Below are 72,089 nucleotides of genomic sequence, written 5' to 3'. Positions count from 1 at the left end.
ATCTTTGCGGAAACGTATGAGTACCCCCAAGAGTTTGTTGTTGAGGTCTGGACCTGTTAAAAGTACATCATTTAGGGAAACACCGTCATATTTGGAACTGGAATCAAACACAACTCTGATCTGACCTGGCTTCTTTGGGTGGTATACTCCAAAGATTGGCAAGTACCAGCATTCTTCTTTCCTTGTAATACTAGGAGCAGTTTCTGCATGACCATTCTCAAATATTTTTCCCATGAATGTAAAGAAATGTTCTCTCATCTCTGGTTTCCTTTGGAATGTGCGAGTGAGGGAAGTGAAACGTTTGAATGCCTCTTCTCTGTTATTAGGAAGGGAATGTCTATGTGGTTTGAAAGGAAGTGGGGCTACCCAGCTGTTAGCATTGTCTTTACACATACCTTGATCCATGATCTCCAGGAAGATTTTGTCCTCTATGGAAAGGGAAAGCTGATTGTCATTTTTGGATCTCTGGAACACGTTGCAACCCAAATGATCATCATCCTTAGCGCAGGGATAGCTCTCTCCTAAGAGGTTGGTTAGATAAGTGTTATTCTGAATCTCTTTAATCAGAAAGCGATTTGGACATGGTTGAAAAAGAGAAGGGCGGCCATTCTCTAATGTGTTAGTATACAGAGTGTTGATGTTGGTTGGCCTGTGTACATCTCCCAGGCATACATCACCTATGATGACCCATCCAAGGTCTAGCTTCTGAGCATAAGGTGCATTGTGAGGACCATTTATCTGGTCCCTTGCTTTGTGGACCCGTAGGATATCTCTTCCAAGAAGAAGCATTATCTGGGCCTTAGGGTCAAGTTCAGGGATTAAGTGCGTTATACATTTCAAGTGTGCATGGTGCAGTGCTGCATCTGGTGTAGGGATCTCAGTCCTATTATCTGGTATCCGACTGCACTCAGTTATAGGTGGCAAAGGCAAGCATATTTGTCCATCTATGGACTCTACTTGGTAGCCAGATGCCTTCCTCCCTGCTGTCTCAATGACTCCTGCACAAGTCTTTAAGGAGTAAGGAATGCTTGGGCCTTTGATATTGAATAAATCAAAGAAGGCTGGACAGGCTAGAGATCCATTACTCTGATCGTCCATGATTGCATAAAGTCTAATAGCTTTATCCCTTTGGCCTTTCGGGTATACTTTGACTAAGCAGATTTTGGAGCAGGATCTGCCACCTATGGCTCCTTTGCAGACTTCTGTACATTGTGAAGTGACCTGTGGTGTAGTTGTAGCAGTGTCACCTTCCTCCCCGCCATGCTCGCTAGTACCCTTGTTGTGAGGTGATGTCCATGGGGCTGGCCCAGGGTGTAAAGCTGTATTGTGGTGTGTGCTGTCACATTCTGTGCATTTTACACTGACCTTACAGTCCTTGGCAAGGTGAGATGTTGATGAGCAGCACTTGTAGCAGATGTGGTTTTCCTTTAGGAAGGCTTTGCGGTCATCTATGGACTTTCCTCTGAAGGCTCTGCATTTCAGAAGAGGGTGAGGCCTTTGGTGTAGGGGACACTGCTTACCAGGGTCTTTGTTGTTTGTCTCCTCCTGAGAGCTGTCAGCAGACCTGTGGAAAGAACCTGAAGAGGAAACATTAGTTTTGTGAACTGTTACTGCTTTGCGAGTATTAGGTACTGAAGGGGTGGCATGTGGCAGAGTGAGATCAAAACTGGGGTCATTCCTCATCTTGGCTTGCTGGTATACAAAGTTCACAATCACAGTGAAGGGGGGAAATGTGACATTGTATGTTTGTTTGAATTTAGACCCATGTGCCATCCACCGTTCTTGCAAGTTGTAGGGTAGCTTTTGCACTATGGGGTTAACACCTCTGGCTGTGTCCAGGAATGCAAGTCCTGGTAAGTCTCCTTCGGCTTTAGCAACCTGAAGTTCCATTAACAGGTCACTTAGTTCCCTAAGTTTTTGGTAACCTTTATTGGATATTTTAGGGAAATCATCAATTCTTTTGAAGAGTGCATTCTCTACTACCTCTGCTGAGCCATAACACTCATTAAGTCTGTGCCAGATCATTTTGAGACCAGTCTCTGGGTGGTTTATGTTGATCACCCTGATCCTTTTGGCATGCTCTGCAGACTCAGTGCCTAAGTATTTGATGAGGAGGTCTATCTCCTCACTGTATGATAGGTCTAAGTCTCTGATAGTGTTTTGGAAAGAGGATCGCCAGGCTCTGAAGCCTTCTGGGCGGTCATTAAACTTTACAAGTCCTTTGGTGATTAACTCACGTCGGGCAAAGAACTTGGCAAAGTCCATTGTGGCCTGGTTGGCACCATGGTAGGTAGGTGGATGAGTGTTATAGTGAGAAGGTGTTGTGTAATCATACCTGTCTGGAGGTTCTTCTTTAGGCTGACTTGTGACATACCGCCTTAACATATCAGAGGAAGTAGTTGTAGGGTTACCCGTAGGCTTGGGTACCCAGCTGATGTGGGTGCCATAAGCAGGATCATTTTGCTCTGCGTTACCTCTCTGGTGCACTTGTGACTTGCTGCTGACTTCTTGAGTCATATAGCGTTGTTGGTCTGGCTCTCGGGTAGCGTGTTGACCTGGTTCTTGTGCTGAAAGAGAATCTGTGTTTTGTTTGGAGTGCTGCTGGACATACTCAGAGGTGCGCTGCAGTGGGTCTTGACCTTCAATCTCTAGATCTGGTGCCCTGCTGTGTCTTTCGCTGTCAGGGTATACGATTGCCTCTAGAGCTTCTGCTTCAGCTATGGCTGCTGCAGCTTCCCTCTCTATGGCCAGCTTTCCTAAAGATGCTTCTAAGCGTGCATTCTCTGCTTCTAGGCGTGCTTTTTCTGCATCTAAGCGTGATTTCTCTATTTTTGCCTCCATCTCCCTTTCTGCAAAGGAGACTCGGGCCTTGGCTGCTTCTGCCTTTGCGCGGGCAATTGCGGCCGCATTGATGACAGATGAGCGCTGGGAGGAACCCGAGACTTGGGACCTTGTTGTTAGTGAAGGTGCCCGTTTCTGTGACATTATACAATAATGGAGAAGTCTTCAGCCTGCTGTAGCTGTTGTGGCTTCTCTGGACTACCGTGACTTAGTAGCAGTAGCTGAATTTAAATGTTGCCTGCACTTGCAGTGTAGCTCCTAACTTGTCCTGCCTGCTGTGCAGCCGTTGTTTCACTGTTCTGTCCTCCCTACGTATTACCCTGGGGCAGTGTGTAGTTCGACATACAGATAAACTCCTCCCTTCATCAACTCACTGAGACAGGTTGGTAGGCTTCAGTTTATTAATAAGGGGAAGGTGTGAAACTGGGGAAAGAGAAATATGCAGCATTTACTATACAGTAGACAAATACAGTAAACAAAACATTATGGTTTATATATGTACAAACACATAAAAGATGAGAGGCATCTGAGTGGGGGGTAAGGCCTAGATGCCTGGGCAAGAACAGATGTGCCATGATATAACTGCACATAAACAATTATGAACCCACATTAAGGTATAAACATGGAAGATATATGTTTGTATTATTAACCTAGGGGTTGGGGATGGATGATACCTACCAACGATGCTTCCACGGGGCTGGATTGGGTAGGATTATGCAGGATTGCTATTACACTGTTAATGCTGCTAAGATGGCAGCTATACTAAACCTTTTCCTGTATTACCCATGGTCACATGGTCAGGGCCGGATTTCTGTTTTGGGCGCCCCGAGGCCGCCCCTGTCGGTCGCCCCCTCCCCACCCGTGCGCATGCGCGAAAGCGGCCCCACCAGTGCGCATGCGCTCTTTTAAACTGCCATACGGAGCAGTGGGGAGAGGTCCCGACTGCTCCGTATGGGAGCCAAATTTAATTTTTTTTTTGCGGCGGGGCGGCAAAGGTGGTGCAATAAAACAATAAAACAATGCTGGAGGCATAACAAGCATCCTAAATGATAAGCAAACACAATTTCAAAAAATCTGGGAACCATGGTTATATTACATTGCACCAACCAGAGAGAACCATGCCCTCCTCTCCAACTGCATTATATAAATGAAGACAAGGTAAAAACAAACGGGAAGACTTATTTCTTGCTACCCTGGAATAAACTGCATTAACTTTGCTATCTGTCAACCTACGGCCAGCCCTCACATCTATGACTATGTGGGAATATAAATCATCCTGACAGGAACTACTTATATTACCAGGAAATTAGGGAGGAGAGTGAAAAGGAGGCACCACTTGTTAATCTTGTTAATCTGGTTAATGTTGTTGAATTGGTTAAGGCTATAGTTACATAGTTACATAGGGTTGAAAAAAGACCAGAGTCCATCAAGTTCAACCCATCCAAGTAAACCCAGCACACACAACCCACACCTACCAATCTATACACTCACATACATAAACTATACATACAACCACTAATACTAACTGTAGATATTAGTATCACAATAGCCTTGGATATTCTGATTGTTCAAGAACTCATCCAGGCCCCTCTTAAAGGCATTAACAGAATCTGCCATTACCACATCTCTAGGAAGGGCATTCCACAACCTCACTAGCCTCACCATGAAAAACCACCTACGCTGCTTCAAATGGAAGCTCCGTTCCTCTAATCTAAAGCATTGACCCAGAGGTTGATTGTTTTTATGGGAAAAAAGAACATCCCCCATCTGCCTATAATCCCCTCTAATGTACTTGTACAGAGTAATCATGTCCCCTCGCAAGCGCCTCTTTTCCAGAGAAAACAACCCCAACCTCGACAGTCTAACCTCATAATTTAAATCTTCCATCCCCTTAACCAGTTTAGTTGCACGTCTCTGCACTCTCTCCAGCTCATTAATATCCTTCTTAAGGACTGGAGCCCAAAACTGCACTGCATACTCAAGGTGAGGCCTTACCAGGGACCTATAAAGGGGCAAAATTATGTTCTCATCCCTTGAGTCAATGCCCTTTTTTATACAAGACAGCACTTTATTTGCTTTAGTAGCCACAGAATGACACTGCCTGGAATTAGACAACTTGTTATCTACAAAAACCCCTAGATCCTTCTCCATTAAGGAAATCCCCAACACACTACCATTCAGTAGATAGTTCGCGTTTATATTATTTCTACCAAAATGCATAACTTTGCACTTATCAACATTGAACCTCATTTTCCAGTTTGCTGCCCAGTTTCCCAATTTTGTCAAATCGCTCTGCAAAGTGACAGCATCATGCATGGAACTTATAGTTTTGCACAATTTTGTGTCATCAGCAAAAATAGAAACAGTACTGTCTATGCCCACCTCCAGGTCATTAATAAACAAGTTAAAAAGCAAAGGACCAAGGACTGACCCCTGCGGTACTCCACTAACCACACTGGTCCAATTAGAAAATGTTCCATTTACCACCACTCTTTGTAATCTATCCTTCAGCCAGTTCTCTATCCAATTACAAATATTATGTTCTAGGCCAATATTCCTTAATTTGATTATTAACCTTCTGTGAGGTACTGTATCAAACGCTTTAGCAAAGTCCAAGTAGATGACATCAACTGCCATTCCAGCATTGAGGTTCCTACTAACCTCCTCATAAAAGGCGACTAAATTAGTCTGTTACGCATAAAACCATGCTCGCACAAACTAATAGTATTGTGAACTGCAATGTATTCAAGTACCCTATCCCTTATTACCCCTTCCAAAAATTTTCCTACTACTGATGTTAGACTAACAGGCCTATAGTTTTCAGGCTGAGAACGGGAATAAATAACGGCACCACATTAGCAATCCGCCAGTCTCTTGGCACCATGCCAGACCTCAACGAGTCCTGAAAAATTAAGTGAAGAGGTTTGGCAATCACAGCGCTCAGCTCATTTAATACTCTGGGATGAATCCCATCCGGTCCTGGACCTTTGTTTACCTTTACATGTTCAAGTCTCTTTTGAATTACCTCCTGAGTGACCCATATGTCAGTAGCTAAATTACTAGAACTGGGCATATTAAAAGGGAAGCCTTCATTAGCTGGCTCCTCAGATGTATAGACAGATGAAAAATAAGAGTTCAAAATTTCTGCTTTTTCCCCATTCTTATCAACCAACTTACTCCCCCCGTGATAATAAGGTTCCCACCCCTTCTTTCTTCATTTTTTTACTATTCACATAATTAAAAAATAATTTTGGATTATTTTTACTCCTAGCTGCAATACCCCTTTCCATTTCTATTTTAGCTTGCCTGATAGCTTTTTTGCATGCTTTATTTGCTTCCTTGTACCTGATGAAAGTTTCTGCTGTCCCAGCTAACCTGAATGCTTTAAAAGCACGTTTTTTCTTACCAACCTCGACACTAACACTTTTATTCAGCCATAAAGGTTTTGCTTTGCGATGCCTCTCCTTGCTTACATGGGGAATATACTGTTGTGTATACCTGCAAAGCAATGTTTTAAAGATGTTCCATTTTCCTTCTGTGTCTAACCCTATGAAAAGCCTTTCCCAGTTGACACATTGCAGAGATGCCCTTATACTGGCAAAGTCTGCACGTCTAAAATTGAGCGTTTTAGTTACTCCCTTATAGAGCTGTCTCTGCAGCATTATCTCAAAGGAGACCATGTTGTAGTCACTGTTCCCCAAATGCTCACCCACACAAATGTTAGAGATGAGTTCATTATTATTAGATATCACCAGGTCCAAAATAGAGTCATTCCTAGTAGGTTCTTGAACCGCCTGAAATAAAAAGTTGTCATTTAGCATATTTACAAACCTACTAGCTTTTTCTGACTTAGCCACCCCATTACTCCAGTCAATGTCCGGATAATTAAAGTCCCCCATAATAACAACTTGACCCAGTTTTGAAGCCTCCTCCATTTGCAACAATAGCTGGGTCTCATCCCCCTCATCTATACAGGGTGGTTTATAGCATACACCAATGATCATTTTCTTTGTGACCTTCAGCCCTACTGAAATTTCTACCCAAAGAGATTCAACGTTTTCATTGGTAATGTCTTTATTACATGGCTTTAAATCTGACTTTACATAAAGACAAACCCTTCCACCCTTTTAATCTCTCTGTCCCTCCTAAAAAGTGTATAACCATTTAAGTTCACAGCCCAGTCGCATTTCTCATCCCACCAGGTCTCAGTGATACCAATTAAATCATAATTTTTGATACATGCAATAGCTTGCAGCTCCCCTAATTTACCCGACAAGCTTTGCGCATTAGCCAGCATGCAGTGGAGATTACTACTTCTCCCTCTGATGTTTACATTAGCTAACGGAGAGTTAGAGCTAAGGCAAATATTAGACTGTTTTCCTTGTAACGGAAGCTCCTTATCTGATATCTGAACTTATCTGAACTATATGCCCCCCTCACTCCTCCCCCACAACCCTTTGCTAGTCCCCCTGCCCCGTCTACACTAACTTTCCTATAGAACTCTAGGTCACCCACCCCCCCTTGTCTAGTTTAAACACTCCTCCAACCTCTTAACCATTCTCTCCCCTAGCACAGCAGACCCCCTTCCATTGAGGTGCAATCCGTCACGGCTGTATAGATTATACCCCAAGGAAAAGTCAGCCCAGTGCTCTAGGAACCCAAACCCTTCCTTCCTACACCAAGACTTTAGCCACGCATTTAGCTCCCTAAGCTCCCGCTGTCTCCCTAAACTTGCACGTGGCACCGGCAAAATTTCCGAAAAAATGACATTGGAGGAACTTTGCTTAATCTTAGAGCCTGGATCCCTGAACTCACTCCTTAAGGTCCCCCACCTACCGTTCATTTTGTCGTTAGTGCCGATATGTACCAAGACAGCCGGGTCATGCCCAGCCCCTCCCAATAATGTGTCAACCCGATCAACCACATGCCGAACCCTGGCACCAGGAAGACAGCAAACTGTTCGGGTGAAGCGGTCCGCTCGACAGATTACCCTGTCCACTTTCCTAATGATTGAATCCCCTATATAACCACCATCTGTTTAGGACTAGCTCTGCTCTCCTCCCCACCACTACTAGAGAAACTGGTCAGATCAGCCTCATCTAGAACCGCCAGTCCAGAGTTCACACTTCCATCTTCTTCACACAATCTGGCAAATCTGTTGGGATGCACAAACCCTGGAGCAGCCTCCCTTTTCCTTTTCCCCACACTAGATTTTCTAACTGTCACCCAGCTTACTTGCCCTATCATCCTTTCGCTGCTCCCCTCCCCCCATACTATCTGACCCCGCTAGCTCTTGTTCAGTAAGCAAGAGACTTCTCTCAAGATTGTCGATTGAACGCAGTGTTGCAACTTGTTCCTCTAGTGCTCTAACGCGAGCCTCTAAAGTGGCAATTCGCTCACATCCACAACAGAGGTATGCACTTAGGAACTGTTGTTCCACAACTGCATACATGTGGCAGGCTGTGCACTGTGTCAGACCTTCAATGTTGCTGCCACTCATTCTCCCAGTTACAGGAACAGTTAAACAAAAAAAGGTGAAAGGACTTGAAGTAAATACAAACTTAGAACCTTGTTTTTAACTCCCTTAGTGTTTAACTCCTGAGTTTATAACTCCTCTTACAGAGCACCCACTTAAAGAGCAAACACTTACAGAGCACCTACCACCAGAGCAAGCTCCACTGGAGTGCCAGTGGTTCTATTTATACAGTCTGTAAAGGTCAACTAATCAAACCCCACCCACCTCAAACTGAGGGTAATTACAAAGGAATGTAACTTCTGGCAAACCTGGTGTAAGCCTTATAAATACGATTCCAAGAACCCGGAGAGTACACTTATTTGTAGTGAAGCAGTGTAAATTTTATTGAGACATCTTTGAGCACTACATGTTTCGGCTAAACAGCCTTCCTCAGGTGCATACAGAAGTGGAAATAGCAAAAGGAATAAATACCCTACACCCACCAACAAGTTTCACCAGCTCCACAGTGTGGCCAGGTGTATAGGTTTTTAGGGAAAGAAATTGTACTGCCATCTAGTGGCCTACTGACAATGTAACACCTTAGAAGTAGTATACAATTCTTGAATCAATTTATGGTACAGCAACAATGTATTCAATATTTAGTAACAGTGTCTGCAAACGGCAATGTATTCTGTGTTTGCAACAATTATATAAGGAAAGAAAAGCTTCTCCTACCAGACACCAATTAGGTAGAGAAATGGTTCTTTTCTGAAAGGAGTCCCTCATGCAAAAGTTCATTGCTGTAAGGATAAAAGGCATATTATTATAGGAAACATTTAAAGCTTAAAGCCTCATTCATGCCCAGTGGCTCCAATGTATCCAATGTATGTATCCATTTTGCCTCATGTTGTAAAAGCAGGCGTGTTCTATCTCCTCCCCTCCTTGGGACAATTACATCCTCTAGGACCAGCCAGCGTAATGATGCTGATGTATGTTTATGTAAATAGAAATGCTTGCCCACGGGTGTTTGTGTTTTCTTTTTTTCGGGGTCATAAGTGGTTATAGAATATTTGTGTTCACGTATCCGTGTTTTAACAGGTCTAGCAGTCTGACCTATGTACATCTTTCCACATGGGCATTTTAGGGCGTATACCACCGATTCAGAGTTACAGGTATGATATCCTTTAATGGGGATCTTATGTCCCTTGTATGGATGTGTTACAGAGTCCCCTTTAATGATTGAGTTACAGTTACCACACCCCAGGCAGGGAAAGGTACCATGTTTTGGGGGGCCAAAGAAGCGAGTTCGTGTCTCTATGCCCTGAAGGTCTGATTTTACCAGTTTGTCCGCTAAATTACTCCCTCTTTTGTAGGAGAATAGGGGTGGTGTCCTACAGAGCCTGCCCAATGTTGTGTCTTTTTGTACAATAGACCAATGGTGTAGGACCAGCTTCTCCAGCTGTTTACTTAAAGGGCCATATTGACTAACGAATGGTATTTGTAATTGTGATGGGGTATTGTCTATTTTCTTTTTAAGTAGACTACTTCTGTCAATTTTTTGTACCCCTATTCTCCTACAAAAGAGGGAGTAATTTAGCGGACAAACTGGTAAAATCAGACCTTCAGGGCATAGAGACACGAACTTGCTTCTTTGGCCCCCCAAAACATGGTACCTTTCCCTGCCTGGGGTGTGGTAACTGCAACTCAATCATTAAAGGGGACTCTGTAACACATCCATACAAGGGACATAAGATCCCCATTAAAGGATATCATACCTGTAACTCTGAATCGGTGGTATACACCCTAAAATGCCCATGTGGAAAGATATATAGTTACATAGTTACATAGTTACATAGGGTTGAAAAAAGACCATTGTCCATCAAGTTCAACCCATCCGAGTAAACCCAGCACACAACCTATACTAACCAATCTATACACTCACATACATAAACTATATATATATACAACCAGTAATACTAACTGTAGATATTAGTATCACAATAGCCTTGGATATTCTGCTTGTTCAAAAACTCATCCAGGCCCCTCTTAAAGGCATTAACAGAGTCTGCCATTACCACATCACTAGGAAGGGCATTCCACAGCCTCACTGCCCTCACCGTGAAAAACCACCTACGCTGCTTCAAATGGAAGCTCCGTTCCTCTAATCTATAGGGGTGACCTCTGGTGCGCTGATTGTTTTTATGGGAAAAGAGAACATCCCCCAACTGCCTATAATCCCCTCTAATGTACTTGTACAGAGTAATCATGTCCCCTCGCAAGCGCTAATTTTCCAGAGAAAACAACCCCAACCTCGACAGTCTAACCTCATAGCTTAAATCTTCCATCCCCTTTACCAGTTTAGTTGCACGTCTCTGCACTCTCTCCAGCTCATTAATATCCTTCTTAAGGACTGGAGCCCAAAACTGCACCGCATACTCAAGGTGAGGCCTTACCAGGGACCTATAAAGCGGCAAAAATATGTCCTCATCCCTTGAGTCAATGCCCTTTTTTTATACAAGACAACACTTTATTTGCTGTAGTAGCCACAGAATGAGACTGCCTGGAATTAGACAACTTGTGATCTACAAAAACCCCTAGATCCTTCTCCATTAAGGATGCCCCCAACACACTACCATTCAGTAGATAGTTCGCGTTTATATTATTCCTACCAAAGTGCATAACTTTGCACTTGTCAACATTGAACCTCATTTTCCAGTTTGCTGCCCAGTTTTCCAATTTTGTCAAATCGCTCTGCAAAGCGGCAGCATCCTGCATGGAACTTATAGTTTTGCACAATTTTGTGTCATCAGCAAAAATAGAAACAGTACTCTCTATGCCCACCTCTAGGTCATTAATAAACAAAAAGCAAAGGACCAAGGACTGACCCCTGCGGTACTCCACTAACCACACTGGCCCAATTAGAAAATGTTCCATTTACCACCACTCTTTGTACTCTATCCTTCAGCCAGTTTTCTATCCAATTACAAATATTATGTTCTAGGCCAATATTCCTCAATTTGATCATTAACCTTCTGTGAGGTACTGTATCAAACGCTTTAGCAAAATCTAAGTAGATGACATCAACTGCCATTCCAGCATCAAGGTTCCTGCTCACCTCCTCATAAAAGGCAACTAAATTAGTCTGGCAAGATCTGTTACGCATAAAACCATGCTGGCACAAACTAATAGTATTGTGAACTGCAATGTATTCAACTATCCTATCCCTTATTACCCCTTCCAGAAGCTTTCCTACTATTGATGTCAGACTAACAGGCCTATAGTTTTCAGGCTGAGAATGAGATCCCTTTTTAAATAACGGCACCACATTAGCAATCCGCCAGTCTCTCGGCACCATGCCAAACCTCAACGAATCCTGAAAAATTATGTGAAGAGGCTTGGCAATCACAGCGCTCAGCTCATTTAATACCCTGGGATGAATCCCATCTGGTCCTGGACCTTTGTTTACCTTTACATGTTCAAGTCTCTTTTGAATTTCCTCCTGAGTGACCCACGCGTCAGTAGCTAAATTACTAGCACTGGGTATATTAAAAGGGAAGCCTTCATTATCTGGCTCCTCAGATGTACATAGGTCAGACTGCTAGACCTGTTAAAACACGGATACGTGAACACAAATATTCTATAACCACTTATGACCCCGAAAAAAAGAAAACACAAACACCCGTGGGCAAGCATTTCTATTTACATAAACATACACCAGCATGATTACGCTGGCTGGTCCTAGAGGATGTAATTGTCCCAAGGAGGGGAGGAGATAGAACACGCCTGCTTTTACAACATGAGGCAAAATAGATACATACATTGGATACATTGGAGCCACTGGGCATGAATGAGGCTTTAAGCTTTAAATGTTTCCTATAATAATATGCCTTTTATCCTTACAGCAATGAACTTTTGCATGAGGGACTCCTTTCAGAAAAGAACCATTTCTCTACCTAATTGGTGTCTGGTAGGAGAAGCTTTTTATTCCTTATATAATTGTTGCAAACACAGAATACATTGCCGTTTGCAGACACTGTTACTAAATATTGAATACATTGTTGCTGTACCATAAATTGATTCAAGAATTGTATACTACTTCTAAGGTGTTCATTGTCAGTAGGCCACTAGATGGCAGTACAATTTCTTTCCCTAAAAACCTATACACCTGGCCACACTGTGGAGCTGGTGAAACTTGTTGGTGGGTGTAGGGTATTTATTCCTTTTGCTATTTCCACTTCTGTATGCACCTGAGGAAGGCTGTTTAGCCGAAACATGTAGTGCTCAAAGATGTCTCAATAAAATTTACACTGCTTCACTACAAATAAGTGTACTCTCCGGGTTCTTGGAATCGTATTTGTAAGATATACAGCCAGCACGGGGACTGCTACCTGTTGATGAGTACTTACTGAATACACTGGAAGCTACGGCAGGACGCCTACCTATATGTGTAAGCCTTATAGTTCAACCAAACTTTGTGAATTAGCCCCAAAAACAACAGTTACTTTTGAAAAAAAATTAAACCCAACAGTTAAAAAACACAATGATTTTGATAAAAGTTAATAAAGAATACTTATCCCTTTTTTGTTGATATAAATTTGTTATGTGCTATAAGATATGACTTCTTTCAGAGCAATTTCACCCCCAGAAGAATTGTACATCAACGTCTGGGAGGATCTTTATTATGGCAAGCTACACAACGGAACAACCAAAGGTTACGAACGTTATCGAACTCAATATCATCTGCTATCCATAATAAAAAGTAATAGGTGTGGAATTCAAAAAGGAAAAAATCCAGCCTACCCACAAGTACTTTATTAATAAAGAGACTCAGGATACAAAATGGGTTATCAATCACCGGTTTATTTTACAAAACTTTGCTGTAAAACAATCTTCTTAACAAACTTACTTCTCTGTATAACTGTGAAGTTGTCAATAAAAGATTTAAAAAAGGAAAAGGAAAAAAAAAAAAAACTTGTCCTGGATCCCGATTAATATTGGGTCATAATTATTTCTGGTTTAATAATGAATTTTACCTACAGATGTGTGGCACCGCCATGGGGACATGAGTCACCCCCAGCTATGCGAACTTATTCATGGGGATGTGGGAAGAGAACTCCCTGAAAGGCTGGGAGGCGAACCTCTCCCTGTGGCGGCGCTACATAGATGATATTATTATAATTTGGAAGGGAACAGAAGATGAGCTCAAAAAGTTTGTCTCCCACCTTAATGATAATGATATGAACCTAATATTTGATTTAACTTATAGTTCAGAAAGAGTTAGCTATTTAGACTTTTATAAAAGAATCGAAAATTTGCTCCAAAACTTTTTTCACACCAGTTGATGTTAACAACTATGTGATGGCCTCTAGCAATCATGATCCCTTATGGCTGAAAAATATACCTTATGGCCAGTTTCGTAGAATTAAGAAAAATTGCAGCGAAGAATCTGATTTTAAAGATCAAACAAAGATATTAAGTGATAGATTCAAACAAAGAGGATACAAACATAAAGATATTGTGAGAGCAAGGGGGGAAGTGACAAAGATTGATAGAGGAGATCTATTAGAGTATAGGAACAAAGGAAAGGAGAATATAACAACAGATAGGATAGGTTTTATTAAACAATATAATCCCCCAATCAAAGGAAATAAAGAAAATAATAAAGAAACATTGGGGAGTTTTACAGCTAGATAAACAAATAAATTTTACAGCTAGATAAGGAATTTTTTTCCAATTACTAAAAGAACCAGGAGTGATATTTAAAAGGGAAAAAAATGTAAAACAAAGAATTACACATACAGTAGCTGTATACCCCCCCCCCCCAAAAAAAAGAATAAACTTTGTGGGGATCTAGTGGGATACTATCCGTGCTCCTTGTGCAAATCCTGCAAATATGGAGTTGAAATAGAAACATTAATAAAATGCACAACAAATAATGTGATCTATATACTGGAATGCCCATGTGGCTTATAGTAATAAGGGAAAGATTGGGAGAACATGTGAACAACATTAAAAAAGGCTTGGAGTCACATAGTGTCTCCAAGCATTTCAAGTCAGTTCACAATAGCAACCCTAGTGGATTAAAATGTTTTGGCATAGAAAAGGTTAACTTGGACTGGAGAGGAGGAGATATAGTAAGAACCATGGGCGTCCACAGAAGGGGGCAAGAGGGGGCACTTGCCCCCCCCTGGAAAAGTAGCAAAAAAACAAAAACCTTACTCCGTTTCTGCACTTTCCCCTCAAGCCCGTTTTTGCTGTGCTCCGATTGGATCTTTCTTCTTGTGGATTCTCCAATCAGAGCACAGCTTCCTTGACAAATTGACCAATCAGAGCACAGATGCACACAGGGATCGGGAGATTTTGCAAACTGGAAACAGAAATGAAGACTGAAAAGAACAATCTGCAGCTGTAACTTTACCTAAGAACCAACTCTCAACTTTTGCTGCAGTTTTCATCCCACAGGTACTATACACAGGTACTATACACAGGCACTATACACAGGTACAATACCCAGGCACTATACACAGGTACTATATACACAGGCACTATACACAGGTACTATACCCACTAACATAAACACATCTAAAGGGGTGGTTCACTTTTAAGTTAACCTTTAGTATGTTATAAAATGGCCTATTCCTAGCAACTTTGCAATTGGTCTTTCTAATTAATTGTTTTGAATAATTTGCCTTTCTCTTCTGCCTCTATACAGATTTCAAATGGGGGCCAAAAAATATTGCTCTGTGAGGCTACAATTTTATTATTATTATAATTTTGTATTACTTATTTTTCTAAGTAGGCCCCTTAACTATTCATATTCCCATCTCTTGTTTAAACCACTACCTGGTTGCTAGGGTAAATAAGACCCTAGCAACCAGATAGCTGCTGAAATACCAAATGGAGAGCTGCTGAACAAAAAGCTAAATAACTGAAAAACCATTAAAAATAAAAGTGAATTCGAATGCGAACTAGCCCTTTAAGCTAACTGATCACAAACACAAATGTTTGCAGATCCCCTAACAGAAGTGCGCGTATGAATACTTTTACATCCTAAACATTTTAGGGTAAAAAAAAAAAAGCACCCCCACCCGCACTTTTGTACAGTATCCCTGGGAGTCAGTGGGAACGGCAAGAGGTAGTTGGGAGGTTAACTTTTTACGCCAGCAGCGAATCCACTAAGTGTCACATTAGCTGTAGGTCAGTCTGTGTATGGGCCATCTTTAGCCTCCCCTAGTATCATCCTACAAAAAAAAATATATATTTATATATATATATATATATATATATATATATATATATATATATATATATATATATATATATTTGTCTGTTGCAGGATGATGCTAGCTTACTTGCCCCCCCTTGGAAAATTTTCTGCGGACGCCCATGGTAAGAACCACGTTACGCAGAGAGAGCTGGTGGATTTATAAATTGAAAACCCTAACCCCTTTTGGTCTTAATATAGATTACAATCTTAGAGCTTTTTTATAATGTTTTTACAATTTATTTATTTATGTTAGTTTCCTCTCTTATATTACATATGTTATTCAATCATGGTTTGTAGCATTACTATCTGATACTAAATGGGACTCAGCTGGAGGGTGCAATCAAGAGACATTTGGACTAATAAAGTTAAAAACACTTTGAACTGTGGGACTCCTTAAACACATGGACCAAGGGACATGACATCATCGCTCAGAGGAAGCCAGTTGGCAAAACGCGTCATCGGTGAAGAGAGACGCCAAAGGGAGAATGTGAACGGAGAGACTTGCAAGCCGGGATTGAAGCGAACACTGCAGATCGCATAAAGAGACTGATAAGCAAGCATGGATCCGACGCTGTTTATAAAAGGACTACCGATGGGCGCACTTTTTATGGCGTATGTGAGTTTAAACTTTTAATATGTTTTAGAATAAAGCTTTAGGATTTTACACATGTCCGTTGTATATTTGTCCAGCAGCAGGAGAAAGTGGAAAAAGAGAAGCTGGGAGTTATAGTTCTACCAAGAGGGAATTTGTTACAAGCTCCAAGACCATAGTGTTGGTCTGTAAGTATATGCACAATTGGTTAAGGATAAAAGGAAGTCACAGAAGAGTGTGAAATACGGAAATTCACTTATTTAAATAGACACAAACTTTAAAGAATTTGCAGTGGATTGTATTCATGTGTTTTCACAGAAAAGTGAAGTAAATTTGGTAGTGGTGTTCACAAGATTTGTTTTAGATACAAACACGTTTAGAGGGGTGATTATCAATATCATATAATTGTATTACGCTATATATATATATATTTTTTTTTTTTTTTTATCCCATAAGACCTCATCTGGAAAGTCTGGACAGAGGAGGGAGCTCCAGAGCTAAGTATTTTTTGTTTAAACCGAAGCACAAGGTACAGTATCTGGAGTGGGCTATACATCTCACTCACACTAAAAAATCATTTTGTGAAATAAAAAGTTGTCATTTATCATATTTACAAACCTACTAGCTTTTTCTGACTTAGCCACCCCATTACTCCAGTCAATGTCCGGATAATTAAAGTCCCCCATAACAACTTGACCCAGTTGTGAAGCCTCCTCCATTTGCAACAGTAGCTGGGTCTCATCCCCCTCATCTATACTGGGTGGTTTACACCAGCGTTTTTCAACCGCTGTTCCGCAGATGTTGCCTGGTGTGCCGTAGGCAGGGCCGCAATTTTTACTTTAAAAAAAAAATTCGGGCCCTGTCATTGGTTGCGCCCCGTGTGTACGGGTGACGTCTGTACGCACGGGGCGCAACGTTATAAAAGGGCCTGTGTGCGGTCGCGTGTAGGCAGAAGTGCAGAGGCGGCGCGCGTGAGGGGAAGATGCTGAAGCCGCCGAAGAGTAAAATGCTGCTGGGCACCAATGTATTAGGGGGGGCCACGGGGCACACTGACTTATGGGGGCACTGCTGCTGGGCACTAATGTACTAGGGGGGCACTGCTCTTGGCACCAATGTACTAGGTGGGCACTGCTGCTGGGCACCAATGTACTAGGGGGGCACTGCTCTTGGCACCAATGTACTAGGGGGGCACTGCTGCTGGGCACCAGTGTACTAGGGGGGCACTGCTCTTGGCACCAATGTACTAGGGGGGCACTGCTTTTGGCACCAATATACTAGGGGGGGGCACTGCTGCTGGGCACCAGTGTACTAGGGGGGCACTGCTCTTGGCACCAATGTACTAGGGGGGCACTGCTGCTGGCACCAATGTACTAGGGGGGCACTGCTCTTGGCACCAATGTACTAGGGGGGCACTGCTGCTGGTCACCAGTGTACTAGGGGGGCACTGCTGCTGGGCACAGAGTTAAATTTTTTAACATTTTCTAATGGTGGTGTGCCTCATGATTTTTTTCATGAAACAAGTGTGCCTTTGCCCAAAAAAGGTTGAAAAACACTGGTTTACACCAATGATCATTTTCTTTGTGACCTTCAGCCCTACTGAAATTTCTACCCAAAGAGATTTGACGCTTTCATTGGTAATGTCTTTATTACATGGCTTTAAATCTGACTTTACATAAAGACAAACCCCTCCACCATTTTTAATCTCTCTGTCCCTCCTAAAAATTGTATAACCATTTAAATTCACGGCCCAGTCACATTTTTCATCCCACCAGGTCTCAGTGATACCAATTAAATCATAATTTTCAATACATGCAATAGCCTGCAACTGCCCTAATTTACCAGACAAGCTTTGCGCATTAGCCAGCATGCAGCAGAGATTACTACTTCTCCCTCTGATGTTTACATTAGCTAACAGAGAGTTAGAGCTAAGGTGAAAATTAGTCTGTTTCCCTTGTAACAACGGAAGCTCCTTATCTGATAAACTATATGCCCCCCTCACTCCTCCCCCACAACCCTTTGCTAGTCCCACTGCCCCGTCTACACTAGCTTTCCCATAAAACTCTAGCTCACCCACCCCCCTTGTCTACTGTAGTTTAAACATTTCTCCAGCCTCTTAACCATTCTCTCCCCTAGCACAGCGGACCCCCTTCCAGTTCAAAAGATCATATTATTTTACAAGTAAGTCATGCCCACAGATTTGCCTCATGCTTTTCCTGTTATTGATATCTGCTTCTAATGAAGGCGTTCCCTGACTGCAACCTCCTTCAGCGTAAACATTTCGATTTCAAGGCCTTTCATCATCCTGCTTTTTCCTATATCAAACTTTTCCCTCAAAGACAAAAAGTCTTTACCCAGTTTGTATGCCAATGAAATCAACGTCTCCAATAATGGGATGTAATATTTGTGTCCTGGGTGCTTTTCTACCAGTGTCAAAGCATGAATACCTACTTCATAAGCTTTCTGGAGATCCTCCAAGTCTTTATGACACACAACCAGTGCACAGAGAGGTGGCACAATTAATATGGAGCAGTGCTGTATTAGCTTTTCCTGTAAACACACAATTTGTTGGAAAATTTCCGTGGCTTTTTTATACTGCCCTCCTCTGAGACAGCTGTAACCCTCATCTAGTTCAGGATCCAAAAAAAAGTCAATGTATATTTTGGACCACCTAATGTATTTTATGGCATACAACTCATCAAGGTAATTTTTCAAGCAAAGCATTCTCTTGCTTATCATGTCGGTGGTGAAGTTTCCAATAAGCACTTTCTTTGGAAATACCACATCTTCCATTTCTTCTTTAAACTCTTTTAATAAAGTTCTGTGAAGCTTCTCAAAGTCAGAGTATCTTCGCTCAATGAAGACATTGTTTTCATCAAAACTGCCTGTTCTGATAATGACGATTTGATATACCTGGTAAAATGAAAGGTTGATGAAATTTGGTCAAAACATTCTAATTTGTAAACTAATTTTCAGCAATATGAAAAATTTCTCTTTAAACATGTTTCCATTATTATAACTGACCTCTTCTCAAATAAGTATTTTGTCATTTTTAAATCAATAGCTAATTGTTAGGGGTACAAAGCTGAACTAGCCGGTGGGAGCCTATATGCTGTGTATTCACTAGCAAACATACTGAGGCAAGAACAACATATTTACACAGAAGCTTTCATAATAAAAACTGAAAACAAGGACCCCACTGTATAATAAGCTGACAACAAATGTTTATGAATATAATCAATTAGTCTGGGCAGGCAGCAATCAAAATAAGTCCAAGTCCAGACACAAGGTCAGGGCAAACAGAAACAGAGTTTCCCAGGGTTTAGATTGTTGAGATAGTGAATACAAAGGTAATTTCTCCACCTGCTATAATTCTAATTCCAACTTTTCTCTGTCAAGGTGGTGGTTGCAGAGCATAACTCTAACAGGGTAAATTGGTTTCTCCCTTTTGAAATTTCTTCTTTTAATTATGCAATGGTCATTTTATAAGCACTAAGTCACTTTAATCACGCAAGTTATGTGTTAAATCAGAGTGAAAGTAACAACACACACACAACATATGTTATTTTGGTATTGCTTATTTCTTAATTGGTTTGGAACATGCTAAATATTTTAGCAAATTAAAGTTGTTGATTTTGAATTCACATAGTTTAAAACTCACAGTTCAAAGTGTGCAAATACTGCAATTGCATAACAATTTGTAGGGTATATAAAGTGTTTTATTCGAACTTTCACATAATTTAAAACTCACAGTTCCAAGTGTGTAAACCCTGCAACTGCATAATAAGTTGTGGGGTATATCAAAACAAATGATCTTGTATATGTAAGTTAAGGTAATCTAGGATAAGTGACACCATTTCTTAAAAGTCACAGTTTGCATAAGTCTGTAGAAGAGCTTGATGGTGTTGCGTGTTAATACTTTGGGGCTGATTTTTCCTTTCCAGGTATTTGTGTTTAATAAATGTTTTTCAAACCTGCAAACCTGCAAACACATTTAGTCAGAGCTTGATTGACAGCTCTACTACAATTAGATGTCAAAATTCTAATTTGCTGCCTGCCTGATGAGAGAATAAAGAGAGACAGATTGTTGCAAGGGGTACAGTAAAGATAATTGTGAGTATTTAAGATTTATTTAAGATTATCTCTAGTATTTAAGAATTTTTAATTAATTAAATTTGGGTAGTTCCTATTCAATTAGATGATATATTAATATTTTCACTTTTTACGATAGGGCCACTTCTATAATTAATCCCAAATTGATCAGCCTTTCTTCATTACCAAATCTTCCATACCGTTTATCGCCTTAAAAAAAAGTATAGATTCTTTAAACAAAGGTCTCTCAGATTGGGTAGACTCTAGTTCGAAACCTTGGTTTTGGAATCATATTTGCGAGTATTTACTGAATACATTTATGAATATTGTTTGGTCAGAAAAATACTCTTGGATTACTATAGATGTTAAATCTTTATATTCCTCTATACCTCACTTGAAGGGATTACAAGCAGTCGGACTGTACGTTGTTTGAAGGATAGGATAAGGGAGCATATGAACACTATAGAGAAGGCATATGAATGGACCACTATTGGTAGACTGTTTAAAGAATTTTTAAACTGTAGGTATTAAAAATAGTGTAAAAGTGATTAAGTGGGTGCTAGTTCCACTGAGGAAAAGGTATACTTTACGCCCTCTCAATCTGAGGGAAACTTTTTGGATTTTCACCCTAGATACTAGAACTCCTAATAGATTAAATTGTAGATATGATCTTAACTCTCTATATTGATAACTATAGGGTGATTTGCATAATCTGAGAGAATTAATGATCATACATGGAGCTATTTGATTAATGAGCTTGACACAGTTTTAAAGGGAGGTCATAACATATATTGTTATTTTATAGAATCTATGTATATGCAGATTTTAAGACTGAGATTCAGTCTTATATAAACTTCAGACTTTTTTTTTATTTTTGTAATCCTATGATTAAAGGAATACTGTCACGGAAAAAATGTCTTTTTCCAAATGCATCAGTTAATAGAGCTTTAATAATAAATCTTTTTTTTCAAAAACACAATTTTTTTTAATTTTAAAATTTCACATGGGGCTCGTCATTTTCTTAATTTTTCAGGGTGTCACAGCTATGTGACCTGTGCTCTAAAACTTCAGTCACAGCCCAGCAGCAGATCAGTGTTAGAGTTTATAAGAAAGGAATCCAATTGTGGAGAGCCTGCACTGGGTTAATTTGACAGGCAAGTAAATTTGCTGGACCTTTAAAAGGAATTGTTGTCTGCACAGTGCCACAGTGAAGTAGCCGCATGGAAACTTAATGGCAATGGATGAAGTAGCAGAAACCACCATTAAGGACACCAAATGGGGGTGAGTGTCAATAGCTGAGAACAGGATTTGCTAATATGAAGTGAAGGACAGGTTGAGTCAATAACTAAGGAATGCTTTACTTTTTAACATGGGCCTAACAATGATTAGTAACTTAGGCTCACAAGTAACTAATTGTACTGCCAACTTGCCAGAGAGGGGAAGAGCTACAAATAGCCTCTCCTCACTGCTGACTGGCCAGTTGCAGCCCAGACTTGTAGCTCCTGCATTGCTGGACCAAATCGCCTAAGATCCCTCCAATCCCCTTAGGAGTGCCCCCTGGGTGTTGGCTGTCCTAGCTTTTCTGGGTGTAATTGAACAAATTCTGCAATAAGACAAGATATATTCAATAATGCTGTATTTTACCATATATAGTATGCTAGCTGATAAGATGTATACTTTTCTTGTATTCTGTGTGGGGGGAGGCGCTTGTACTTCAGTGTGTCTGATTTTGTTGGAATTGCTGCTAAGCCATTAAGTGGACGGCGTCCCTAAGTATCAACATGTTATATTTATTTTTACGAGCAATGAGCAGAAAAAAATCGGCATGGATACATTCACTACAAACTTTTTAGTTTCATGATAGTTTGTGCGCAACTGCGTCAAAAATTCCCCATGCGACTTGTTTCGCCGCGCACAAAGCGTGCAACAAAAACAAAGAGACGTGCGACAAATGGATACGTCTTCACACCCCTGATAAAATGTCAGGTTCCTGTGCTGTTCAAAAATGAGACAAAGATAAATAATTTCAGAACTTTTTCCACCTTTAATGGGACATATAAACTGTACCACTCAATTGAAAAACAAACTGAAATCTTTTAGGTGGAGAGAAGAAAACCAAAAAAACTAAAATAATGTGGTTGCATAAGTGTGCACACCCTTAAACTAATACTTTGTTGAAGCACCTTTTGATTTTATTACAGCACTCAATCTTTTTGGGTATGAGTCTATCAGCATGGCACATTTTGACTTTGCAAGATTTGCCCACACTTCTTTGCAGAAACACTCCAAATCTGTCAGATTGCGAGGGCATCTCCTGTGAACAGCCCTCTTCAGATCACCCCACAGATTTTCAATCGGATTCAGGTCTGGGCTCTGGCTGGGCTATTCCAAAACTTTAATCTTCTTCTGGTGAAGCCATTCCTTTGTTGATTTGGATGTATGCTTTACATAGTAACATAGTAAGTTGGGTTGAAAAAAGACATAAGTCCATCATGTTCAACCATAATGCCTACATATAACCTGCCTAACTACTAGTTGATCCAGAGGAAGGCAAAAAACCCCATCTGAAGCCTCTCTAATTTGCCGCAGAAAATTCCTTCCTGACTCCAAGATGGCAATCGGACCAGTCCCTGGATCAATTTGTACTAAGAGCTATCTCCCATAACCCTGTATTCCCTCACTTGCTAAGAATCCATCCAGCCCCTTCTTAAAGTGGACCTGTCACCCAGACATAAAAAGCTGACTAATAAAAGTCCTTTTCAAGTTAAACATGAAACCCAAATTCCTTTTTTTAATAACACATCCAAACCCATTATAAATCCATTTAAAAATCCCAGCTGTCAATCATATATTGCCTGCCCCGCCTCTATGCCTTAGGCATAGAGGCGGGGCAGACAATACCTTTTAGCTTTTCCTAGATGTCACTGCACTTCTCACTTTTCCCCTCCCTCCTCATCACCTAATTATGTAGCCAGTGCATGGGCATGGGCATCTGGTCCCCCATTCTGGCACATAAACAAGATTTTGGGGTGATGCAAAGCTTACCTTACTAACAGTGTTCATAAAATGGCAGCTGCCTGCTTTCTGTGTTTGAGTAGTTCCAAGACTGAAAGAAACTAGATTGATACTATCTATATAGTGTAAGTGAAGTTTATTTTGTTCAACTAACATAATAGAAAATAATTTGGAGTTATTTCTTAGGGTGACAGGCCCCCTTTAAAGCTATATAATGTATCAGCCAGCACGACTGATTCAGGGAGGGAATTCCACAACTTCACAGCTCTCACAATAAAAAATCCTTTCCGAATATTTAAATGGAACCTCCCTTCTTCTAAACGGAGTGGGTGCTCTCGTGTCCGTTGGAAGGACTTACTGGTAAATAAAGCATTAGAGAGGTTATTATATGATCCCCTTATATATTTATACATAGTTATCATGTCACCTCTTAAGCACCTCTTCTCCAGTGTAAACAGACCCAACTTGGCCAGTCTTTCTTCATAATTTGAAGAAGAGACTTTCCATACCCTTTTACCAGCTTAGTTGCCCTTCTATGGACCCTCTCTAATTCAATTATGTCCCGTTTGAGCACTGGAGACCAAAACTGAACAGCATATTCTAGATGGGGCCTTACCAGCGCTCTATAAAGGGGAAGAATAACACCCTCCTCCTGTGAATCTATGGCCCTTTTAATACAGCTCAAAACCTTGTCTGCCCTTGCAGCTGCTGCCTGGCATTGCTTGCTACAGCCATGTTTATCATCTACAAGGACTCTAAGGTCCTTCTCCATTATGGATTTGCCTAGTGCAGTCCCATTAAGGGTATAAGTGGCTTGCATATTTTTACATCCCAGGTGCATGACCTTACATTTATCCACATTAAATCTCATCTGCCACTTAGCCGCCCAGAATGCCAGTCGGTCAAGTTCCTGCTGCAGGGATGTCACATCCTGGATAGAATTGACTGGTCTGCAGAGTTTTTTGTCATCTGCAAACACTGATACATTGCTTATAATACCCTCCCCTAAGTCATTTATGAACAAATTAAACAAAAGTGGACCCAGTACAGAACCCTGACGGACCCCACTGAGAATCTTACTTCAAGTAGAGAACGTACCATTAACAACTACCCTCTGTACCCGATCCTGTAGCCAGTTTTCTATCCATGTGCAAACGACTTCACTAAGACCAATAGACCTTAGTTTAGAAAGCAGTCATTTGTGGGGAACGGTATCAAATGCTTTGGCAAAATCCAAATAGATTATAAATATTGCATCCCCACTGTCCAGCTTTTTACTCACCTCATCATAAAAAGCAATTAAATTGGTCTGACATGACCTGTCCTTTCATAAAGCCATGCTGATTACTGCTGATAATGCCATTCTCCAGTACATAATTTTGTATGTGATCCCTTAACAAGCCTTCAAATAATTTGCCCACCACGGATGTCGAACTTACAGGCCTATAATTGCCAGGCTGAGATCTTACTCCCTTTTTAAATATAGGAATGACATTAGCCTTCTTCCAATCCCTAGGTACCGTACCTGATGAAAGCAAGTGAGAATATGAGAAACTAAGGCCAGTGTAAATCTGACCCTAGCTCTCTCAGTACCCGAGGATGTATTCCATCTGGCCCAGGTGCCTTGTTTACATTTATATTGTGTAACCCTTTTAGCGCCATATCCTCTGTCAACCACTGTGTAGTTGGAGCTGAGGCAGCTATTGGGTGGGATTTGGCCCTCTGGCTCCTCTACTGTATACACAGAAGAAATGAACTGGTTTAGCACATCTGCCTTTTTTGTATCCGCTGTAACCATATTGTTACTATAACTCACTAATGGGGCCACACCCTCAACCTGCATCTTTTTACTATTACTTAAAAAACTTTTTGGGGTTAGTTGTGGCCTCTGCCGCAATGCGCTCCTCATTTTCTATCTTTGCCTTCCGGATTGCTGTTTTACAACACTTGTTATAGTGTTTATATCCATTAAACACAGCTACTGTCCCCTCTGATATTTCTTAAAAGCTTTCCTTTTTTTCCCTATTAACTTCTTTACCTCAGAGTTAAGCCACATAAGGTGATTCTTAACACTTCTACTTTTTCTTATTAATAGAATAAATTGAGAACAGTAATGAATTAATATCATTTTAAATGACAACCATATCTGCTCTGTGTTTTTATCATAAAACTTAATGCCCCATACTATGCCCTGAAGCACTGCCCTTAAGGAGCTAAAATTAGCTTTTCTAAAATTCAGTGTCTTTGTTACATAGTTACATAGTTACATAGTGTTGAAAAAAGACCAGAGTCCATCAAGTTCAACCCATCCAAGTAAACCCAGCACACACAACCCACACCTACCAATCTATACACTCACATACATAAACAATATATACAACCACTAATACTAACTGTAGATATTAGTATCACAATATCCTTGGATATTCTGATTGCTCAAGAACTCATCCAGGCCCCTCTTAAAGGCATTAACAGAATCTGCCATTACCACATCTCTAGGAAGGGCATTCCACAACCTCACTAGCCCTCACCGTGAAAAACCACCTACGCTGCTTCAAATGGAAGCTCTGTTCCTCTAATCTAAAGGGGTGGCCTCTGGTGCGTTGATTGTTTTTATGGGAAAAAAGAACATCCCCCATCTGCCTATAATCCCCTCTAATGTACTTGTACAGAGTAATCATGTCCCCTCGCAAGCGCCTCTTTTCCAGAGAAAACAACCCCAACCTCGACAGTCTAACCTCATAATTTAAATCTTCCATCCCCTTAACCAGTTTAGTTGCACGTCTCTGCACTCTCTCCAGCTCATTAATATCCTTCTTAAGGACTGGAGCCCAAAACTGCACTGCATACTCAAGGAGAGGCCTTACCAGGGACCTATAAAGAGGCAAAATTATGTTCTCATCCCTTGAGTCAATGGCCTTTTTTATACAAGACAGCACCTTATTTGATTTAGTAGCCACAGAATGACACTGCCTGGAATTAGACAACTTGTTATCTACAAAAACCCCTAGATCCTTCTCCATTAAGGAAACCCCCAACACACTACCATTCAGTAGATAGTTTGCATTTATATTATTTCTACCAAAATGCATAACTTTGCACTTATCAACATTGAACCTCATTTTCCAGTTTGCTGCCCAGTTTTCCAATTTTGTCAAATCGCTCTGCAAAGCGGCAGCATCCTGCATGGAACTTATAGTTTTGCACAATTTTGTGTCATCAGCAAAAATAGAAACAGTACTGTCTATGCCCACCTCCAGGTCATTAATAAACAAGTTAAAAAGCAAAGGACCTAGGACTGACCCCTGCGGTACTCCACTAACCACACTGGTCCAATTAGAAAATGTTCCATTTACCACCACTCTTTGTACTCTATCCTTCAGCCAGTTCTCTATCCAATTACAAATATTATGTTCTAGGCCAATATTCCTTAATTTGATTATTAACCTTCTGTGAGGTACTGTATCAAACGCTTTAGCAAAGTCCAAGTAGATGACATCAACTGCCATTCCAGCATCGAGGTTCCTGCTCACCTCCTCATAAAAGGCGACTAAATTAGTCTGGCAAGATCTGTTACGCATAAAACCATGCTCGCACAAACTAATAGTATTGTGAACTGCAATGTATTCAAGTACCCTATCCCTTATTACCCCTTCCAAAAGTTTTCCTTCCTACTACCGATGTTAGACTAACAGGCCTATAGTTGCCCCAGTGTAAGTTTGTTTCCTGCACCAAACATCCAATGATAATAATAATAATAATAATAATGTTATTACATTATGGTCACTGTTACCCAGGGGTTCAACTACTTGCACATTTGCTATACGCTCTGGACCATTAGAGATCATTAGATCCAATATAGCATGGTTCCTGGTTAGCTCCTCAACAACCTGTGACAAAGTTGTCATGCAGCAAGTTTATAAACATGTTCCCATTTACTGTACTGGCAGTACTGTGGCTCCAGTCAATATCAGGATAATTAAAATCCCCCATTATCATCACTTGACCCAAACTAGCAGCCTTTTCTATTTGTAACAGGAACTGAGCCTCCTCCTCTTCGCTTACATTAGGGGGTCTATAGCATACCCCTACCATTAATTTGTTAGATTCTTTACTATCTGTGAGAAGCTCAACCCATAAGGATTCAGCTCCCTCTGTTACCCCCATCACTTCCTCTTTAATATTTGCTTTTAATTCCTGCTTAACGAACAGACACACTTCTCCTTTTCTAATGCCCCTGTCTCTCCGAAACAATGTATAACAGGCTTGCTGTGATCCATACATGGGCAATCAGAATGATACCAAACATAAGGGGTGTCTCATGTTCCAATCCCCCAGAAACTATCCCTCCAAACTGGAGGGTATAGGTTGGCCTTGTTTGGTATCATTAGGAAGCATGTGACCTCCTCATAACCAATACATGATTTATGAGGATGTGAACCGTAAAGCAAAGGAGATATGGTCCCTTTTTATAATCCATATTTTTCTCATAGCTGCTCCTCCCTGCAGCTCTAGGTCCACAGCTCCCAGTGGCAACAGCAGCAGGCAGCATTATGTCACAGTGGGGCAACTGGTACTTGCAGGACTTTGCCAGGTTTTTTTACCACCACTTCGCAACCGATCAAGTCACAGCAGGCAGAGGCAGTCATAGACTGGCTCATCCAGACTACCTCGTCTGCTGCAGGCACAAGTGAGCAGCAGGAGGTGGCGTCACCTGCCAGTTCAGTGCTTGGGGACATCCCATCCCCCTTATTATTTGATCCTGAGGTGGATTTGGGCCCAGACACCCAGGATCTTTTTGATGAGCAGACCGGTATGGGGCACCCCCATACCTGTCTGCTCATCAAAAAGATCATCTGATCCCCAAAAAGATCCTCTGCTGATCCCCCCGGTCACAATTACCTGCTGGAGCACAGTGCCAGGGGTACTCAGGAGGCAAATTTAGGGCACTTTAGCACACAGGGGAGTGGCAGCAGATGAGGAAGCACTGCCAAGTACTTGCCCCCTTTGAGCAGGCCATATGTTTTGTTAGCAGGGACAATGAGTGTGTCACTGATGTCATACCCCTGGTTTTCCTCCTCAAGCGCACATGGATGGCCTGCTAGAGAAGGGTGACATGCCTGAGGAGGAGGAGAGGGAATGCAGGTTCCGTAGGCTGGCACAAGGGGCTGGGAGGCAGGAATAGAAGGAAATACCTAGTTAGGAGGATGCAGGAGAGAAGGGCTGGGTGCTTGCAGAGAAGGGGGAGCAGGACCCACGCCACCCAACCACCCCAGCTGTTGTGCATGGCTGGGAGAGCACAGAGCAGGGGAAGGAGCAGGGAGATGACCTGCTGCATCTAGAAGGCAGTCAAGAAGAAGTTGGTTGGGGACACTCCTACATGGCTGCGCATTTGCAGACATGCCTCCGGAGCAATCACCGAATCTGCTCCATCGCTCCATCAAAGACCGGGAGGATTACTGGGTGGCTACTATGCTTGACCCACGGTACAAGAAAAAGGTGGGGGAGTTCCTTGTACCCAGCCAGAGAGAGAGAAGGGTGGGTCAATTGAAGAGTGCTCTGTGCTCCAAACTGGTGGAGGCCTTCAATCAGTCTGACACATCTCAGGCCTCCACTACTTCACACATCCAGCAGAGACTGGGGCCTAGCAGCAGCAGCAGCAGTGCGGGTGGTGGTGATCTCCTCGATGTGCGGTGAAGCTTCTTTGAGCCTTTACAGGCAGCAGCAGGGCCAGGTCCGCAGCCAAAATCGCCACCAACAGCGGCTGGAAAATATGGGGTCTGTAAATGTGCAGGATACCATGCACACTGATGATGACCCCATGCATTTTTGTCTCGACCAGTGGCCAGAACTGGCACAATATGCTCTGGAAGTGCTGGCTTGCCCCCCTGTCCTGTCAGATTGTATCTTCAGTGCCGCAGGTGGGGTGGTCACTGAGAAGTGGACACAGCTATTCACTGGCAGCGTAGATATGCTTGCATTCATGAAGATGAATGAGGCATTGATAAGTGGGAATATCCAAGTGCCCATTGCGGACATCAGAGACTAGCCTCCTCTCTTCCTCACAGATGTACCCTCCTCTCTCCATTGCTGCCTTATACTCCTCTATACCCTCCTCTCATAGACTCCTCCTCACTAGTTTGCCTATTCCCATCTTGCTGCTATCTGTGCTGCTACTGCTGCTGCTACTATTAGTAAAAATGCTGCATTGTAGGCCAATTTTTTTACTGGTTGGGGCCTGTCAAGTCTTCTGCTACTGTTTCTACTGTTACTGCTACAATACCGTTACATTTCTTCTAGTCTGGGGTTGTTGTTTTCTAATAATCTTCCTGCTGCTGCCACAATATCATTAAATGTCATCTTGTTTGGGGTCTGTTAAGGCTCCTAATAATGTTGTTGTTGCTACTCCTGCTAAAATATACTCATATTTCTTCTTGTTTGGGGTCTGTTAATGCTCCTTATTATGTTGTTGATACTGCTGGTGCCGCAATATCATCAAATTTCTTCTAGTGTGGGGTCTGTCGTTTTTTTAATATTCTTCCTGCTGCTGCTAAAATATTAAATTTCTTATGGTTTGGGCTCTGTCAGTTTCTAATAAACATCCTGCTGCTGCTGCTGCAATATAATCAAATTTGTTATGGTTTGGGGTCTGTTAATGCTCCTTATAATGTTATTGATACTGCTGCTGCCACAATATCGTCAAATTTCTTCAGGTGTTGGGTCTGTCTTTTTTTAATAATCTCCCTGCTGCTGTTTAAATATAATCAAATTTCTTCTGTTGTGGGGTCTGTTGTTTTTTAATAATTCTCCTGCTGCTGCTAAAATATCATCAATTTTTTCATGATTTGGGGGTCTGTCAGTTTCGAATAAACTTCCTAATGCTGCTGCAATATTGTCAAATATCTTCTGATTTGGGGCCTGTTAAGGCTTCTAATAATGTTGTTGGTATGTGTATTTAAGGCTTGCATTATATGTAAGGTGTGATCAAAAAAGCATAATGGATCTGAGGCCCAAACTAAAATGCTGCCAAATCCAGCTCTATATTTAGACCATGAAGTTGTAGTGTGTTTAGTTTAAAAATCCAGTAGGTCTCACACTGACATAATGTAATGAATCTATCACCCCCTCTGATGTTAGAGGAGATTTGTTCTAATCCCAAAAATACCAGCCCAGTGGGATCGCAATTATGTATCATCTTAAAGTGTTTCGAGACACCATGGTTATTTTTGCCTAACTTATTAATTAAGTATATGTTCCCTTATTCTAGTACCGATGGATCTAATGGTTCTCCCTACATACCATTTATTACAAGGACACACCAATAAATAAACCACGTAAATGGAAAGGCAAATAACCATGGTGTCTCGCAACACTTTAAGATGGGGGTGATAGATTCATTAGATTATGTCTGTGTGAGACCTACTGGATTTTTAAACTAAACACACTACAACCTCATGGTCTAAATATAGAGCTGGATTTGGCAGCATTTTAGTTTGGCTTTTGTTTTATGTACAATTTTGTGTTTTGTTGTTTTGTTTTTTATTTTCACTTATGAGAAGGAAAGGGGTGTATGCAGCTCCTCTATATGGTGGGCGGATCACAATCATATGGGTTTATGGCACTACTCTCTCCTCCTTTCCCCATTGGTTTATGCCTTCCTCCCCATTGGTTTATGCTTAATGTGCACCTATGCTCTATGGTCAGCTGATAAATCTTAATTACCATTTTATGCATGTGATTTGCCAGTATAAGATGATGTTTTTAGATCACATTTTTATTGCTCCTGATGATGCGTGGCGGACACATGAAACGTGTAGAGCTGTTTGTGATACGTTTTGTTCTTATCCATATACTGTAAGTAGCCTGTACTGCAGCAGGACTATTTTTAATAAAGGGTATTACACTATACTCTGTTTTATCTTTTGCTTTTCCAAATTGAATGGAGAACTTAAACCTAAACAGTGGATTTCATTTACCTCTGCATATCTTAACTACCATCTGGTGAGTGTGCGATTTGTGGATTTTATGTGCACTTTGTTATTATTTGGAGTTATAGGCACAACTCTTTCACTTTAGTTTAATTTACTTTTGAAACATATTGCACTATTTTGTTTTTATTTTTCATGCGCTTCCAGTATAATAAGCAAAACATGCATGTGAATTGGTCTTCCCATTGACTCCAATGCAATTCAGCGCATTTTGACACAAAGCAAAACTTGGCAGATTAACATAAATAGGTAGTTCACCTCACCTCAAGGGCAACTAAGCTGGTAAAGGGTATGGAAAGTCTCAGTTATGAAAAAAGACTGGCCAAGTTGGGTCTGTTTACACTGGAGAAGAGGCGCTTAAGAGGTGACATGATAACTATGTATAAATATATAAGGGGATCATATAATAACCTTTCTAATGTTTTATTTACCAGTAGGTCCTTCCAACGGACACGAGGGCACCCACTCCGTTTAGAAGAAGGGAGGTTCCATTTAAATATTCGGAAAGGATTTTTTACAGTGAGAGCTGTGAAGTTGTGGAATTCCCTCCCCGAATCAGTTGTACTGGCTGATACATTATATAGCTTTAAGAAGGGGCTGGATGGATTCTTAGCAAGTGAGGGAATACAGGGTTATGGGAGATAGCTCTTAGTACAAGTTGATCCAGGGACTGGTCCGATTGCCATCTTGGAGTCAGGAAGGAATTTTTTCCCCTCTGTGGCAAATTAGAGAGGCTTCAGATGGAGTTTTTTGCCTTCCTCTGGATCAACTAGTAGTTAGGCAGGTTATATATAGGCATTATGGTTGAACGTGATGGACGTATGTCTTTTTTCAACCCAACTTACTATGTTACTATGTTACCTAAGTTAACTATTAGCATGTTGTAGAAAAGCCAATTATAAGCAACTTTACAATTGATCTTCATTACTTATTTTGCATAGTTTTTGAATTATTTGCCTTCATCTTATAACTCTTTGCAGCTTCCAAAAGGGAGTCACTGACCCCAGCAGCTAAAAACTATTGCTCTGAGAGTAAAATGATTTATTGGTAGTCCCAAAGCTGAAGAAAGGTTCCACCCACAAATAAAACATGCCTAGAATCTATTTAGTTTCACTTAAATGCTTTGCGCAGTTAAAAAAACGCTGTCAAAGTTGACGCGCAACAAAATAAAAAGTTTGTGTTAAAGGACAAGGAAAGGTTAATATAAATTAAAAGTAAGTCTAAAGGCATTCCTTTTAAGTACTTACTGCATATCTAAATTCCCAGATCCCTGCTTGCTTATAGATATAGAGCTGGCAGCCTACAGCAGTGTGAAGACTACAGTGACATCACTGAAATCTCTCTCCCCCTCCTGTAGGCTGAGGGGGAGAGCTACACATGCCCACCAGCCAATCAGAAGCGGATTTTCAGTTTAACCACTCTACAGAATTTACTCTCATTACATTTAGAGATGTAGCGAACTGTTCGCCGGCGAACTAATTCGCGCAAACATCGGGTGTTCGCAAGTCCGCAAATTCGCGAACTTTTGGCGATGTTCGCCATTTGGGTTCGCCTTAGCTGGCGCCAAATTTTGACCTCTCACCCCAGAGTCAGCAGATACATGGCAGCCAATCAGGCAGCTCTCCCTCCTGGACCACCCCCCCCCAACCCTGGACCACTCCCTTCCATATATAAATCGAAGCCCAGCAGCCATTTTACATTCTGCCTGTGTGTGTTTGAAGAGATAGTGTAGGGAGAGAAGCTGTGCAGGGATTTGAGGGAGAGTTTAGGTAGCTTTGCTGAGTCTGACTAGTGAATGTGATCTGCTTTCTACTGCTCTGTATTAGCAGCACATAGGGAGAGAGCTGTGTCCAAGTGTGCAGGGATTTGAGGGAGAGTTTAGGTAGCTATTAGTCTAGCTGTGTTGGGGACTGGTGTGCTGCTCCTAGTAGTTCACCACCAGCACCAACCAGAGATCACTTTTGTTTTATTATTATTATTTTTTTCATTTATCTTATTAGATATTAGATATATATATTATATATATATATATATTAGATATAGATATTTAGATATTTATTAAGACATTCTGTCTAAAAATAACAATAGTAATTCCGTGTCCAGAAACATCACCTGAGTGACGTTTTTCCACCAGCAATACTATATCCACTACTGTATACTTTGCCATTGCAGGCCTTGTTGTTGCCACTGTCTTTTTCAACCAAGTGCCACCTAGCTGTGTGAGCTTTTGCACATTCTGTCTAAAAATAACAATAGTAATTCCGTGTCCAGAAACATCACGCGAGTGACGTTTTTCCACCTGCAATCCTACATCCACTACTGTATACTTTGCCATTGCAGGCCTTGTTGTTGCCACTGTCTTTTTCAACCAAGTACCACCTAGCTGTGTGAGCTTTTGCACATTCTGTCTAAAAATAACAATAGTAATTCCGTGTCCAGAAACATCACGCGAGTGACGTTTTTCCACCGGCAATACTACATCCACTACTGTACACTTTCCCATTGCAGGCCTTGTTGTTGCCACTGTCTTTTTCAACCAAGTGCCACCTAGCTGTGTGAGCTTTTGCACATTCTGTCAAAAATAACAATAATAATTCCGTGTCCAGAAACATCACCCGAGTGACGTTTTTCCACCGGAAATACTACATCCACTACTGTATACTTTGCCATTGCAGGCCTTGTTGTTGCCACTGTCTTTTTCAACCAAGTGCCACCTAGCTGTGTGAGCTTTTGCACATTCTGTCTAAAAATAACAATAGTAATTCCGTGTCCAGAAACATCACGCGAGTGACGTTTTTCCACCGGCAATACTACATCCACTACTGTATACTTTGCCATTGCAGGCCTTGTTGTTGCCACTGTCTTTTTCAACCAAGTGCCACCTAGCTGTGTGAGCTTTTGCACATTCTGTCTAAAAATAACAATAGTAATTCCGTGTCCAGAAACATCACCCGAGTGACGTTTTTCCACCGGCAATACTACATCCACTACTGTATACTTTGCCATTGCAGGCCTTGTTGTTGCCACTGTCTTTTTCAACCAAGTGCCACCTAGCTGTGTGAGCTTTTGCACATTCTGTCTAAAAATAACAATAGTAATTCCGTGTCCAGAAACATCACCCAAGTTGTTGTTGTTTTGTAAAAATAAAAAAAATGCCAGGCAAAGGCAGGCCGCCACGCAGAGGCACTAGGGGCCGTGCTGCTATGATATCCTGTGGCCCTAGGAAATTGCCCAGTTTTCCGAAGGCACTTACCCTGAACTCCCAAAATGCTGAAGAGGTAGTTGACTGGCTTACACAGCACACCCCATCCTCTACTGTTTCTAACTTTGCCACAACATCCTCATCCTCCTCTGCTATGGGCACCCCACGTACCACTTCCTCCACCACCGCCGCCCCTTCTTCACTGGAGTCAGAGGAGTTATTTACTCATGAGTTTGTTGAACTGAGTGATGCGCAACCATTATTGCCAGAAGAAGATGAAGGAGATGAGGACGTTACACCAGATATCATAATTCAGGCAGGCAACACAACAGAGATGGACATAAGGTGTGATGAGGTCCCCGCTGCTGCTGTCTTCTGTGAGCTGTCAGAAGAAATTGATGCATCTGAGGAGAATGATGATGAGGAGATTGATATTTTGTGGGTGCCCACAAGAAGAGAGCAAGAGGAGGATAGTTCAGATGGAGAGACGGAGAGTCAGAGAGGCAGGAGGAGAATAAGACTTAGAAGAAGCAGGGACAGCTCCCAGGGAACAGTAGGGCAACAACATGAATTGGCACCTGTGGTCAGCCAGCCAAGGCACCCGCCAACTTCTACTGTTACTGCTAGAAAGCCCACATCAAAAGGCTCAGCAGTGTGGCATTTTTTTAATGTGTGTGCCTCTGACAAAAGCGCTGTAATTTGCAATGAGTGCAGTCAGAAACTGAGTCTTGGGAAGCCCAACACCCACTTAGATACAACTGCTATGCGAAGGCACATGAACGCCAAACACAAAGCACTATGGGAGCAACACCTCAAAGGCAGCAGCCAAACGCTAAGCCACCCTCCTTCTGCTCCAGCATCTTACTGCTCTACCTCTGCTGTCCTTGACCCGTCTCAACCACCCTCCACTCCGCCTTCCACCTTGACAACCAGTTCCTGCTCATCTGCCCCCAGCCAAGTTTCTGTGAGGGCCATGTTTGAGCGTAAGAAACCAATGCCTCCGAGTCATCCCCTTGCCCGGCGTCTGACAGCTGGATTGTCTGCACTCTTAGCCCGCCAGCTTTTACCATACCAGCTGGTGGACTCTGAGGCTTTCCACCAATTTGTAGCAATTGGGACACCGCAGTGGAAGGTACCCAGTCGCAATTTTTTTTCACAGAAGGGAATACCACACCTGTACCAGCATGTGCAGAGCCAAGTCACCGCATCTCTGTCATTTAGTGTTGGGGCAAAGGTCCATATGACTACTGACACATGGTCCTCCAAGCATGGTCAGGGCAGGTATGTCACCTACACTGCCCACTGGGTGAACCTGGTGATGGCTGGGAAGCAGGGAATGCGTGGTTCAACAACAGTGGAGTTGGTGTCACCGCCACGGGTTGCATGCGGGTCTGCCACCACCTCTACTCCTCCTTTGCTCTCTAACTCGTCTTCTAAGTCGTCTTCTAACTCGTCTTCTAACTTGGCTTCTTCCTCGGCTTCTTCCTCCTCTGCTGCTGTGTCCTCCTCCACACCTGTGCACCCCCAGCTCCACATAGGCTATTCGACGTGCCAGGTACGCCGTTGTCATGCTGTCTTGGGCATGACGTGCCTGGAAAGCAGAAACCATACCGGATCTGCACTCCTGTCATCTCTGCACTCACAGGCCGATCGGTGGCTGACCCCACACCAACTGAAAATCGGAAAAGTGGTGTGTGACAACGGAAGCAATCTGTTGGCAGCACTGAGACTGGGCAATTTAACACATGTGCCCTGCATGGCACATGTTTTAAATTTGATAGTCCAACGGTTTGTCTCGAAGTACCCAGGATTGCAGGACATACTCAGGCAGTCCAGGAAGGTGTCTGGCCATTTCAGACGTTCCTACACAGCCATGGCACGCCTTAGTGACATTCAGCGGCGGCACAAGTTGCCAGTCAGGCGTTTAATTTGCGACAGCCAGACTCGCTGGAATTCCACGCTAATGGTGTTTGAATGTCTGCTACAACAACAAAGAGCCGTCAATGAATACCTATTTGAACTGGGTGGTAGGACTGGATCTGCAGAGCTGGGGATTTTTTTCCCCCATTACTGGGTGCTTATGCGCGACGCCTGCAGGCTGATGCGCCCTTTTGACGAGGTCACAAATATGCTTAGTCGCACTGAAGGCACCATCAGCGACCTAATACCCTTTGCTTTTTTTCTTGAGCGTGCCGTGCGACGAGTGACAGATGACGCTGTAGACCAGCGTGACCAAGAGCATGATTTCTGGGCGGAATCACCAGAACGTTCCCAGGCACCTGCTGCAACGCAGGGAGAGGTGTCAGAAGTGGAGTCAGAGGAGGAAGGTGGCTTTGTGGAGGCGGAAGACCAACAGGAGCAGGCTTCCCGGGGGGCTTGTGGTCACCTTTTGGGGAGCCCTGGTCTTGTACATGGCTGGGGGGAGGAGACGGTGGTGGATGAGGACGTAGTCCTTGATAACGAGGAAGGGGAGATGGATACCTCTGCATCCAACCTTGTGAGAATGGGTTTTTCATGCTGTCATGCCTGTTGAAGGACCCCCGTATCAAGAGGCTTAAGGAGAAGGACCTGTACTGGGTGGCAACGCTACTAGACCCTCGTTACAAGCATAAAGTGGCAGAAATGTTACCAACGTACCACAAGTCCGAAAGGATGCTGCATTTCCAAACCAGCCTGCAAAACATGTTGTACAATGCTTTTAAGGGTGATGTCACTCCACATTCCAGGGGCAGAGGTGCCGGTAATCCTCCCACGAGCACACCTGCAAGGACAATGCACTTTGGCCACTCTGTAACGTCAGACATGCAAAGTTTTTTCAGTCCAAGGCAGCGCCAGGACCCTTCTGGATCCACCCTCCGAGAACGCCTCGACCGGCAGGTAGCGGACTACCTGGCATTAACTGCAGATATTGACACTCTGAGGAGCGATGAATCCCTGGACTACTGGGTGCGCAGGCTTGATCTGTGGCCAGAGCTGTCACAATTTGCCATAAATCTCTTATCTTGCCCTGCCTCAAGTGTCCTCTCAGAAAGGACCTTCAGTGCAGCAGGAGGGATTGTAACTGAGAAGAGAACTCGCCTAGGTCACAAAAGTGTTGATTACCTGACCTTTATTAAAATGAATGAGGCATGGATCTCGGAGGGTTACTGCACGCCGGAAGACTTGTTCTGACTGCCCATGCAGCTGTCCTTCTCTGCACGCCGCTTGACACCACACACAGCTGTCCTTTAGCGTCCTCCTCCACCACCGTACAAACTAGGGTGCAAATCCTACTGGCTTAATTTTAAGCCAAACTTTTTGGACAGGTAAATCCTGAATTTTTCTGTCTTCTGTGCTTGGCACCCTATCTTAGTCCTTTTAAAGGGTTTGCCTGGGGCATGGTTATGATACCATCTATCTAACATATTTTTTCTATCCTCTGTGCTTCAGTAGCTGCAACAAAAAAAACATAATTTTTCAGGAATGTACACATTCCTGATTTTTCAGGGTTCTGCAACAGCGGCAAAATCGTATCTTTTATGGTCACCACAGGTGATCAAAAAGGTAGGACAAAACTGGGCCCACACTGCAGAATCAGTGTTTTTTGGTTCACGTCACTGTACATTGAATTACCTCTGCCTGACCGTGCACGTGCGCACAAGCACAGTGACTGCTAAACACACCACTACAGAAATATTCCCACCGACAGGACGAACATCCTGGAGGTGACAAGCAACTAGCAAAAACTATTATTCGCTCACTTGACGGTATCATTAAAGCTTTTTGCGTTTTTTTTCGTTGCAGTAAACGCGGCGTTTTGTCTTTGTGTGTGAACCGGCCGTAACCTTTACACGACTTGATTGGCATGTAGACGCCGGACTTTTTAAAGCAGTTTATTACATAAGTTTAGGAATGTAGTGTGATTTCTGCCCTTTACAGCACAAAACGCAACGCTGTGTCAACAACGTAATTTTCAGAGAAATTTTTGCCCTTGATCCCCCTCCTGCATGCCACTGTCCAGGTCGTGGCACCCTTTAAACAACTTTAAAATCAGTTTTCTGGCCAGAAATGGCTTTTCTAGGTTTTAAAGTTCGCCTTCCCATTGAAGTCTATGGGGTTCGCAAAGTTCGCGAACGTTCGCACTTTTTGCCGAAAGTTCGCGAACGGGTTCGCAAACTTTTTTGGCGAGGTTCGCTACATCTCTAATTACATTTGGTACCAAAAGTGGGGTTCTGTGGATTGATAACTGACTGTATGTGTCCTCTATCTCTTTTCCTTGTCTATCCACAAATTGTATCTTTTGTGTGGGGGTTGGGGATAGTAGTTCTTCTGTGTGTATTGCATATTTGTAATTACTGTTTGAAGAAGAGACATTCTTAGAGAAAAATGTATTGGATAGAAAAGCTGAAAGGGGTGGGGAAAAGCACTAGTGAGAAAACAGGGATATTGCCCAGTTGGGTGTTTGGGTCAGTTGAGTTTTCAAGTGTTACAGCAACAGACTAAGCAGGATTTAGTCCCAACTTCAACTGTGAAAGAGCAATTGCAAATTTTAAGGTTATGTAGTCATAATGCAGGGCAAGAAAAAGAACAAGTAGCTGCGCAGTTTGAACAATAGAAAGATCATTAATAGGAAAAGACGGAGAAAAAATAAGAAGCCCATTAGAAACAATGCACAAGTGCGTGCTTTAATAACCCCTCAGGACTGGGAGGGGGTGGTCAGGGTCTGAAGAATGGATGGATGATGAAATGTTGAGGTCAGGCCCATTGTAACTCATAGAAAAAAAAAGAGAGAAGTGAGAGAGAAAAGTGGACCTCAGGCAGAACACTATTATGTGTGCTCCTCCTCGGTCATGGTCAGCTAGTAAATTAACTGAAACTGGACAAAAATGTACACAAAAGGTTGGAGAAGGATTGCTTGAATGGTTGTTGAATGTCTGGGATTTGGGAGGTGATGGTATTACGCTGATGGACAGCAGGGACCAACTATGGGGCCCAATTGGAACCAGTTTTGCGGGGCCCCCTTAGTACATTTTGAATTATGCTTAGTACAGGGGAGTCCCTATGCTGCCATAGTTTTATAGTTTTTTAGGCTGTTCCTGCTGAATTGTGTTAAATACAGGCATACCTCCCAACATTTAAAAAAGCGAATAGGGACAAAAAGCTCTGCCACACGCAGCACGGCAAAACATTTTTTGACATGTCCATGGAAAGAATGCAATTTGCCCTGCAGTGTACTCCCATTCCCAGACTCACGCAACACTAGCAGCACTGAGCAGCGTTCATGTAGCCATCATATGGAGAAAACTTAGGGGGCTGTTTCTGCTGAATTGTGCTTAGTACAGAGGAATGCCTATGTTGCTATAGTTTTATGGTATCTCTCTGTACAGGCTATGAGCAAACCTTGTGGGCTGTTCTTGCTGAACTGTGCTTAGTACAGGGGAATCCCTATTCTGCCATAGTTTTATGGTATCTCTCTGTACAGGCAATGAGCAAACTTAGGGGGCCGTTCCTGCTGAATTGTGCTGCTTTCTAACTGGCAAGAGGAAGTACTGCACAAGATGGGACATTTAAACTTCTGTCACTGCTCCCCTTTCCCTATTGCTGGATAGTCAGCAGAGCTTTGTGAAATTAAACCAGTTATGCCCAATTCTCAGGGGCAACATGTTGGTCCCAGTGGCCTCAAAGTAGGTTGCAATTTTTATATTTCTGGCTTGGAGGCAACTTTGGAAGCACAGTTTAACTCATATCAGAGCCCCCCGCAGGCCAGCAGTCCGCATGGGACTACCCAATAACCAACCACAGTCCATATTTGGCACCCCCAAAAAACCTTTTCATGCTTTTGTAGCTCCCCAACATTTTTTATATCTGAGTTTGGCTCATGAGTAAAAAAAGGTTGGGGATCCCTAGATTTTAAAATAATGTACAGTTCAACCAGTGCAGCAATGCCGCACCACAACCAGGGCACAGGCCCACAGCTATAAATAATACAGATAAAACGGCTACAGCTTACTTTTTTTTGTAGTCTCATGCCCATTTTTTTCCTCTATTATTCCACAGGGGTCTTTTATTAATGAGGTGCTAAACTGCAATTGGTTCGTTCTGCTCTTTTTTCCCTTTATAACTCAAATTATGTTATCTATATATTTCATGTTTTTAATCTCCATTTTCTCTGCATTCTGTGCTTTTATTTTCTTTTCTCTCAGCATTTTTTTTCCCTGCTTTCTTTCCTCCTTTATATTTCTTTCTCCCATTAACTCCTTTTCTCTGAATTCTGTGCTTTTATTTTCTTTCCTCTCAGTAACTTTTTCCTGCTCTCCTCCTCCCTTTACGGTTCTGTTATCCACTAACTTCTTGCAGTTAAAAACAAAAAACCTGTGCACGGACTGCTACTTACATATACAGCTTATCTTATCTACACGAGAGGAAAACTCCTTCACAGGGGGCTGTGCGCGCTCTACCTTAGGACAGTGAGTGCAGAGGGTCAAAGTTAATACTCTGTTCAAACTTGTCCAATCGCATTGCGTGCACAGCCCCCTGTGAAGGAGTTTTCCTTTTGTTTAGATAAGATAAGCTGTATATGTATGGGCTCTGGCAGACGGGGAGATTAGTCGCCCGTGACAAATCTCCCTGTTAGCAGGCGACTAATCTCCCCGAAATGCCATCCCACCGGCGAAAATGTAAATCGCCTGTGGGATGGCATACGCGGCGCCTTGAGAGGAAACCTATTATTTGAACCTATTTTACAATAGAAAAAGTATGACTATAAAGATGCACCTCCCCTTCTTGGATGTCCAAGACAAAGTTCCTCATTAAAATATAACTTTTATTCAGTATAGATAGCTCCCCATCAGGTAAATAATAAAAGAGAGAGACCCTTCCTGATTTGAAACTAAAAAGCGCCAATGTGCGTTTCACCCCTTACACTGGGGCAAACCCCTTACATCAAGGGAAATGCACTTCTGTGTTACACCTATATTTATAGCCAAATGGCAATTCAAATACACCACTAGAAAAGAAGCAAAGAAACAAACTCCAATCAGAGAATGGAATCACAAAGAGGGGATATCATGAGTCAATAGAGTTCTCTTATATGTAGTGCTTACGTAATGCAGAGATCACATGTCCACTTTCATCCAATAGGGCAACTAGAGAATCACATGTCTACATTCATCCAATAAGGCAACTGCACACAAATATCAATTTCTCCCAATACCAGCACATGATGCAGAGATCACATGTCTACTTTCATCCAATGTAATGTTTACGTAATGCAGATATCACATGTCCATTTACATCCAATGGGGCAACAAGAGAAATCACATGTCTATATTTGTCCAATAAGGCCACTGCACACAATGGATAGATCACATGTCCACTTACATCCAATGAGGCAACTGCACACAATGGATAGATCACATGTCCACTTACCTCCAATGTGATAACTAGAGAGATCACCTGTCTACATTCATCCAATGAGGCAACTGCACACAAAGTATACATTTCTCCAGATAACAGCAAGTAATGCAGAGATCACACGTCCGCTTTCATCCAATGTAATGTTTATGTAATGCACTCCACTAGTCCAACCCATAAGTACTTATTGAAATAAACCTATATACAGTAATTATGTGAATTAACTAATGTGATAATTAATTAGATCATTAAATTGTGATAATCTGTTGAAATCATGGTGAATTGCAGTGATGTGAGAAATTGATGTATACCTAAAATGAATTGATGAATGAGGCTAATAAAAATAAATACATGTGATGATGTACCAAAAATATGTCATATGTGTGTAAAATTAGCCCAATTAGAATGAAAATAAAATATATTCAAAATATATAGTCCATTAATTAACTAATTAAAGGAGTGACATAACCATATTCAATTTTAAAACTATGTGTGCAAAATTTAAATCGCTTGGTAACAATACCTAAAGAGTATATTGGCCCGGGTGTATGAACCCCAGGCCACCACCTGTGTATCACCAGCCAAATCACAAATTAAAACAGTGAAACCTCACCAAAGTCGATAGATGGTCCGGATGCTCAAAAGCCCCGAACCCGTAGCCTAAAGGAGCGAATCCAATTCGAACGAAATAAAGCTTCAGTCAGCATTGAATACAGCTGTAATATGTGTGTAAAATGTAAAAAATAATGGTGATATTGTGTGTATGTGTATAATGATGGATAATTGATATAAGTGTGTAACTTAAATCATGAACTTCTGTATATGTATTGTAAAGTGCATTAATGTTATTATAGTGCCAAGTTAAATAGTGGATTAAAAAGAATTGTAAATAGAAGGCTTTGCTGTATTTATTGAATGTGCCCATCACAAGAGCCTTGCCATGTGTATTGTACAGATATCTTTCGTCAATAATAAAGGGCTATACAGGTATGGGACCTATTATCCAGAATGCTCGAGACCTGGGGTTTTCCAGATAAGGGATCTTTCCGTAATTTGGACCTCCATACCTTAATTCTGCTATAAAATCAAAATCAATGAATAAACCCAATAGGATTGTTTTGCCTCCAATAAGGATTGATTATGTCTTAGTTGGGATCAAGTACAAGGTATTGTACGTATTTTTTTTTATTACGGAAAAAAAGCAAATCACTTTCAAAAATTAGAATTATTTGCTTATACTGGAGTCTATCTCGATGGCCATTACGTATAGGGCAACAGACCCCACGTAACTCAAAGAGCCTCCTGTGGCTCAGTAAGCAAGTGCACCTGCAGTCCAGCTCAAAGTCCAGGGTTCAATTCCCCACAGTTCCTGACATTACCCCCCCTTTAAAGTTCGCCCTCCGGGCGATCTCCCAGTCAGACAACAACATTTTAAACAAATAACATTTATGCATTAAAATAAAGTCATTAAAGATGCTGCAAGGACTGGATATGCAAGTGAGTATACTGCAAGGCTCAAAACCTTCAGCAGAGGGTGAGCCATCAGAGACAGGACCATCAGCAGGGAGTGAACCGCCAGGGTCTGGAACCAGAGCCAGAGGGTCGTCAGGATCAGAAGCCAAAGCCAGAGGGTCATCAGGATCAGAAACCGGAGCCAGAGGGTAGTCAGGATCAGAAACTGGAGCCAGAGGGTCGTCAGGATCAGAAACCTGAGCCAGAGGGTCGTCAGGATCAGAAACTGGAGCCAGAGGGTCGTCAGGATCAGAAACCGGAGCCAGAGCGTCATCAGGATCAGAAACCGGAGCCAGGACAGGAGTGTCGCCAGAGTCAGGAGCCAGGACAGGAGTGTCGCCAGAGTCAGGAGCCGAAGTAGGCCACTAAGATCAGGATTTAGAACAGAGAAGTTGCCAGAATCGGGAGCCACAGCAGATGTACAACCAAGGTCAGAAGCCACATCGGATAAAACGCCAGAATCGGGAGCCACAGCGGATGAGACGCCAGGGTCAGGAGCCACAGTGGATGAGACGCCAGGGTCAGGAGCCACAGCGGATGAGTTACCACACAAAACACCCATTACAGGTGGAGGAGCATCATAGACACCCATTACAGGTGGAGCACAATCATACACAACCACTACAGGTGGAATTTTTACAATTACGCTGAAATTGTTTAGATGATGTCATGTTCAGACAGAAACCTTAAGAATTAACTACATGTCTGATACAAAGAGGTTACTCATGTACTATCATTTGTAAAGATCTCTTTCTGGCTAGTAAAACTCCGAGGGATTGCCTTCTTATTCCAAAAATTCCTAATTCCCATAAGGTAGAACAACCTATTTGGTTACTTATTGTAACCAATGGCCCATGATTAATGAGATATCAATCAAACATTGGCATATTCTTAAAGCAGATCCAGTGATAAGTGCCAAAATACACTGCTCAAAAAAATAAAGGGAACACAAAAATAAGACATCCTAGATGTCTGAATTAATGAAATATTCTTATTAAATACTTCATTCTTTACATAGTTGAATGTGCTGACAACAAAATCACACAAAAATGATCAATGGAAATCAAATTTATCAACCCATGGAGGTCTGGATTTGGAGTCACACTCAAAATTAAGGTGGATAAAAATACTACAGCCTGATTCAACTTTGATGTAATGTCCATAAAACAAGTCAAAATAAGGCTCAGTAGGGTGTGTGGCCTCCACTTGCCTGTATGACCTCCCTACAATGCCTGGGAATGCTCCTGATGAGGTGGTGAATGGTCTCCTGAGGGATCTCCTTACAGACCTGGACTAAAGCATCCACCAACTCCTGGACAGTCTGTGGTGCAACGTGGTGTTGGTGGATGGAGCGACACATGATGTCCCAGATGTGCTAAATTGGATTCAGGTCTGGGGAACGGGCGGGCTAATCCATAGCATCAATGCCTTTGTCTTGCAGATACTGCTGACACACTCCAGCCACATGAGATTTAGCATTGTCTTGCGTTAGGAGGAACCCAACTGCACCGGCATATGGTCTCACAAGGGGTCTGAGGATCTCATCTCGGTACCTAATGGCAGTCAGTCTACCTCTGGCGAGCACATGGAGGGTTGTGTGCCCCCCCCCAAAGAAATGCCACCCCACACCATTACTGACCCACTGCCAAACCGGTCATGCTGGAGGATGTTGCAGGCAGCAGAACATTCTCCACGGTATCTCCAGACTCTGTCACGTCTGTCACATGTGCTCAGTGTGAACCTGCTTTCATCTGTGAAGAGCACAGGGTGCCAGTGGGGAATTTGCCAATCTTGGTGTTCTCTGGCAAATGCCAAATATCCTGCACGGTGTTGAGCTCTAAGCACAACCCCCACCTGTGGACGTAAGGGCCCTCATACCACCCTCATGGAGTCTGTTTCTGACCGTTTGAGCAGACACATGCACATTTGTTGCCTGTTGGAGGTAATTTTGCAGGGCTCTGGCAGTGCTTCTCCTGTTCCTCCTTGAACTAAGGCAGATGTAGCGGTCCTGCTGCTGGGTTGTTGCCCTCCTACGACCCTTCTCTACGTCTCCTGATATACTGGCCTGTCTCCTGGTAGCGCCTCCATGCTCTGGACACTACTCTGACAGACACAGCTAACCTTCTTGCCACAGCTCGCATTGATGTGCCATCCTGGATGAGCTGCACTACCTGAGCCATTTGTGTGGGTTGTAGACTCCGTCTCATGCTACCACTAGAGTGAAAGCACCGCCAGCATTCAAAAGTGACCAAAACATCAGCCAGAAAGCATAGAACTGAGAAGTGGTCTGTGGTCACCACCTGCAGAACCACTCCTTTATTGGGATGTCTTGCTAATTGCCTATAATTTCCACCTGTTGTCTATTCCATTTGCACAACAGCATGTGAAATTGATTTTTAATCAGTGTTGCTACCTAAGTGGACAGTTTGATTTCACAGAAGTGTGATTGACTTGGAGTTACATGGAATTTATATATGCGGAATATGTAAGGCCTGCAGATATATGTACAACAAGTTCAACCCTTCCAAGTAAACCCAGCACACACAACCTATACTTACCAATCTATACCAACACATGAATACCAAACATGAATACTAACTGTAGATATTAGTATCACAGTAGCCTTGGATATTATACTTGTTCAAGAACTCATCCAGACCCCTCTTAAAGGCATCAACAGATTCTGGGGGCATTCCACAACCTCACTGCCCTCACCGTAAAAAAGCACCTATGCAGCTTCAAATGGAAGCTCTGTTCCTCTAATCTTATGGGGTGGCCTCTGGTGCATTGATTGTTTTTATGGGAAAAAAGAACACCCCTTATCTGCCTATAATTCCTTCTAATGTATTTGGACAGAGTAATCCTGTCCCCTTAGTACTTAGTACTTACTTAGATTAGGTCCTGTGTGTGTCAGGGACCTCCTGGGACTTGTCTCTAACAGTTAGCGCTTAATACAAAATAGCTAAATTAAAGATTAACTTGCATTACATATTATTGTATTGACCGGTTTGTTTTAATAATGTAAGGTTCTACTATATAATATTGCATGAACAAGCTATGTAAATAAAAAAACAAACATACAGGAGTTAAAACTAGCAAGGCAGAGGATATAAACAGCTACACAGAAACTGATTTTAATAGCAATTACAAACACCTGTACATCCATTACAAATTTGTAATTGATTATTATTGTACCTATGCTTAGAAATACATATCCTTACATTATGCAAAATAAAAATAAAATAAAAATAAAAAATTGGAGTTCCCCTTTTAGCAGAAAAACCAAAACGATGTAAGGAAAGAAAAACATTTCAGAAGAAACAATGGTAGAAATATGCAAGCACTGCAGCCCCACACAGAAAGCAAGTGCCACAGGATCTCTGGCACTACTACCTTGCAAGCACCTCTTTTCCAGAGAAAACAGCCCCAACCTCGACAGTCTTACCTCATAGCTTAAATCTTCCATCCCCTTTACCAGTTTAGTTGCACATCTAAGCACTCTATCCAGCTCATTAATATCCTTCTTAAGTACTGGAGCCCAAAACTGCACTGCATACTCAAGGTGAGGCCTTACCAGAGACCTATAAAGAGGTAAAATTATGTTTTCATCCGTTGAGTCAATGCCCTTTTTTATACAAGACAGCACTTTATTTGCTTTAGTAGCCACTGAATGACATTGCCAGGAATTAGACAACTTATTATCTACAAAAAACCCCAGATCCTTCTCCATTAAGGATACCCCCAACAAACTGCCATTTAGTAGATAGCTTGCGTTTATATTATTTCTACCAAAGTGCATAACTTTGCACTTCTCCACATTGAACCTCATTTTCCAGTTTGCTGCCCAGTTTTCCAGTTTTGTGAAATCGCTCTGTAAAGCAGCAGCATCCTGCATGGCTTATAGTAAAATGTATAGTTTTGCATAATTTAGTGTCGTCAGCAAAAATAGAAACAGTACTTTTAAACAAGTTAAAAAGTAAAGGACAAAGGACCGACCCCTGCTGTACTCCACTAACAACACTGGTCCAATTAGAAAATGTTACATTTACCACCACTCTTTGTAATCTATTCTTCAGCCAGTTCTCTATCTAATTACACATGTTCTAGGCCAATATTGCTCACTTTGATCATTAACCTTCTGTGAGGTACTGTATCAAATGCTTTTGCAAAGTCCAAGTAGATGACATCAACTGCCATTCCAGCATCAAGGTTCCTGCTCACCTCCTCATAAAAGGCGACTAAATTAGTCTGGCAAGATCTGTTATGCATAAAACCATGCTGGCACAAACTTATAGTATTGTGAAGAACTATTTTAAATAATGGTACCACATTAGCAATTCGCCAGTCTCTCGGCACCATGCCAGACCTCAATGAATCCTGAAAAATTAAGTGAAGAGGCTTGGCAATCACAGCGCTAAGCTCGTTTAATACCCTGGGATGAATACCAGGGCCTTTGTTTACCTTTACATGTTCAAGTTTCTTTTGAATTCCCTCCCGAGTGACCCATGCGTCAGTAGCTATATTAATAGAACTGGGCATATTAAAAGGGAAGCCTTCATTAGCTTGCTCCTCAGATGTATAGACAGATGAAAAATAAGTGTTCAAAATTTTTGCTTTTTCCCTGTTCTCATTAACCAACTTACCCCCCCCCCGTAAAAATAAGGTTCCCACCCCTTCTTGCTTCATTTTTTTACTATTCACATAATTAAAAAATAATTTTGGATTATTTTTACTCCTAGCTGCAATACCCCTTTCCATCTCTATTTTAGCTTGCCTGAACTTAAGCTTTTTTGCATGCTTTATTTGCTTCCTTGTACCTGATGAATGTTTCCGCTGTCCCAGCTAACTTGAATGCTTTAAAAGCACGTTTTTTCTTACCAGCCTCAACACTAACACTTTTATTCAACCATAAAGGTTTTGCTTTTCAATGCCTCTCCTTGATTACAAGGGGAATATACTGATCCATATACTTGCAAAGCAATGTTTTAAAGATGTTCCTTTTCCCTTCTGTGTCTAACCCTATAAAAAGCCTTTCCTGGTTGACACATTGCAGAGATGCCCTTATACTGGTAAAGTCTGTACGTCTAAAATTGGGCATTTTAGTTAATCCCTTATAGAGCTGTCTCTGCAGCATTATCTCAAAGGAGACCATGTTGTGATCCCTGTTCCCTAAATGCTCTCCCACACAGATGTTAGAGATGAGTTCAGTTTTATTGGATATTACCAGATCCAAAATGGAGTCATTCCTAGTAGGTTCTTGAACCGCCTGAAATAAAAAGTTGTCATTTAGCATATTTACAAACCTACTAGCTTTTTTTGACTTAGCCACCCCATTAATCCAGTCAATGTCCGGATAATTAAAGTCCCCCATAATAACAACTTGACCCAGTTTTGAAGCCTACTCCATTTGCAACAATAGCTGGGTCTCATCCCCCTCATCTATACGGGGTGGTTTATAGCATACACCAATGATCATTTTCTTTGTGACCTTCAGCCCTACTGAAATTTCTACTCAAAGAGATTCGACGTTTTCATTGGTAATGTCTTTATTACATGGCTTTAAATCTGACTTTACATAAAGACAAACCCCTCCACCCTTGGTAATGTCTTTATTGGTAATGTCTTTATTACATGGCTTTAAATCTGACTTTACATAAAGACAAACCCCTCCACCCTTTTTAATCTCTCTGTCCCTCCTAAAAAGTGTATAACCATTTAAATTCACGGCCCAGTCACATTTTTCATACCACCAGGTCTCAGTGATACCAATTCAATCATAATTTTCAATACATATGTAACCCTTTCTTGGCACATTCACTTAATATTGGCTGTAATGTCAGGAGATATGTGTTCTCAGAGTAATATTGATACTGGGAACAGCGCAGTGCCTCCACCTAGTGGACACTGAGGAACACACCTCTAGGGATTTCCACTAGGAAATAATCACACACGGTTTGCAGCAGTATTAAACTTTATATAACTTTGAAATAGAAAATAGAACAGTTTAGGGAGGACTGACAATCATGTCCTGAGGAACTTGTGTGGGCTATCCACGGCTGGTACAGTCTCTGTACTTTGCCCAGCCCCAACTTTGATCTGGATAGACCCCCAACCCTTTAATCAGTTCAGTCCCTTCCAAAAGAGCTCTTAATTCCCCCCAGGTAGCGCTACCTGCCCCAGAGTACCTTCCCCATTGAAAAGGGTGGCTGCTCCCATATAGCAGGTAGCCGGGCAATACCTGTTCACTCAGGGGACACAATCTCAGAGTTCCACAGAGGACTTTATACTCCCTAGCAGTGCAGCAGACTTTTATACTTTCTAGTCTGAACTCACACAGTTTGTGTTGACTGCTCACTCTGGGTCTCTATCTCTGTACTGGCAAACAACAGCAGGGGCTCCCTTTATAAACCGCTGGGCCCGCCCCTAGATTTTTGGCTCCAAAACTTAGGCACACCTCTCCCAGACGTGCACTGGGGCAGCCAGCCAACCAGATCCCTCCCCAGGTTGTAGCTAGGCTGGATGAGATCACAGACTGAGAAACAGGGGACAGGGTTCTCTGATCCCCTACACGTGCAATAGCTTGCAGCTCCCCTAATTTACCCGACAAGCTTCGCGCATTAGCCAGCATGCAGTGGAGATTACTACTTCTCCCTCTGATGTTTACATTAGCTATCGGAGAGTTAGAGCTAAGGCAAATATTAGACTGTTTTCCTTGTAACGGAAGCTCCTTATCTGATAAACTATATGCCCCCCTCACTCCTCCCCCACAACCCTTTGCTAGTCCCCCTGCCCCGTCTACCCTAGCTTTCCTATAGAACTCTAGCTCACCCACCCCCCTTGTCTAGTTTAAACACTCCTCCAACCTCTTAACCATTCTCTCCCCTAGCACAGCAGACCCCCTTCCATTGAGGTGCAATCCGTCACGGCTGTATAGATTGTACCCCAAAGAAAAGTCAGCCCAGTGCTCTAGGAACCCAAACCCTTCCTCCGGTTTCTGTTCGGTTGAAGCGATCCGCTTGACAGATTACCCTGTCCACTTTCCTAATGATTGAATCCCCTATAACCACCATCTGTTTAGGCCTAGCTCTGCTCTCCTCCCCACCACTACTAGAGAAACTGGTCTCCCGGCTGTTAGAGAGATCATCCTCATCTAGAACCGCCAGTCCAGAGTTCACACTCCCATCTTCTTCACACAATCTGGCAAATCTGTTGGGATGCGCAAACCCTGGAGCAGCCTCCCTTTTCCTTTTCCCCACACTAGATTTTCTAACTGTCACCCAGCTTACTGTCCTATCATCCTTTCGTTTCTCCCCTCCCCCCATACTATCTGACCCCGCTAGCTCTTGTTCAGTAAGCAAGAGACTTCTCTCATTGAACGCAGTGTTGCAACTTGTTCCTCTAGTGCTCTAACGCGTGCCTCTAAAGTGGCAATTCGCTCACATCCACAACAGAGGTATGCACTTTGGAACTGTTGCTCCACAACTGCATACATGTGGCAGGCTGTGCACTGCGTTAGACCTTCAATGTTGCTGCCACTCATTCTCCCAGTTACAGAACAGTTAAACAAAAATAGGTGAAAGGACTTGTAGTAAATACAAACTTAGTACCTTGTTTTTAACTCCCTTAGTGTTTAACTCCTGAGTTTATAACTCCTCTTACAGAGCACCCACTTAAAGAGCAAACACTTACAGAGCACCTACCACCAGAGCAAGCTCCACTGGAGTGCCAGTGGTTCTATTTATACAGTCTGTTAAGGTCAACTAATCAAACCCCACCCACCTCAAACTGAGGGTAATTACAAAGGAATGTAACTTCTGGCAAACCTGCTGTAAGCCTTATAGTTCACCCAAACTTTGTAAATTAGCAACAAAAACAACAATTACTTTTGAAAAAAATTAAACCCAACAGTTAAAAAACACAATGATTTTGCTAAAAGTTAATAAAGAATACTTATCCCTTTTTTGTTGAATTGAAAAGCAAGTTGATTCAACCAGCCACCAGCCTGTTAGTATTAAAGGAGAAGGAAAGGCAAAGTCACTTGAGGGTGCCAAAATGTTAGGCACCCCCAAGTGACTTAAATCGCCTACCTTTTACCCCGGACTGGTGCCCCTGTTCGGAGAGAACAGCACCAGCCCGGGGTAGCTGCATAGCTTCCTCCTTCCTGTTCTCTCGCGCGCACATGCGCAGTAGATTGAAAAAGCCAAACTCACCAGAGAAGAGAAGTCGGTTTTTTACTCTACTGAGCATGCACCTGTCGTGGGGTCCCGGCAAAACGAAGCAGGTACCCCGGCTGGTGCTGTTTTCTCCTAACAGGTGCACCAGCCCGGGGTACAAGGTAAGCAATTTAAGTCACTTGGGGGTGCCAAACATTTTGGCACCCCCAAGTGACTTAGCCTTTCCTTGTCCTTTAAATGCTTTGGCAAAATTCAAATAGATCACTGCACCCCCACTGTCCATGACCAGTCCTTCATAAAGCAATGCTGATAACTGCTCACAATGCCATTCTCCAGTATATCATTTTGTATGTGATCCCTTAACAAGCCTTCAAATAACTTGCTAGGCTGAGCTCTTACTTCCTTTTTAAATATAGGAATGACATTAGCCTTCTTCCAATCCATAGGTACCATACCAGATTAAAGCGAGTCTGAGAATATCAGAAACAGAGGCCACTGTAAAACTGACCCTAGCTCTCTCAGTACCCAAAGGTGTATTTCATCTGGCCCTGGTGCCTTGTTCACATCTTGTGTAAACCACTGACTAGTTGAAGCTGAAGCAACTACTGCAGCTATTGGGCGGGACTTGGCACTCCTCTACTTTATACACAGAAGAAAAGAACTGGTTTAGCACATCTGCCTTTTCTGTATCAGCTGTAACCACATTGGTACTATATATCAATGGGGCCACACCCTCAACCTGCCCCTGTCCCTCTGAAACAATGTATAACCTCCAATATTGACTGCCCAGTCATGCGACTCATTCAACCAAGTTTCAGCAACGCCAATCACATCATATTTCCGCTCCAGCCCTAGTACCTCCAGCTCTCCCATTTTTCAGACCCTTGCATTAGTTGTATGTACATTTAATACTAGTACCAGCATGAGAATGTTGCATAAACAACTTATGGTCCTCCCTGCCATTATCAGTATCCCAGAGCAAGTCTCCTCCCCCATTTTCCCTTACTATGCCCACTACCTCATCTATCCTGACTACCACAGAATTAGTCGCTGCCCCCCCCACTTCTAGTTTAAAATCTCCTCCAACCCTCTAGGCATCTTCTCCCTCAAACCAGCCGCACCATCATCATTGAGGTGCAGCCCATCCTTAGCAAAGAGCCTGTAGCCGATTGAAAAATTAGCCTAGTTCTCCAGAAACCCAAAACCCTCCTCCCAGCCACACATTAACCTCCCTAAGATCCCGCTGCCTTCTTAACATTGCTTGTGGCACAGGTAATATCTCTGAGAAAATAACCTTGGAAGTCATTGCCCTCAACTTATTGAATAGTTTTTTAAAATCGTTCTTGAGGACCTCCCCCCCCTCCTCTAACTTTGTCATTGGTACCTATGTGTACCAAGACCACCGGGTCTGCCCAAGCCCCTACCAATAATATGCCCACTTGTTCCACCACATGCCGAACCCTAGCACCAGGCAAGCAACACATAGTTTGGCTTGTAGGGTCCTTGTGACAAATTACCCTATCCACTTTCTAATAATTGAATCCTCTATAACTATAGCCTGCCTTCCCTTTCTAGCACTACTCCCCCCACCTGTATTAGAGGTGCTGGTTCCTAGGGTGCTCTGAGAGTCAGCCTGCTCCATACATGCCAACTGAGAGCTGTCTTCCACAGCATCTTCACCTAAAACGGCAAATCTGTTGGTTTTGTACAAGCTGTGGACCAGCCCCCCCTACCCATCCGTCCCCTACTTCCTCACTCACTTTCCAGTGATTCCTCTTCCTGATTCCTCACACCTCTCCTGCCTTTCTTGGAACAGTTAGGCAAAAAATGACCTTGACCCTCACAATAGAAACACAAATTATTCATCCTTCTCTCCTTTTCTTGTGATGAAAGGGGGCCCCAGATGAACCCAAGTAGCATTGGCTGAACTTCTGAGGTCGAGCTGTTAGATAACATAGACGCAGCACCTTGAGGACAACCAGCTAAGAGGGACTACCTTGATGACTGCGCTGCCTCTCAGACAACCGTTTATTAATTTTAATACATAAAGCAAAAGTCATTAAGCGGATCAACCCCAGCCCACTCATCCTTCACAGCCTCTGACAGCCCCATTCTGAAATGAAAACACTAAAAAACTGAAAACTGCAGCTTACCCAGCTATGGAACTGTACCCGACTTAAAAGACAGGCTTCAGCAGTAGCTGTGCAATTTGGTTTATCAAAGATGGCCCACATAGCTTAAAGGAAAGCTTTCAAATTACCTAGTAGGGCAATCTGATGTTCCAATAAAGGTGAAGCCCAGGCCAGTGCTTCTCCTGCAAAAAAAGTGTAAGAATAAAGCCCACTTTAGCTTTATCAGAAAAGTATCTTTTGGGGCTGCAAATGAAAAATCAATTTGCACTGATTTACAAATACCCTAAATTTGGTTTGATCACCATTAAACATATCTGGCCATGGTACTTTAGGTGTCAAATAATTAGTCACAGCCTTATTTTCCTGGATAGTCTGCTCTTGGAGTTGCTGCATTTGAATCTGAAAGGACTGTACAGCTTGGGCTAAAACTGACATTTGCTTGGAGAGTATTATCAGTGCTTGCTCAGATCCAGCAGGCTCCATTTTTAGTGGCCAGTACAAACTGCAAAGCAGTTAGATAGGATAAGAAAGGAACCCAACTGAGCCTGCACTAGGTTAATCTGACAGCTGAGTAAGTTTGCTGGACCGTAGTGAAGGAGCCGAGTGAAAGCCGAATGGCTGTGGAAGCAGCAGCAGGAACTGCCATGAACGGCGCAGAATGGGGGTGAGCGTCAATAGCTGAGAACAAGAAGCCCTAAGAGGAAGAGCCAAGGACAGAATGGGGACTGGGCCAAAGTCAGTACCGAGAAAGCATATTTGCCGAAGTGCATCACCGAAGGGGAATGCAAACATGGAGTGAGGGAAGGGCAGTGTCAATAACCAGGAAACATGTTAGTTTTTAACAAAAGCCTAACAATGAGTAGCAACTTGTGCTCACAAGTAACCAACTGAACTGGCAACTTACCAGTGAGGGGAAGAGCAAAAAAAAACCTCTCCTAATGTGTAGTGCTGGCTCCTTCTGAAAGCTGAGAATCAGGTACAATGCACTGAGATGGCTGCCTACACAACAATATTACAACTGAAAAAATGCATCTGTTGGTTCAAGGATAAAATTTTATATGGTAGAGTGAATTATTTGCTATGTTAACAGTGTAATTTAGAAATAAAAAGTACACCATAAAAATATGCCCGAAACACGTTAGGCCCATGTCTGCAGCCTTTTCATAATAAAGTTTTTGTGGCTTTTTACCCCAGAGTTCTGCTCATTGATATTTATTCCGTTGCACAGAGTGGAATGCCGTGAGAAGTGCACCTGGGGAACCCCGCAATGCACTAAGGATGTGCAGGAGATATCCTTAACTGCGGCTTGATAGAGTGTTCAACTATAAAGACGTATGATGAACTATGAAGTACAGCACAGACCACTTATGATACATGTGAGGTGAGTCTTGAGTGGCTTTCTTGTGTATTGATTTTATTACCTTAGTGAACTACCCTTTACCCTAGGGATTCAATTTATATACCTATTTATATATATTCAATTTATATAGCTGCAATTTTTTGCACAAAGTCACCTCTAAAGATTACACGTTAAGATTTTTCGTCAAATTATTGTAAGGGTAACGGGCACAAAACAATCACACATCTAGTGATTCTTCCTCCAACATTGGTCAGAAAATTGATCAGGCAAGTTTGAAAATTTTCAAAGTTAGCAATGAAATTTGCCTGTTGTTCAAATGTTTAGCAGGTAGTTTTCCTAGCTTTAACTAGACGATATCGCTTGAAATGGTACTTTTTGTTGATGGACAAATCGTACTTTTAAAGAATCGTTTCAGGATAAGCATGGCCCTACGATAACTAAAAGAGCTTTTAAAAATCTTAACGTGTATATGGCCAGCTTTAGCGATATGTGATATATTATAATTTATGTGCTTCATTCCTTGAGTTTTTTTTTCCACTTGCATTTCTTACCACAAACTTGGATAAAAAATCCTCAGCTATGCGTGCAGACTGTATTTCAAAGAGAAGTGTATCTGGTTTGCTGCTGTGCTTTTCCTTCTTCCAGTACATCTGAAGCTCCCTTGTGGTCATGAGGTAATGTTGGCATTGTATATGATTGGAATCTAGGGAAACATATAAGACAGAACCAATCTTTGAGCTCAGGGCTAGGGAAACGTGAGGCCTCAAGCTGATTGTTTGTAACTAATCTAAAATAGCTGGAAGCCAGCAAGTCCTATAAGATCATATTTCCAGTGCTTATAATGCATATTATGATGTTTTAGCACTAGAATTTCAAATGACAGTTACCTGCAATGTGCTGTGGCTGAAAAAATGCATTGATGGTAGAAAATTAAATTTAAAAAAAATTTGTTAAAAAACTAACATTACACAGAGTTACATCAATATAATATTGATGACCAACACATCTAAATACCTTCCACCAAATGTGAAATTAGGCCATACACAATTCACCCAGTTCTTTTTAAATCCACGATTGGGCTGATGCCGCACCATGTGTATAGCGTACATTTTCTGCAAGCCGGAAAATGCTTGTCGAAAATACGCACCATATGCGCCATATGTTCCTGCCTGTGCCTGCACCCAAATGAATTGAATACGCTCGGGTGCAGGCACATGTAGCCGAAATCCGCATAAAAATGCAACAGAATGCAAAGTCTCGCATTTTTATGCAGATATTGGCTACATGTGCCTGCACCCGAGCGTATTCCATTCATCTCGGTGCAGGCACAGGTAGCGTTTTCGGCTTGCCAAAAATATACGCCATACGCATGGTGTGGCATCAGCCTTAGGTGTTCAAGATTTTAATCAACAAATCTTAGTGAAAATAAATAGGGCTACTTATAAATTATTTTGTTACTTTGTTTCTTTATGCCAGATATTTGTAACATGTACTGACACAGCAAAATGGTATGTATAAATGCTTTGTAAAGATTTATTACTGGAAAAATTCATAAATTGCACAGAATTTAGACATCCATACATGAGCTAGAACTATAAAATAAGGCACAGACTGACCTGCGTCGCCACAGTGCTAGTGGATATGCAATAAAATCGCCATGTGTATTAACTAATAGAGCAGAGCCCAAATGCAGATATAGTACAGAAACCATTACATACTGTGAACACTTGTTAGAAGCACAGCATAATCCAGCAGTATACAAATGTATGTTTTAGTAATCATGTGTCCGTGCATTCAAGAGGAGGTGATTAGGGGAAAATTATACTGAAATGAGAAGTATTTTAGATCTGAATTAGATTGAATTTTAGACTGAGCTGCTTTTTAGTTTAAAATAGTAATTATGATTTTCCCTGGTAATGAGCCAGTATAAATAATTTTTTACACTGTATTAATAATTGATGAATTACTTTGTAGGTAACTGTTACGAGCATCTGGCAAAACAAATTAATAAAGGCTAACATGTAAGTGATCCAATGTATTTGCGCAAAAGTTTTTTTATTGAAATCTTGAATACATGGAGATACCCTGTGATGAATTAGGGTTCACATTTGGGAAAGATCCATTTGTTCGGTGACTTGTAAAACAAGTGGATCTTAATGTGTATTATTTAACTTTTTTATTGGTGAAGCAAGATTAAAAGTAAAACAGTTAAGTTATAGTACTTTTATTTCTAATCAAAACATTATGTTTTTAGGATTAAAACACCAATTACAAGCAAAATATACATGGGCCATTTGTTTCTTTCATACTGCTCTTTTAAAGGGGTTCACCTTTAAGTAAACTTTTAGGGGCAGATTTACTAATTCACGAATACGAATCACGAATGGGAAAAATTCGGATTGGAAATGAAAATTTCTGAAGATCGCAAATATCCCGAAAATGCTTACGAAAAAATCATATTACTCACGATAATATTGTATTGGCGATCCGAAAGTCACAAAATTTTCGTACTGACCATTGTAAACAGCGGCAGAGCCTTTCCGAATTTTTCACGCAGGCGCGTGAAAAAGTCGGGTGGCCGCAAAAAAATCGGCAAGAATACGCTCCGAACGTTCGTGTCTTAGTGAATCTCCCCCTTAGTATGTGAACAAATGTCCTATTCCTAGAGACTTTGCAACTGGTTACTATTTATTTTTTTAGTTTTTGAATTATATGCCTTTCTCGTACTCTCTTTTCCAGCTGCTTATGTGCATTTAATATACACATTGGTCAGTTCAATTACTGGGCATGCTTTAAAATTATATATCTGCTAGAACATGGTACATCGGCAGATAAGGAATTGAGGAAGAACAAAGCTACTGCAATATACATTTCCTTATAGTCCAATTATCCTACAGGATTATTTTATGTGATTACTGTGAAATAACAGACTTGTTTTAAATGAGATATGTATGAGAAAGCTATAGTTATAACCCCATTTAAACCTGATGATCCTTTGCATTGTTGGGCTTGCCATTCCTCCTCTGTTGCTGAGTATTTATCCGAAGAATGTCCTGCTTCTGGCAGAAAGGCTGATGAGTCACTTGAGATTTGATGGACATCATCCAAAGACTTACTTGCTTGTTCGGTGTCCATATTCCTGCATCATAAAACTATTCAGTACATATGCAATAATGCTGATTAATCAGTATGGTTAGAAAAGAACTTGACCACGGAGGTTACAATCAGATATGATAGCTTATGGCAGTTTAAATATTAATTTTTTTCTGTTTACATTATGGGGCTGATTTACTAATCCACGAATCCGAATCCCGAATGGGAAAAAATCGGATAGGAAACGAACATTTTGCGACTTTTTCGTATTTTTTGCGATTTTTTTTCGTCATCGTCGCGACTTTTTCGTAGCCGTTACAACTTTCGTGAATTGTCGCGACTTTTTCATAGCCATTATAACTTTTGTGAATTGTCGCGACTTTTTCATAGCCATTATGACTTTCGCGAATTGTCGCGACTTTTTCATATTGAGCTCGAAAAATTTGCGACAATTCGCAAAAAAGTCGCAAAATACCGATCATTACAAAAAAACGCATTTGGACGCTTTTCGGACGTTCGTGGATTAGTAAATGTGCCCCTATGTGTCTCTGTAGCTTATTTAATTCATTTTTAAAGCATCCATTGTACATGGCAAAGTGTTATAATTCCCACGAAGGGTCTAAATATTGGACTAGTCTGGCAAAATGAACTTTCCTTACACTATTTAAATTATTTAAATTGTGTTTCCTTTCTTCTGTTGGAATATACAAACACAACAAGCAGACCACAACCATTTTGTGGAAGCTGTTATCAAGGCAAACTTTGCTAAATTCCAAAATCTTCAGTATGGGCCATAAAAGAAGGACCTGTGTATGTGCCCATGCACAGACTACAAAATTACTACAGTGAGTAAAGTGTGGGAATTGAGGAAAATGAAGCTCAACTACAATTACAAAAAGAGGAGGCTTCACAACTAAGTCAAGTTGTTTTTATGGAGATGTCAGTTATCCAGATATTGACTGCAGTAATTGGGTGGCAAAGTCAGAAAAGAATAGTAGGTTTGTAAATATGTTAGATAATAACTTTTTATTTCAGGCAGTTCAAGGACCTAATAGAAATGATTCTCTTTGGATCCTGGTGATAACTAATAATACTGAACTCATCTTTAACATTTGTTAGCATTTAGGGAATAGGGAATAACATCCTCTCATGTTAATGTTGTAGTCTGTGCATGGGCACATACACAGGTCCTTCTTTATGGCCCATACTGAAGATTTTGGAATTTAGTCTATATTAAAACCTTACATTTAGATGTGCTGACTTGGTCAGTAAAAGGTTATTTCTGCAATATCTCTCAGCCTGAAAAATTTAGGCCTGTTAGTCTGAAAAGCTTTTGGAAAGGGTAATAAGATACTTGAGTATATTGCAAATGACAATACTAATGAGTTTGTGCCAGCTTGTTTTTTTTGGGTAACAGATCTTTCCAGACTAATTTAATTGCCTTTTATGAGGAGGTGAGCAGGAACCTCAACAGGCAGGGGATGTCATCTACTAGGACTTTGCTATAGCATCTGATACAGTACCACACCAAAAGTTAATGATAAAATTGATAAATACTGTCCTGGAACATAATATTTATATTGAATGGAGAACGGGCTGAAATATAGAATACAAAGAGTGGTGTGGTAAATGGAACATTTTCTAATTTTCAGTGTTGTTAATGGAGTAGGGCAGCAGTGGTCTGTCTTTGGTCCTTTGCTTTTTAACTTGTTTACTGATGGCCTGGAGGCGGGCATTGAAAGTACTGTTTCTAATTTTGCTGAAAATACTAAATTGTGCAAAACTATAAGTTACATGCAGGATGTTGGCCACTTTTCAGAGCGATTTGACAAAATTGGAAAACTGGACAGTAAAGTGGAAAATGAGGTTCAATGCTAAAAAGTGCAAAGTTATGAACTTAGGTAGAAATAATTTAAAGCATCATGTGGCACGCACTCAATCAGACACTAGGGCAGCGGTGAAGGTTATGAATAAAGCTGCTATGAATAAACCTTCACTGCTGCCCTGGTGTCCAATTGAGTGAGTGCCACATGGTGCTTTGATTCGGTGTTTCTCCCTGTGCTGCGGGTCTGGGGCATTGCACCCGGACCACCGATAAGGAGCGATGAGTGACCTGACTCTTTTAAAGATTTTTTGAGGTTTAAAGGTTTTCTGAGTTGTGTGGCTAATTGAACGGAGTAAACATTTCTAGTGAAAGGCTTGGGGCATGGGCACCCGAGCCCTCTATTTAATCTGGTGAGCTTGTCTTCGTATTTATAAATGTTTAAAATTGTAACTGGTAGCCAACAAGTTCCTTTATATATATATAAAAAGGCTGTTTTAACCTAATATAGGTTGGGAACCTCCTTTTGGTATAGTAGAAATAATTTAAATGTGAGTTACATCCTAAATGGTAGTGTGTTGGGGGATCCTTAATTAAGAAAAACCTGGAGATTTTTTTGTAGATAACAAGTAGTCTAATTCCAGGAAATGTCATTCAGGGTCTACTAAAGCAAATTAAGTGCTGTCTTGCATAAAAAAGGGCATTGACTCAAGGGTCATCCCTTTTTGCCACCATTTTGCCCCTTTCTATAAAGGAGCAAAATGGTGGCAAAATGGGATGACCCTTGAGGTCTCACCTTGAGAATGTAGTACAGTTTTGTGCACCAGTCTTTAAGACAAATATTAATGAGCTGGAGAGAGTGCAGAGATGTGCAACTAAACTGGTAAAGGGAATGGAAGATTTAAACTAAAAAGGATCAGCACACCAGAGGCCACCCCTTTAGATTAGAGGAATGGAAATTTTATTTGAAGCAATGTAGGTGGTTTTTCACAGTGAGGGCAGTGAGGTTGTGAAAAGCCCTTCCAAGGGATGTTGTGATGGCAGATTCTGTTAATGCCTTTAAAAGTGGTTTGGATGGGGCGTGGCTTAACTGCCGATGTAGAGAGACTTGCCTGCTCTAAGCTCTGATACAGCTGATCCGATACAGACATACTTACCGCAACCACACAAACGAAACTTGGCTCCTAAGACGGCTAATACCTGACTCTGCTACGAGGATGGGTGGCCACAAAAAAACAAGCGAAGCAGCAGCTAACAAGTTGGAAAAATTTGTCCAACAACAAAATCAAGATGGCGGCCGCGCACATAGGCCTGCTACTCCACCAGCACCAAACCTTACCAATTCTCAGCCAGCGGATCAAGCAACTCCAGAACCCACCCTCCAAGAAGTGCTACAGGCAATCCGGGACACTAGGACTGCAGTCGAAGTAAAAATAGATACCCGGGTGGAGGAGGTGAAAATCGATCTAGCCCTACTGCGACAAGACCTGCAAAAGCTGCGGGAACGGACAGCTAAAACCGAAAGGCGAATCTCCGATATGGAAGACGCCACAAGGTCAGTTCCCCAAGCAATCGCTGAACTCCAAAGCCAGCTTAAGCGAAGTAAAGCCAGAGCAGATGATCTGGAGGGAAGGCAAAGGCGCAATAATATCCGTATTATCGGGATACCAGAGGGCCAGGAAGGCTCCGCACCTGTAGGGTACCTGCTGCAGTCCGGAGCCAACCGCGGGGCTCCTCTGTGGCACCACCGGCCAGCACAGGCGCGCACAGCGCGTGTCTCGGCACTCCGCGCGTGCGCGCGGCTACGGTGATGGTGCGACTTGACACGAGTGCGCACACCTGACGCTCTGCGCATGCGCATTGCGTTTTTAAGGACGCCTGAGGCCTAGATTCACTGCGAAGTGATCTTTTCTCTGGGAAACACTAAGCATTATCCTCTGCTGCTAAATACTTTGACTTTGACCCGGCCTGATCTTGGAATTGAACCTCGCTGCCTGCACCGACTCACCGCCTGTCTGACTACGCCTTCTGCCTACTGTTTCTCCTCTGACGCTCCGGTTCGGCATTCCTGCCACTCCTCCACTAGGCCCAGTCCTGTCTCACCCTCAGCGGCTGTCGCCTCAGTGGGAGGTGTCCTTCCCCTACGAATTCTTCCAACAAACTCCTCATTGGGTCCTGATAGCACCCGAACTATTCCTCGAGAGGCTTATTAAAGATCACATTGCCACGGGACATCTATCACAGGTGTTTATTGTGGAAAGGGCCCATAGAATCCCTGCGGCATCCTACGGTCCCTATCCTATAAAGAGGTCAGGATACCCTGGACGGTGTATCCTAAGCCTTAAGGCCTCAGAGGACTGGTTGCTGAGTGAACACTCAGTTCCAGAGCGAATAAGGGTAACAAAGTGTTTAAATAAGCATAGTTTAAATGTTATTTAACCTGTTTAAGTTGGTTACAAGGTTGCCATGTCCCAAGCGGGTGCTGACGCAACATAGTTTGGGGTGTAGGCTCACCCAAGTTCCCGGGGTGAGCAGGGTGGGTAAAGGTGTTCTTTGGGCTATGTTTAACTTCCCCCTCCTTCCCCCCTCCTCCAACTCCAACAGTTATTCCCCCCGCAGCGATAAAAGTTGAGTATAAGACAAAAGCAAATATCAGAGTAAAATGTCTATGGTAAATGTAGTTTTATGGAACATTAGGGGTCTAAATGATAAAATAAAAAGAGCCCTTCTTTTTACGGCTCTTAAACAATGGTCCCCGGCAAAAGTTTGCTTGCAAGAGACCCACCTAACAGGTCAGAAGGTGCTAGCTCTTAAAAGAGGCTGGATTGCACAAACCTATCACGCTACATTTTCATCCCATGCAAGGGGAGTGTCAATATTAATTAAAAAGAATCTCCAAATTGTTCTCCACCAAATCCATACTGACCACTATGGAAGGTATATTATCCTTCACTGCACGGTCCTTGCGTTTGAGCTTATATTAATCGCGGTGTATGTACCCCCACCCTTCTCTACAGACATTTTAAACCATATCTCTCAGAAGGTGGCTCTATTACCTCTGGTGTCACAATGTTGGCTTGGAGACTTCAATTCAGGTCTATTACCCTCACTAGATAAGATGGGTTCGACAAATGATACACCCACTAAGCTCCAAAGCTGGGCGGACTCTATGGGCCTCCATGACATCTGGAGAAACAGAAATCCCCTGTCGCGAACTTACTCATGCTATTCAATGACCCACCAAACACTATCCCGTATAGATCTAGCTCTAGTCTCCCCAGAAATGTCTCCCAAAATTACAGATATCAGATACGGTACCAGATCCATATCTGACCACTCCCCCCTCATTGTCCATGGTTTTATGCGTAACAGATCTTGCCAGACTAATTTAGTCGCCTTTTATGAGGAGGTGAGCAGGAACCTTGATGCTGGAATGGCAGTTGATGTCATCTACTTGGACTTTGCTAAAGCGTTTGATACAGTACCTCACAGAAGGTTAATGATCAAATTAAGGAATATTGGCCTAGAACATAATATTTGTAATTGGATAGAGAACTGGCTGAAGGATAGAGTACAAAGAGTGGTTGTAAATGGAACATTTTCTAATTGGACCAGTGTGGTTAGTGGAGTACCGCAGGGGTCAGTCCTTGGGCCTTTGCTTTTTAACTTGTTTATTAATGACCTGGAGGTGGGCATAGACAGTACTGTTTCTATTTTTGCTGATGACACTAAATTGTGCAAAACTATAAGTTCCATGCAGGATGCTGCCGCTTTGCAGAGCGATTTGACAAAATTAGATAACTGGGCAGCAAACTGGAAAATGAGGTTCAATGTTGATAAGTGCAAAGTTATGCACTTTGGTAGAAATAATATAAACGCAAACTATCTACTGAATGGTAGTGTGTTGGGGGTTTCCTTAATGGAGAAGGATCTAGGGGTTTTTGTTGATAACAAGTTACCTAATGCCAGGCAGTGTCATTCTGTGGCTACTAAAGCAAATAAAGTGCTGTCTTGTATAAAAAAGGGCATTGACTCATCAAAAGGGATGAGAACATAATTTTGCCCCTTTATAGGTCCCTGGTAAGGCCTCACCTTGAGTATGCAGTGCAGTTTTGGGCTCCAGTCCTTAAGAAGGATATTAATGAGCTGGAGAGAGTGCAGAGACGTGCAACTAAACTGGTTAAGGGGATGGAAGATTTAAACTATGAGGTGAGACTGTCAAGGTTGGGGTTGTTTTCTCTGGAAAAGAGGCGCTTGCGAGGGGACATGATTACTCTGTACAAGTACATTAGAGGGGATTATAGGCAGTTGGGGGATGTTCTTTTTTCCCATAAAAACAATCAGCGCACCAGAGGTCACCCCTTTAGATTAGAGGAAAGGAGCTTCCATTTGAAGCAGCGTAGGTGGTTTTTCACGGTGAGGGCAGTGAGGTTATGGAATGCCCTTCCTAGTGATGTGGTAATGGCAGATTCTGTTAATGCCTTTAAGAGGGGCCTGGATGAGTTCTTGATCAATCAGAATATCCAAGGCTATTGTGATACTAATATCTACAGTTAGTACTAGTGGTTGTATATATAGTGTATGTATGTGAGTGTATAGATTGGTAGGTGTGGGTTAAGTGTGCTGGGTTTACTTGGATGGGTTGAACTTGATGGACACTGGTCTTTTTTCAACCCTATGTAACTATGTAACTATGTAACTATGTAACTACAACCATGTATACACCCAGACACTAAAAGGTGGCGACTAAGTCCCCTATGGCTGTCCCAAGAGGAAATTACTGAGAAGGTACAAACCTCAGCTGAACAATACTGGGAAGAAAACTCTGGGTCGGCCTTGCCAGCCATTCTATGGGATGCCTTCAAGGCAGTAGCCAGAGGTACTCTCATACAATCCATTAAAATTGCCAGGTCTAAAACCAAACTAGAAGTCGAACAGGTAATAGAGGAGACGGAGGAGGCAGAGGTCTCGTATATAGCAAACCCTTCACCAGAAACCCACAGAGCCTTAGCACAAGTACAAGTTAAACTGAAATGTAAACTAACCGAAATTACCCCAAAAAAAATGTTATATATTCAGCACAGCGAGGATTTGAGCAGGGGGAAAAATCAGGGAAGCTCTTAGCGTATATATATCCAAAATAACCTCGCCTCAAACTATAATTCACAGGATACAAACAGAAACAGGAGAAATAGTCACAGACCCCAAACAAATAGCAGATAGATTTGGGGAATTTTACAGTAAGCTCTACAAGTCCAAAGCACAATACAACCCAGTGCAATTGCAAAACTACTTAGACTCCATCACTACCCCGAAACTATGCCCCACAGCAGTCTCCTTCTTAGACAAGCCAATCACACCTGAGGAAATCCAAGATGCAATAACATCAATGGCATCCTCCAAGGCCCCGGGACCGGACGGATTCCCAATAGAATGGTATAGAGCCCTAGGCAATAAACTAGCGGGCACCTTGTGCGAAACGTTTAAACAATCAGCAGAACAAAACAACCTCCCACCCTCCTTTGCTAATGCCCTCATAGTGTTAATACACAAAGAGGGGAAACCGCCAGAACAATGTGGGTCATATAGACCTATCTCGCTAATTAATGTCAACGCCAAAATACTGGCAAAAGTTCTGACAACTAGACTAAAAACGGTGATCATCCAAGTTATACATCCAGACCAAACTGGCTTTATGCCCATAGATCCACAGATGTGAACCTAAGGAGGCTGTATTATAATCTGCAAGTCCCACATGACAACTCAGGATCCGGGATAGTAGTATCCCTGGATTCTGAGAAAGCATTTGACTCAGTTGAGTGGCCATATTTATGGGGAATCCTGGAAAAATTTGGTTTCGGGGGGAACTTTATAAAATGGATTAAACTACTATATACCGACCCCACAGCCAGTGTGCAAGCAAACAATTTTATCTCACCAAGATTTTCTCTGACGAGAGGGACTAGACAGAGGTGCCCCCTATCTCCTCTACTATTCGCACTGGCAATAGAACCCCTGGCGATACAAATCCGGCACTCTAAACAGGTGATAGGGCTAATATATGGCCCGATCGAAGAGAAGATATCCTTATACGCCGATGATGTTTTGCTTTACCTGGCAGACCCAGGGCCCTCTCTAACAGGTATACTAAAAAAAAATTCCCGCTTTACTGCATTCTCGGGTCTCCGCATAAACTGGGCCAAATCAGTTATATTCCCCTTAGAGCCCTCATTGACGCCAAACCAGGCTGCAGACCCCCAGTTACAATGGGTTAGTACGTTCAAGTATCTGGGAATAAACATTCACTTGGACCCAGAGCAATTTATTCCCCTGAATATCACCCCCATAAATTTACAACTGGCTACATCCCTAACACACTGGGCATCTCTTCCTCTCACTTTGTGGGGAAGGATAAATGTAATTAAAATGATTTTTCTCCCCAAATACCTATATATATTTCACAATGCACCGACTATAATACCTAAGCGAATCTGTGATGCGATCCAGGCGCAGATGCGCCCCTTTCTTTGGGGGAATAAGGTACCAAGGGTCTCATTTGCTACATTAACAGTCCCCTATGATAAAGGAGGATTGAGTCTCCTGAACCTCTTCTTTTATTATCTAACGGCCCAGCTCAGCTATATAAATTGGTGGTTCACTCAGGACCTGGAAAATCGTAATGTGGTACTTCAGGCCAATACCCTAGGTTCTCTGGAAGCACTGGGTAACTACTTACTTAGGAAGCCCAAATACCATCCACTCCTACCTCCCTGTATGAAAGCACCAGTTGCCACCTGGCAAGCAGCTACAAAGCTTGCAAAAGTTACGTTGCCAATACTGTCTCCTTCCCTACCACTGTGGAAAAACTCAAATTTACAACACTTCTACCATTCGGAGGCCATATGGTTCTGGGCACCAAAGAAAGTTAAATACCTAGGGGACATACTTCTGAACTCTAAATTTATTAATATGGTGGAGCTTAGGGAGAAAATAAACATGCCGCAACTGCCTATGTATAGATACTTGCAGCTGAGACATACAGTTAGAGCCCAATTCGGGGCAACAGACCTGACCCTCAAAGAACCACCACTACTTTCATTACTAAGAAGGGAAGACCCCAGCAAAATGATCTCCCACATCTACGCACAATTAATATCTAGCGGCCCAGCTCCATTCCAATCAGCCTATACTAAATGGCAAGGTGATATACCAAGCCTAAGACCAGACCAGTGGGAAGAAATTACTGAGAATTTATATAAATTCCTGATTTGTACCAGAGATAGATTGATCCAACACAAATTCACACTCAAAACTTATTATACCCCAAATAGATTATTTTGCATGGGCCAAATACCAGCCCCTATTTGCAAAAGATGCGGAGGAGTGGATGGGTCATATTGGCATATGGTATGGGCATGTCCTATCATCAGCAGGTATAAGGTGAAAATTACCAGATATATGATAGACACATTGGCCCTTCCCCCTCTATTGCAACCAGAAATATGCCTATTAGGTCTTGTGGATGACCTTGTTCCAACTAACTATGCAAGAATTTTGATAAGATCACTACTATATTACGCTAAAAAAAAGTGTTAATCATGCATTGGATGGCCCCTCTACCCCCCCGGAAGACTGCATGGGTAGATTTGGTCAATAAAATGCTTCCGTTAATTAAGCTTACATATAAAGCTAGAGGCCAACCGAATAAATTTGATAGAATCTGGGGAGGCTGGCTGGACGCTCACTTAACTGACTTACCTTGAAGTATATATGTGAATAATCTGACATGTTCTGTATAATAAAATGGAAAACTCAACAATGGCTGTACCCCCTTCCTCCCCTCCCCTCTCCTCTTTCCTTCTGTATTCCAATTCTATATATTGAAAAATCAATAAAAAGAATTTCTGTTAAAAAAAAAAAAAGTGGTTTGGATGATTTGTGAACATGCATAATATCCAAGGCTATTGTAATATTAAAATCTACAGTGAGAATTGATGTTGGTATATATGGTTTAAGTATGTGAGTGTATAGATAGGTCAGTATAGGTTTGAATGTGCTGGGTTCACTTTGAAGGGTTGAACTTGATGGACACTGGTCTTTTTTCAACCCAATGTAATATATAATATGTAATATAACTATGTAATATAGAACAGTCTTCCAGGTTTTTAAATTGTAGTTGTAATAAAAGGTGTAGGGTAAATGCACAAATGGCCCACCCCTCACTTCCCCTGCCCATCGAAAACTCAGACTCTGTGGTCTGGGCCTCCCTGCATCTCCTCTAGTGATACACCACTGTTTCCTATCCAACAATGTTTTCTCTAAGGGGGAGATTTACTAATCCACGAACGGTCCGAAGGCGTCTGAATGCGTTTTTTCGTAATGTTCTGTATTTTTGCGACTTTTTCGTCGCCGTCGCGACTTTTTCGTATGTTCCGCAACTTTTCTTCGCCATTGCGACTTTTTTGTATATTTTCCACGACTTTTTCGTTGCCGTCGCAAAAAAATCGGATTGCTTTTTCCGCCATTTCCAATCGCTCAATACGAAAAAATCGCGACGGCGACGAAAAAGTCACGCAGCAACTGACTTGTTAACAAAGAAGCATTACAGAGTAAAAACAAAAAAGGGATTGGAGTACACTAGATTATAAGTGATCCCCCTGAATTATGGACTTTTATTTATCTGTAAATAATACATTTATCTGCCAAAATAGTCACAACAAATTGGTAAAGGAATTGACTTGTATATTGGTAATTAAATTATCTCACGAGGACCAAACATGAAGCAACATCATTTTCCCTGTTAGTTCTTTTTAGCTGAAGAAATAACAAAAACCATAAAACAAGAGAGAAAAATATGTATTAGTGTTTATGTATGTATATAAGTATAAGTGATCTTATAAGTGATGTAAGTATATAGTGATCTTTTAAGGGAAGAAAAGGAAAGCAGTAGATCGATCTGTTGGATGGCAGCATTACCTCTAGTTTCTTCTTGAATCACAATTATTTGTGTGCACTAGCCTCTTCTACCCATCACATTCTACAAGTCAATAATAGAAAACATTTTGCAAGGGCAGAAGATATAATAGCCAAACTTTGGTAACTCAAGTCTTGCCTAGAAGTAGTACATACACTAAATAATCACTTATAGGTAATATCATCATCATATGTTTCCATGTTAATAAGAAGTAAACACATAAAGAGAAGACTAGAGGATAGCACACAAGGTAATAGAGATGGTAAATGAATAAGAATAACATTTCTGAAAATGTGACATTTGACAGATTATTTTCTGGGTTTAGAAATCATTGCACTTGCTCTGGGGGTCATATTAGTGTCAATTTATACTAACCTTAGCTCTGCAAGTCAAAATCAGGTTACTGCCGGGCTGTTGTGCTTACAGATCATTAACAACTTCTTCCCTACAGAACAAGGCCATCCTTGTTAACACTCTCCAACTGCAGATTTGTATGCCTGCAAAAGAAGGAAATAACTTCTGTTTCCTTGTATTTAAATATACAAGCATGTGACAAAAGCAATTGCACTGCAGAAATAACTTCCCTTTTCAGAATATAGTATTGTTCTTATATAATATTTCAGGGCTGCTTCAAAAATGTTTGTTTATAAAATTCTTGAATGCCCAACTACACCTTTTTTGACTAGTATTATAGCAAATTGGGAAATGGGCAAACATGCAAAAGTCATAATGTATCTGCTAACATTAATACAGTTAGTATGACTTGTTATATATGAAAGGTAAACAATCTATTGAATATGAAATATATTAATTTAGAATGTAGGTACACAGCTACAGTGGGAGCACAGTATTAAGTCTAGGTTAATACACTAGACTCTAATAGTAACCTAGTATCTAATTGCAATATACATTTATATACACACAATCAAATAAATTCCACCATAACCTAATGATCGTATATTTTTATCCACCAGAAATACAGTTATATGTTTTAAAGAAGTGAAACTGGCAGTTGGAACAGTACCATATTAGCAAATTTCTTGTAACAAGAAATAAGTAGCACATATTACTATTTTGTCTGTTCAACAAAGGAGGAAAGCGATGTCAGTTTCTAGTATTTAAAGGAGATGTAAAGTTTTTTTTTTAATAAAAAACACAATTTTCTGCACTTAAGTTCCCCTTCTCTCCCAACACACAGACTTTAGCCTACACAAATCTTAGAGGGTGGCTGCAGTACTTGATTGAAATCCCGGCCCCGGAGTTCTGAAGGGCAGGGAAGCAGCTTTGGGGTTAATTTATGTGTTTGTTTCTCACGAAGGCTAAGCTCCTGCTTCCCAACCTTACAGAACTGGGAGGAAGGGTGTTTTTTTTTTTTTTTTTTTTTTTAAATTAATGCAGCAACTGACTGTCTGCGCAGGCTGAAAGGGGAACTGAAATGCAGAAGATGTTTTTTTTTATGAAAAAAAAAAAATAAACATATTCTGTAATTAATGATTATTGAAGATTTATTTTATTTTTATTTTATTATTTTCAGCAGTGGACCTAATGCTGGAATTTTTAAATTTACATCCCTTTTAATGTGAGACTTTGTCTAAACTAGCATTTTATACACAAACATTGTATGTTTGGTTTGCTGAACTGACTGACTCTCGAGAAACCTGTACTCAGGTAATATTCATTGCCCAGAAGCACCCGAGCTGTTCAGAAATAGAAAGCCTATGCTCATCGGGCAAGGGCGCTGGTGCTCATCTGCTGTTGTAAAGCTGCCCACAAACACACAGGACTGCCTACTCTGATGTCTGGTGCCTTTTCATGAGCTGCGGGCTGCACATTTTAGAAACAAATCACTTAAGTACAATACCTGAACTTTTCTCTGTTCGCATACAGTGTAATCAGATGGAAAAAATAGGTCCATTGATTTCTACTTTACCCAGGTAAGAGCAATCCACAGACAGTGGATCAGTGCCCAGTTAGCATTCACTGTTCCGGTCACATGTCTGTTAAGACAAAATATTGTCCTTGGAGCTTTGTGCCAAGGCTATTCCTCTTTAAAAAGCTTCCTTATCAGCTTTGTTAATCTTTACCCAGACGTCAGATAACATTTATGCGTTCTTAAAGGAACAGTTCAGTGTAAAATTGAAACTGGGTAAAATGGATAGCCTGTGCAAAATAAACAATATTTGCAATATAGTTAGGTAAAAATGTACCTAACAAAACTGTCTAATTGCATGCTGGGTATTGTAGTTTTACCCAGCATGCAGTGGGACAGGCACCTTAGGTTTACTAGGGGAAAAAACTTTGGCTAGTTTCCAAACTACAAACCCGGCAAGGCTCCAAAAAATAGCCCAAATCTGTACCTTGGCAGGTTTGTACTTTGGAAACCCACCTGGGCTTTAAATTAGTAGCCCAACTGATTGTTTACTGACTGCTAACAGCTTAGAGAGCTATAAAGGAGGAAGTAGAGTTCTGCCCTTTATGTTGGACATCTGCCCACTCCAGCCTTTATAGATTACATTTTTGCCTAACTAACTATATTGAAAACATTTTTTTACTTTACGAGTCTATCTGTTTAACCCAATTTCATTTTTACACTGAACTGTTCCTTTAAACTAGTGTGCGAAGTGAAGTAAAGCACAACAGTTGCAGGTGAAATGGTTTTATTAATTTCTGCACATGAATAGGTAAGTTCCTTACATTTATATTTTTACATGCTTTCAGCTGAGAACCTTGTATTAGGGTACAAGGCACATGAGGAGATTATTTGCCTGCACTAAATCTTCAGGCGACTCACAAGTGCTTTCCCACCAGCAAATAATGTGAATCACCTGTGATAAAACATGTAGGGACCCATAGGGTTAAATGCCCTATAGAGTGAATGCCTACTTTCCACATAGCTCCCTTGTTACTGGGCAGAAGCCTTTGTAACAAATTATAGTTTGCCTTATGCCCATTGGGTTAGTTAGGATGACCACTCCCCTTGCAGACTGATAAAGTGTCTAGCAAGGAGGAGTGGCTTCCTCTTTGGCTGCCTTCTGACTCTCAAGGAACAACTCCATTGAGCCTGGGATCAGAATAGGCCCCAGTAAAGCCACCTGCCCTAGAGTAGCCCTCTGTACTCTAGTGAAGTCGGGGACAGGGCCCCATGAATGAGGTGAAGTTAGTGATAAGATTAACTCTGTTA

The 72,089-nt window shown here is 41.8% G+C and overlaps 1 protein-coding gene across 2 annotated transcripts; it reads right to left on the bottom strand.

Annotated features, from left to right (window-relative positions):
* Positions 1–18,172: 18,172 nt before the first annotated feature.
* On the bottom strand, positions 18,173–70,876 carry snx20 (sorting nexin 20). 2 transcript variants are annotated; one of them, XM_012962214.2, is made up of 5 exons: positions 70,770–70,875; positions 69,284–69,405; positions 58,004–58,158; positions 55,571–55,722; positions 18,173–19,065 (listed from the first exon to the last, which is right to left on the bottom strand). In XM_012962214.2, the coding sequence occupies exons 3-5, from the start codon at positions 58,152–58,154 to the stop codon at positions 18,388–18,390; spliced, it is 981 nt and encodes a 326-aa protein (XP_012817668.1). In that variant the 5' UTR covers positions 58,155–58,158; positions 69,284–69,405; positions 70,770–70,875; the 3' UTR covers positions 18,173–18,387. The 2 variants fall into 2 exon arrangements, with proteins under 2 accessions (XP_012817668.1, XP_012817669.1); XM_012962215.2 differs by lacking the exon at positions 58,004–58,158 and having other exon boundaries at positions 70,770–70,876.
* Positions 70,877–72,089: the final 1,213 nt, after the last annotated feature.

Source organism: Xenopus tropicalis, chromosome 4 (assembly GCF_000004195.4).
Source record: "Xenopus tropicalis strain Nigerian chromosome 4, UCB_Xtro_10.0, whole genome shotgun sequence".
Classification (NCBI taxonomy): Eukaryota; Metazoa; Chordata; class Amphibia; order Anura; family Pipidae; genus Xenopus; species Xenopus tropicalis.
Note: the sequence above shows the minus strand (reverse complement) of the source record. Positions and strands in the feature narration are given on the sequence as shown.

What these genes read in the sequence shown, in the direction of transcription:
- snx20 (XM_012962214.2), bottom strand. Translation starts at nt 58,154, where the DNA reads ATGGACACCGAACAAGCAAGTAAGTCTTTGGATGATGTCCATCAAATC. An exon ending in ACAATGCAAAGGATCATCAG is followed by an intron (nt 55,723 to 58,003) that starts GTTTAAATGGGG and finishes ATGTTTCCCTAG; the next exon opens with ATTCCAATCATATACAATGC. An exon ending in ATTTTTTATCCAAGTTTGTG is followed by an intron (nt 19,066 to 55,570) that starts GTAAGAAATGCA and finishes TCATTTTACCAG; the next exon opens with GTATATCAAATCGTCATTAT.